The 72,089-nt window shown below is 40.6% G+C and overlaps 1 pseudogene; it reads right to left on the reverse strand.

The window, feature by feature from the left end:
* Positions 1 to 7,253: 7,253 nt before the first annotated feature.
* On the reverse strand, positions 7,254 to 33,523 carry LOC146041638 (nicotinamide N-methyltransferase-like; annotated as a pseudogene).
* Between the last annotated feature and the right edge of the window lie 38,566 nt (positions 33,524 to 72,089).

Below are 72,089 nucleotides of genomic sequence, written 5' to 3' on the forward strand. Positions count from 1 at the left end.
GCGCTCAGCCATATGAGATATTAAAGTAAATTTACATACATAATATTCCATAATATTGCTTCCATATGTAGTCACAGATATGGACGTTAATAAGATCATAAGTTAGATATCTATTATGAATGACCAGTAATAAAGATGGATTGCTAGATGACCCTGAAATGGACGTTAATATGGTCATAAGACAAAAACCTATTTGGATGGACCAATAATAAAGGTGGATTGCTCAGTACCATTTAGATAAAGTTTAAAGGGAGGAACTTTTTATTAGAAGGTAATCCCTAAATATGATATTTTAAATAATGATTTATTAATACGTAGTCCTTAAATAAGGCAATAGATACATGAAGTCAATTATGAGATGGTTTATCTTATTGGGACTCAAATCTGAACCATAGATGCAGTGTTTTTCCCGGTCTATATTAGTTACATTGTAATAAATAGTAATACATGTCAAAAAACAAAACTTGGTTTAAAAATAATGAAAGTTTAGCTTTATATAATATTCTTCGTTATTAATTAGTTAATGAATTTTCATCTTGAGAATTGTATCGGTTCTTTTATAAACATGGACTGCACAGTAGAGAAACATAAATTCTACAATCTCATTAATAGCATAGACACGGTCAATTATTTTGACCCAACATCATTCTATAACATCATTAATTGCTCAGAGGTGGTCAGTTTTTTGACACCACATAACTGTTGACCCAATATACATACAGTAGATATTCTATTACATCATTAATTGCATAGAGAGGGTCAGTTATTTGACCATACATCATTCTACAACATCATTACTTACATAGAAACGGTCATTTTTTTTTTTTTGACCAATCATCACCATTGACCCAATGTATAAACAATAGAAATGGAAGCCTTCAATAGGGCTCATAATACAAAAATAATTAGACATTTTATACATAGCTCCAATTTAAACATTCTATAGTTACAAATCAAATAATAATTGCACTAGTTAAAGAACCCGTGCAATAATAGCGTGGTTGCAGCATGTCATATCCAAAGGTATTAGAATATTCGGATACTTATAGAATTAAATGTTTTCATATATTTATACATTTTACAAAAAGGGAGTGATTTCAATGTTCTCGTTAAGGCCTTTAGGGGCCAATGAATCGAGAGAGAAAATCCAGAAAGACTCCCTCATGGTAAGCTGTTTCTCTCTGTCACCACCCCTAGGGTTCTCTTTGACGTGTTCCAATACGGAAAACTTGAATGTACCAATGTCAGAATTGTGCTTTTGTTCAAAATGCCTGGGAAGGCTATGTGTTTGAACTTTTCTTTTAATATTTCGTAATTGTTCCTGGATTCTGATCTTTAAATTTCTTTTAGTCTTTCCCACGTATGACATGCCGCAGCCACACTTTACAATGTATACCACAAAAGTTGTATTACAAGTTACTATACTATTCATTTTGTAGTCTCTTTTTAAGTGGTCTGGTATACCGGGGCCCTGTTTCTCAATGTGTTTGCAGCAAATGCACTTGTTGCAGGGATATAGACCCCTACGATCAAATACACTTGGCTGTATATTGGTATTTGGAGTTTCCACTTGTTCTAGTTGACTAGGCGCAAGAATACTTTTTAGATTTTTTGCTCTTTTGTAAATTATATCTGGTTTGGCAGGAAGGTGTGGCCCCAAAATCGGGTCCATTTGTAACAGGTGCCAATGTTTTTCAACACATCTTTTAATGTGTTTATTTTCTTGGCTGTACTGTGTGATAAATGGTCTCCTTTTTTGGGGGGGTTGTTTAATTTTTGTTTCAAGCAGATTTAGCCTATTTAGTATTGCTGCTCGTTCTTGATCTTTAAGGAGGTCTGCCTTTTTATAACCCTTTTCGACAAAGTTATGTAGTAGTGTTTCAGACTGTGCCCAATAGGTTTGTGTTGAGCTGCAGTTTTTTCTAATCCTGACGAACTGGGCGTAAGGGACATTAGTTTTCCATTTGTCCAAATGGCAGCTGTTAGCAGGTATATAGCTGTTAGCGTCAGTTTTAAAAAAAAAAGGTTTTAGTATAGATCTTATTTTCCAAATTAGCAGTTAGTACAATGTCTAAATGTTCCTTATGAGTAAACCTCAGGTTGTATTCGTTGTTTTGTAAACTCGAGATAAACGCTTCTAGGCTGATTGTATCGCCGTCCCAAATGACTATTAAATCATCAATGTATCTTTTGTACAACTTGATGTTATTGACTTTGTAACCTTCTCCATCGTACAGTGTCATTTGTTCCCAACTATCCATGAAGATGTTTGCGTAAGATGGCGCAAATTTGGTGCCCATCGCCGTTCCCTGTTTTTGGACATAGTGGACTTTATTGAATTCAAAATGGTTATGATTGAGAACAAAAGAGATTCCATCAAGTATAAATGATCTCTCGTTCGTAGTTACATCAGGGTCATTCAGTAATATATTTTCAACTGCTTCAATCCCTTTGGAATGGGGTATGCAGGTGTAAAGGGCTTAGACGTCTATAGTGGCCCATCTGAATGTGGATTCCCAACTAAAGTTTTCCAATTCACGTAATATCTGGGTAGAGTCTTTTAAATATGATTTCTGTCTTTTTACATAAGGTTGCAAACGTAAGTCTAAATAGTGTGACAGGTTGGCAGTCAGAGATTCCATACCTGCGACGATGGGGCGACCAGGGGGTTTGTTTTATCTTTGTGGATCTTTGGGATGTGGTACAGTATGGGAATTCTTGGATTTTTTACATATAAGAAGTCGAACTCCTTTTTGCAAATAATGCCATCTTTATGGGCCTTATATAATAGAACATAAAGTTTATCTTTGTATATGTCTATAGGATTAGAATCCAATTTTTCATAAGTGTTGGGGTCATTGATTAGGTTTTGGGCCTCTGAAAGATAGTTAGTCCTGTCCTGTATCACCACAGCTCACCCCTTGTGAGCAATTTTAATTACTATCTCCTCATCGTTTTTTAGCTCTTTTATTGCTTTTTGTTCTTGGGGTGTAAGGTTACTGTACTTATGGTCTTTGATTTTTAGTTTTTTTAAATCATCTTTGACTAGTTCATAAAACATTTCAATGTGGGGTCCCTTGGATTCAACAGGGTAAAACTTTGAAGGGAGAGCTACCAAAGGTTTGGATTCATTAGAGTCATTAACTGGATTTTTCAAAAAGTGTCTCTCATTTGCGGTACGTGATCCAGTCCTCACATATCTGCTGGACTCAGTTCTTTTACTATTTGTCTGAAATAAATGTTATAAGCACTATGGGAGTGCTCCTCTCTTTTCTTTTAGAATATATATATATATATATATATATATATATCAACATACATACATACAGGAACTGTATGGCCAAGCAAAAAGGCGAAGCAGGCCAGAAAGGAGGCCGCAGGTAAAATATCTTGTCTTCAACTTATCAAGGACGCCACTGAATGGGCATGAGACAGCGGTTCTTTCAAAAGGACTGTCTTTTATTCCAAGCCATGCATCAGATGATTTCAAGTGGAAGGTGGATTGGTATAAATTTGGATGATCCCTACGCTTGAAAGAGTATTATTATGACAAACCTAATAACCAGCAACAAATGAATGACATTCCAGCATAAGTAATGAAACTTTAGCCAAGGTCCAAGTTTGACCCACCAACCTCCATTTTCCAGAATGGTGGAGTTTGTAGGGAACAACAATGGTGGAGACACTAAGAAAATTTCAAATTTATCAGGCAATGAAAGGAAAGCCTTGCAAGATCTTCAAAAAAGAACTGATATAATAATCAGCAAAGCGGATAAAGGTGGCTCATTGGTCTTGCAAGATCTTACAGACTACTTGGACGAATGCCACAGACAACTTGGTGATACTGAGGTTTATGAATTACTGCAAAATGACCCCACTGCTTGTTTTAAAATGGAATTGGGCATTGTTGAGGACAGCTGTCAATGACATTATCTTTGAGGAACTTGGTAGGGCTGTCAGTATGGATTTCCCCATAATTCCAATACACGTTGCCCAAGGTGCACAAGAAAATGGAGAGGCCACCAAATTATACTTAAAAGATACCAACATGTTATTAGAACGGCTAAAAGATCTGGGGATCCTCCGAGATGATGTAGTTATCTGTAGTGCAGACGTAGTAGGGTTGTACACCTGCATTCCCCATGAGGGGGGTATTCAGGCAGGGGAAGCACTCATACGGGATTGCCCTAGGTACACAGGCCCAGTACACTCTTTTTTCCTTGATCTTCTATCACTGGTATTGAATAGGAATTATTTTTACTCAATGGGAAAATGTACCGCCAGCGCCTGGGCGTGGCTATGGGGTCCAATGTCGCCCCATCATATGCAAACGTGTATATGAATGACATCGACCAGAAATTAATTTATCAAACAACATATTTAGGGAAGGTATTATTATACCTCTGCTACATAGACGATTTGCTTATATTTTGGCAGGGCAGTGAGGAGGAGTTGAAAGGCATATTGGAGATCCATAATGCCAGTGATTGTCCAACTAAATTGATGTTTACTATGAGCAAAAAAGAAGCAAATTTTCTTGATGTAAAGATTTGCATTGATTATAACAAAATTAGTACATCAATTTATGTAAAGGAGACTGACCGTAACACCCTTCTCCATTATGAAAGCTGTCACCCCAGGGCTTTATGACATGGTCTTCCATTTTCCCAAATGTTACGTGTAAAGAGAATAACTAGTGAGGAAGAACAAGTCAAAAGAGATCTAGATAGACTTTATTTAATAAAATAATTATTAATTTACCCCAGGATACATATTCAATGGAACCGGCTAACAGTTCATAAATGCTAGAATCTAATGTTTATATGCTATGCATATGTTTATTATTTGTACTGATATTATGGATATATGATATAGAAGCATTATGAACTAGCCCTGTGTAAACCAGCGTATTTTAACTTTATTATTTTTTATATTGCACTGATTTTTGTATTCACTATATAATGGCAAATAGATGCCTCCGAAATGGCTTATATTAAGCCTCTTAAAGTATGCACGTTTTTTTGAATGTTTTTTTATATTTTCAGTGTACATTGGTTTCCATGGATACCAGAAGCTGCGGCACCCAGAACAAGGCCTGGCTCCAGGAAGTCTCCCACGGCGCAGAGCGACGGCTGGTGAGGTCACAGGATTGAGCCAGCTTGTTGAGTGGGCTCTCCAGATGGCGTCATCAGCAGAGTGACGCGGTGATGGACAGCTGAGAAGGATGCGTGCAGGGATTGCAACAGGTGAGGGGAATTCATGCAATGTTTGTGTTGGGGGCAGGTTCTTTGGAGTGGTTATATTGGTTGCACTGTGTGTATGTTATTGATCCCTGAGGATGGGCGCAGCCCAAAACATGTCGAAATTATGAAGTTTTTTTCACAAGCATCACTTGTTTGGAAATCAGTGAGTGCCACCCACACCCTCACTCTGTATTATTGAGGCTGAAAAGCTTTTTGGGAAGGCACCGGGTGGTTACCAGTGTCATTCAGCCGCGAGTGCTGGACATACCAAGTACTATATATATATATCGGCCACGGCGAATCGCCAAGCATTTAAAATGTATTGCGATGGCGGGCGCCGTGGCCAGCCATGGCCAGCTGGCAGAACTCTTGCTATAGGTAGCAAGGATGAGACCTGCCCCATCTGTATATATAATATATATATATATATTTATATATATTTATATATATATATATATTAAAAAATATGTAGATATATATCAACATACATACATACAGGAACTAGCACTCCATAAACAAATGGTCCTTCGTCTGGTGCCTGTAACCCCTGAATTTACTGGCAATAGCCCAGCACCCCCCACACACTCTCTCCCACCAAGCAGCATCATCCATACACCCACCAGGCGGCATTGTCTCTCACTCCACTCCAATGCTCTCCCACCACATGGCAAATATCTCTCCCCAACCCCAGTGACTGTTGCTGCTCTTTACCCCCCCCCCCCCCCCATGCCACTTGAAAAGCAAAAAACTGTCAGTATCTGTCAGCATCAGTGCATGTCTATTTGTCAGTGTCTGTCAGTGTGTCTCTGTCCATGTGTTAGCATCTGTGTGTCTGTGCATAATCATCTGTGTCAGCGTCCAAGTGTCAGCATCAGCCTGTGTGACAGCATCTGTCGGTCAGCTTCTGTGTGTGTTTCTGCATGTTAGCATCCATGTGTCAGCACCTGTACGTGTGTTGGAGAATATCCATGTGTCAATTTCTGTCTGTGTGCCAGCATGTGTGTATCCGTGTATCAGCATCAGTCTGTTAGTGGTCCAGTCTGTCTGTATGTTAGAGTTAGTCAGTTTATCAGCATTCGTCTGTCAGTGTCTCAGTCTGTCCATTGGTCATAGTCTGTCTGAGTGTCAGCATCTGTCTGTGTATCCATGTGCAGTCTGTCTTTGTGTTCGTATATCAGTGTCTGTGTGTCAGTCTGTCAACATGTCAGAGTCTGTCTGTGTGTCAGCATCTGTGTATCTGTATGTCTGTCAGTGTGTCAGCATCTGTCTGCATGCCTGTGTGGCCAGGAGCAGATAAGACATATTTTTATATTCTAAAATTCATTAATGAGAAGCCAAAAAATACATATTTGGGGAGGAGAGGTTGGTAGGCTAAATGTTTGCCTAGGATGCATGGAAGCCTAACACCGGCCCTGTTATAATGCCGGTGTCTTTACTTGATAGTAACAGAAACAACTACAGAGAAAAGCAGCCATGGCCCTATTATATGACCCAAAGTACTTATTATCATTTTTTATTAGATTAAAATGAATAATTTAAATATACTGACATTGTCACAAAACATCTGTACAGTTTGTAAGATTTAGTACATGGCTGGTGGCTATCAAAGCTAAGAATAACCATGAATCAACACTATCTAGAGTAGATCAGTTGTTATTAGGGGATGCAGTTACAATCCCGGCGGTCGGGATCCCGGCATTCAGAATCCCGACGCCGGAATCCCGACCGCCGAAATGCCGACACATTCTCCCTCCGTGGGTGTCCACGACACCTCTGGAGGGAGAATAAATTAGTGTGCCGAGCGTAGCGAGGCACAGGGCCCGCTGCGTGGCGAGCGCAGCGAGTCCGCAAGGGGGGGCGATCCACGTCCCCACCTTGTCGGCATTTCGGCTGTCGGGATTCCGGCGTCGGGATTCTGAACGCCGGGATCCCGACCGCTGGGATTCAATACTGAATCCGTTATTAGGAAGCTTCTGAAGGAATCATCCAGACAATGCCCACAATCACATCCTATATATTCCCCTTGACAGCTGTAAGAACCATCATTTGTTTATAATCTGTGAGATCACTCTCTACCTTTCTATCAAGTAACTCACAGGAGACAATTACAAATCCTTCATCGGTGAGGGCCTTTCTTACAAAACTATCATCGTAATTAAATACATGCAGCCTATGGTCACCAGCAGTGTAATATGTGGCATTTAAGGTACCAATAACAATAAAGTATCCCCCAGGTTTAAGCAGCTTTGACATCTTCCTCAGGTTTCTGATGTAATCTTGTTGGTTCTGACTAACCCCTTCCAGCAGCCCTGCAGTCACTAGACAGTCGGCTTGTGGTAACACCACAGGGTCCGTGAGATTCTCTTTGCTGATGTCACATTTCATAATGCGCGTAATTGTCTCCTTTAACTTTTCTTCCTTTACTTGTTCGTCGACACTAGAAAAGAAACCATTATATTTACAGTGTCATTGCGGAATTGTATGTTTCAGTTTAGTTTTATTGTAGGCACAAAACAAATCACCACAATGAGAAAAACCACTTTACTAGTAAAACCAATGACTTTTGAAGCAGTTGAGTGTTCTCTGTTGCCTTATGTGTTCTGTTATGTGGGAAGTATTATTAATATAATTTTATTCCTGGATAGCTATTTCTTATTCATGTAATGTTCATACGGGTATCCGGACTGGTCATAGACTAGCTCATGATAGACAGTCATATGGTCGACCACTAATGGTCGACGGTCACAAGGTTGACAGGTCAAAAGGTGGACAGGGTTTAAAGGTCAACACACAATAGGCCGACGGGGCCTAAATGTCGACATGAAAAAGGTGGACAGGGTCAAAAGGTCTACATCGTCAAAAGGTCGACATGGCTAAAAGGTTTGCAGGCTTTTTTTGGTACTTGTTTCCTAGCACGGCGCCCGTCGGATCCCATCGCATACCTTTAACCTAAGTTATGCGATGGGACCCGACCAACCCGATTTTTGGGCTTTAAAGACGTTTTTAATGCACTTTGAAAATCGATCGCATCACATGCCATTATAATGGCATGCGATGCGACGCGACCGACCCAATTTTACATTGGACCCAATGTTAAATGCCCCCCAGACCCGATTTTTAATTGTAAACCCACCCTGATGGTTAATTATGTGAAATGGCCCCCCATTGTAAATGTCACACCACGATCAATGTCAACCCGAAGCGTGGCGAGCGCAGAGAGCCCGCGAGGGGCGGCGGCAGAACGCGTCCTCCGACCTTTTCATACCCCCACTATCCACGTCGGCTTGGAGTTGACTTTACATAGTGTGGCGAGCGCAGCGAGCCACCGAGCCCACAGCGTGGTGAGCGGACGCGTAATATGTCTGATGTAATGCGTGTCCCCTCGCGGGGAATGCTATGCTCGCCTCGCTACGCTCGCCACACTATATGAAATCAACTCCACGCCGATGTGGATAGTGGGGGTATGAAAAGGTTCAAGGATGCGTACCGCCGCCCCACGCGGGCTCGCTGCACTCGCCACGCTTCGGGTTGACGTTGATCGCGGCGTGGCGATAACAATGGGGGGGCCATTTCACATAGTAATTAACCATCAGGGTGGGTATACAATGAAAAATGGGGTCTAGGGAGCATTTAACATTGGGGCCAATGTAAAATCGGGTCTCAGGGGCCATTTAACATTGGTTCCAATGTAAAAATCGGGTCGGTCGCATCGCATGCGACGATGCGATCAACCTGATTTTTACGACCCAATTTCATACAATTAAAATCGGTGGCGCCCTGCTAGGAAACAAGTACCCTTTTTTTTTTTACTACATTTTCAGCCGACATGTGCCGACAGGTGGTATCTCATGCCCTACCATCCACTAGGGTGTGGAGAGAGAATATAATAGTGTGCCGAGCGCAGCCATGCGAGGGGACGCAGTGCACTTAGACGGAGTCCATGTTGACTAATGTCGACATAGACACCACAAAAACATTAAAAACTCATGTCAACCATTTTCCATGTCAACCTTTTGGATGTCGACATTTTGATCACGTCCACATTTTACATGTTGACCTTTTAACCATGTCGACCTTTTACCTGTCAACCTTTTGACCACATCGACCATATAACCATGTTGACCTTTGACCTGTTGACCTTTAGACCATGTTGACCGTTTGACGCTGTTGACCTTGTGACTGTCGACCATTAGTGGTTGATTATATGACTGTCTATCATGAGACAGTCTATGATGCATACCATAACCGGTCATACGTCATATAGCATGTATAGCTAGTTGTGTCTTATACACACATGATATCATGTTATTTTCATTTGCATTGTGGAATAATCCGTTACAGCATAATGCACTGAGAAGCTGTTTAGTGTAATACTATGATCTGTCCACAAGATGTCGCTTTTCCTTTACATGTTTCAAATAGCCAATGTAGTGAAACTACTGTGTGTTATATAAACACTGCATTCTTTCTTCCTAGTAAAGGTGGACATTGTGCAACAATCTCTTTTATGCCAAGGTCAGCAATTATATGCTTTTAGCCAGTCAGCAGATGCTGGAAAATAAATCATCCGTTGTTTGACTGAGAGCAATCTCATAAAGCCAATCAGCACTATATGTCACTAGCCCACATGAGAACTGTGATTTCGAGTAACATCTGTGGAGTGGGACATTGCATTCATTGTACACTGGATTGGGACAATTGATGACTCATACCACTGACCATTCAATATAGACAGTGGACTGAGAACAGCCAAGGACTAAATTAGTATTCATTGTGAGTGTGCTTTTTTAAACCAGAAATATGGGGGAATGTTTTTGGGGTACCCTGTATTTCATAGAGTCAGCACAGGGTTCTTGAGGCAGCCCTGTTTGTGGATATACAAGGTGAAAAATGCCCAGGTATCACCCACATTTCCAAAAACCAGCACTTGGCTCTTACTAAAGGCAGCATGATAATTCCACACCCAGGCAACATGCTTGTTGAGTTCACCATGGCCAAAGCATTAACCCAAAACTAGTCACTACGACCTTGGAATTCCTCACAAAATGGGATCCCTCCTTCCGATGATCCCTCATGGCTAGGGTGAAGTCTGGGGCTTTTCCAAGCACTCATGGGTGTTGAGTGACAAGTTTATAGCATCTCAAGTTAAATGTAGAATAATGTTAGTACTTGGAGAACCATAAGCAACAGAATGTGGTTCATAATGTACCTGCTGTTACCTACAGTATAGTTCAAGTGTAAAATTATTATTGGAAAAAAGACAGTTTACACAGATCATTGACAAATTCTCACATAGTTACCTTGTCCTTGGTGCCACGTGGTCCACTTCTCCAGTAAGGATCCTCTACATGTGGGGAGGGGAGAAGTCCTGCTCACCTAGTTTTGCAACAATCGCTACAATGGCTACGACTTTGCTGTAAACTGTATTAATGGCTTCCCAGACACCTTAATTTACCCAATTAGTATCTAGGGTTTTGCATGTACAGTACAGTAGATAACTCTCTGATCTCCATCATATCTGTAACAATGACCTGTTATATTATGTGATTGTTAGAATAATTTTTTTCATGTGACTTTATTATTTTATATGTTCAGATTCACAATTTACCTGATTCCTGCCAGTTCCGTAGCAATCTTAGATGCATGAGTCCAATCAAACGCTCCAGTGCGGGTGTCCACCCATTTGTTGAGTTCCATAATACAGGAGTCTGTTAGTTTTAGTATTATGATCTCTTTAAAATATTCACAGAAACCAAAAAGATGATGAACGAAGGATCCCTTACTCATGTCAATCAAAGTTTCTCCTTTAATGTGGCCTGTGGGGAAAGACTCAGATAAGGAGGAGTGTAACAGTCTATATAGTTATAGTGAGTCAACGGCAAAGAAGATAATGTGTGTCCCAGCATTGGCCACATACTGAATACAGGGATTTCATGATGTATGTTTCATATAATACTATGGGGCAGATTTAATAAACATATCAAATTGATAAAGTGTCCGTTGATAACATAGCAGCCAATCAGCTCCAAACTGCCATTTTTATCACTTCACCAGGCTTCATACAGATGGAGCACCTCTCAGCCAGCACCGGGGCTTGCCAGAATGCCCCTGCTGGCGATCACTGGCAGAGAGGCGCTCCATCTGATTGGGATCTCACACGCAAGCGCATCCCAGTTTGCGGGCGGCGGGGTACGGGAACCCTGCCTGTCTCTGCTTCAGGGAGATGGGCAGGGTTAGGGAGGGGTGCGGGGAAGTGGTGGGGACTGGGGAACAGTGATGGGGACTGACGGTGAGATCCATCGGAAGGGAACATGCAAGTGTCTTGGTGGGGGCTTGCGGTTGGCAATCTGACCACCAGACCCCTCTCTGAATGAGGCCGGCTCCATCTTTACTGTTACTGAGCTTTACCTACCTCCATGCAGTAATAAAATGCATGCTATCTGAGAGTTAATGCAATGCTATAAAGTAATGGGCACGTGGTGTAAATGAGATCTTTTGATAGCAAATATTCCGGTATATAACAGGGCATCTTATACCTGTGGGAAAGGGAATTGATCCCAAACATTATATATTCTATTATTCAATAATAGGAATCCATCTAATGTGTTGTGGACATAAAGTTTGGGGGATAGCAATCTATTACCACATAGGTAAATAAAATTGGAACAGATGCGTCCTTATACACTGGGCCGGTGATACATAAACAGACTCAGTTGCCCACAGATATCCAAGTGTCACTTATCAAATTAATCACCACAGTCCCCTGTTGTGTCCTAGGTGATTGTGTTGTGATGAAGATGTGTTTTGGGCCTGGCATACTGTATCTGTATTTAAGCTGGAAAAGACAAAAGGGTAAGTAAATTGCGGGCACTGCACCAACAGACTGTTGGAAACTAGAACGCTCTTCACTTTATCTCCTGTGTCCACTAGACAGCACCGAGCAAGCTCTAGTGAGTCCCCTAGTGGATTGGAAATAAAGTCCTTTCTGCTTCACAAGTTGGGATCATCACAGTGTGTCTGAAAATGAAAGGTGAAACGATCATCATGAATATCCAAGATGTCTTGTTTGTTCCAGACTTGGGAAGTAATCTTATTGCTATCAGCATTCTAGAAAAGAAAGGTAAAGGGCATGTGTATGGTGCAAAATGAGAAGGGGACTGTAATTGCTTCAGCAACCAGGTGCAACCAACTGTACTGTCCTGGACACAGAGGAGTGTTCTGCAACGATGGCTTCAAACAAGTCAATGGAGATATGGCAACAGAAATCACCATGAGTAACAATGAGCGACCTGTGTGTGAGAGTTGCATAAAAGGAAAGCAGATTCGCAATCCATTTCCAAAGTTAGTTAGTAGAGAAGAGACACCTCTAGCTTTAGTGCACACTGATGTATGTGGTCCAATGGCAGCTGAATATTTCATAGAGATAAATAGTTACAGCGCTTGGGTTTCACCGAATAAAGTTGCTCAGACAACTTATATGAAAATTATATAAACATTTATTCAATACACATATATAAAAAAAAAAATATACAGAGAATTCTCTAAATAGTAAAATTAAAAAGTATGGAAAAAATAGGGATAATAAAAATCAATAAAATTGTTCCAGCTCATTCAATAAGTTCCATTAGGAAGATGTAAGATATTTCCGTGGTACCAATAAAGATGTTACATTGAATTAAACATGTGTGTAAGTCCATTTGCTAATGAACTAGTATTAATACCAGTATACACATACACTGGGTAGGTAGGGGGCAGGGACAACACACAAGGGGTATGTCCTTATGGGTATTCCCACGGTCTTCAGACTGCATGTTAATAGGTGTCTGCCGGCAGACTCCCGTCGATAGGTCCTCTTTACACAGAGGGGTGATCGGTGGTTCCAGATAGCTGCGAATAATCGACTAGTTTCGCCAGATGACTGGCTTGGTTGAACTCCCCGCTTCTCCTTTATTGGTAGGCGTGTGGGTGCGGTTAGTGTGGGTGGGTTTTGCCTTCTCGTCCCCTTCACCAATTAGCGGTGCCATTCCGGGTGGGCTCGTCTTGAGTGGGCGTTCCCTGTGTTCCTTCTCCTATTAGCAGTGTCGTCTTGAATAGGCAGGCGCCATCACTCCTGCCCGTTTCTCTTCATACCTTCCACCCTGATCAGGCACTTGATCCCAAAGTTAAAGTCATTTTCAAGAAGAATGGAAATCTAAAATCTTATTTAGCACCCAGCATGCTTAAGACCACAGAAAATAACTTGGTTATCTTCTTCTTTACCTAAGGGATGTTATAGATGTAGTAAAAGTAGTTGCTTAACCTGTATCTTCATTGACAGGAAGAGTACATTAACATCTTTTAGAACAAAAGAAACCTTCCCAATACAGGAATTAATCAACTATGATATCCCGTGCTGCATATATGCCCTCAGCTGTCGGTGTGGTCTGCAGTACATAGGCAGGGCCACAAGAACTTTAAAAAGCAGATTTAGTGAACATTGTTTCAAAATAATTAAAAAATACGGTACTTGTTTCCTAGCACGGCCACCCTGATTTACATCGGGGTGGTCGTGTCGGAAAAATCGCGTCGATCGCATCGCATGCGATTTGGTCACATGCGATGCGATCGACGCGACCGACCAGATTTTTTGATTGAATCAAATGTGAATCGGGTCCCTGGGACCTGATTTTACATTGTATTCAATGTAAAATATTCCCTAGACCCCCAAATTTTACAACGTAAACCCCACCCCACGATAGACGCCAACCCGAAGCGTGGCGAGCGCAGCGAGCCCGCGAGGGGCGGCGGTGCACGTCCTCCAACCTTTTCATTCCCCTACTATCCACGGTGGCGTGGAATTGAGAATATATAGTGTGGCGAGCGCAGCGAGCCACCGAGCCCGAAGCGTGGCGAGCGCAGCGAGCCCCGCGAGGTATACAGGTACAGGTACAGGTATAGGTACAGGTATACGCGTCCCCTCGCGGGGATCGCTGCGCTCGCCACGCTTCGGGTTTGGTGGCTCGCTGCGCTCGCCACACTATTCTATTCTCAACTCCACGCCGACGTGGATAGTAGGGGAATGAAAAGGTCGGAGGACGCGCACCGCCGCCCCTCGCGGGCTCGCTGCGCTCACCCCGCTTCGGGTTGGCGTCTATCGTGGGGTGACGACGGGGCCATATATAATGTGAAATGGGTCATATTGGCCCATTTCACATTTTTCACATTTTTTTCAATGTGAGATGGACTTAATCAAGTCCATCTCATCTTGTGCCATTATAATGGCACAAGACCGACGCGATGCTCACGATTTCAATGTTAAAAAATATTTTAACATTGAAGCCTATGGCAAAATCGGAGGCATAGCGTCGGTCGCGTCGGGACCAATGTTAATGGTCCCGACCGATGCGATGCCCCCGATTTTTTACCTTTGCCGGCAAAATGGACCTGATTTCAAAGGACATCGGGTCCATCGTTGGGATCGTGTACCTTAACTTAAAGGTACACGATCCCAACGATTGTGGCCGTGCTAGGAAACAAGTACCAAAAATACCGTTTCCATAGTGTGTCACTTCATTTCTCTGAGGCACACAATGGGAGCATTCATAGTCTAAAAGTAATGGGAATTTTGACATATTAAATACACCAAACGAGGGGGGATCAGTACATGGATTTATGTACTATGGATTTTTAAGATGAAGACACTGTCCCTGAGTGGATTAAACAAAAACATTGATTTAAAATCCTTTGCTCAAATATAGACTGCGTCCCTTTTTTCAATTTCTAAATGAACAGTCTCATCCCCTCCCATCCTTCCCCCTCCCCACATCACCCTTCTTATCTCTTCCCCCCAGGCTCATCATCTGCTCCATCTTTGGAGATCCCCTTTTTTAGGAGATAACTGTTTTTGGGTCTGAAAATATGCTAAGTATATATGTGATATGTGCTAATTTTGGAAAACATTGTTTGATAAAACATATGTAATATCCATGTTATCCTTCATGCAAAAGTGCATATGACCGTCCCGACGTATCTCACATGCATAGCACTGTAATTGCCACATGAGCTGTGGTCTAGAGCGAGACTGCCATTCCAAATAGGACTGTCACTATAAGGGCGCTTCCAACATGCTCTAGCGGATAGCCATCATTGACAGATGCATTGTTTGGGGTTTATCTATATAGTACTTTTATGTACAGTATTTTGCATAAATAAATATATCAGTAGATGTATGAAAGGATAAAATGATAATGTACGAGCTATATAATATGAATGTATCCACAAAGAATGAAACTTCTGATTAAAATTCACTAGGGAATATCGGGGGAGATTTACTAAAGGAAATTTGTAAAAAATAGGTGTATTTGTATCCAGAAATACACTTATTTTTGACGTTTACTATCCCGAAAATACGGCAATTCGTAGTCGTATTGATGTGCTATCAATACGAATACGAATTGCCGTATTTTCGAGATAGTAAATGTCAAAAATAAGTGTATTTCTAAATACAAATACACCTATTTTTTACACATTTCCTTTAGTAAATTTCCCCCATCATGTGAGCCTCTTATACCCCTTTCAGACAGAAAACGAAATTACCGGGTGAAGCAGTTCTACCCGGTATTTTCGTGAATAACACGGGTCCTGTGTGTGTGTGTGTGAAAGGGCACAACTGGGTCGCATTGCTCTCTGCAAAATGACACGGCATTTGAAATGCCGCGTATGTGCCAGGATTTTCACTTTTCTGTCTGAGACGGCTCGGGTTCGAATACAGCTCAGACTAAAGAAAAAGACATTATATATATATATATATATATATATATATATATATATATATATATATAAAATCTTTTTCTTGATTTAGTGTTTTTCTCTTTTTTTCTTACAACTTTCCTCTACTTCTGATATAGAATTTATAAGATAAGATAATCAGTTATTCTTAGATAACACCATATTGCCTCCTAAATCCTTTTCGGAGACTTTTGGTTGTTTGGCTATATATATATATATATATATATATATATATATATATATATATATATATATATATATATATATATATATATATATATATATATATATATATATATATATATATAGGATAAAGATTCTCCTAACACTTGAACCCAAACAGGCTTGTGTGGTGGGAAAAAAAGAGGCAGCACTCTGCGGACTTTGTCAAACACGTTAGAAGGTGTATTAAAGCATGAAAACGGACAACGTTTCAAAACCCGAAGGTTTTTTCCTCAGGTCCACGAAAAGCAATAACAGGTTGACAAAAACGTTTTTGTCAACCTGTTATTGCTTTTCGTGGACCTGAGGAAAAAACCTTCGGGTTTTGAAACGTTGTCCGTTTTCATGCTTTAATACACCTTCTAACGTGTTTGACAAAGTCCGCAGAGTGCTGCCTCTTTTTTTCCCACCACACAAGCCTGTTTGGGTTCAAGTGTTAGGAGAATCTTTATCCTATATTATCCCTGTGGAAGGCACCGCGGCATTTGACCCTGTGTTCATCATCCAGAGTGCCAATCCCTCGCTACTGTATATATATATATATATTTAAATACAAAAACAAGAACAGAGTGCGCTGAAAGGTGAAAGTACACAACTTTTTACACAATAAAAAATTTAATAAAAGCCCATAACACGGCTCATAGAAAATTCAGTGATGATATAATCATATATAGAAATCAATATGACAAAATCTGTGACAATTCAGTATAACAGCAGGCCCAACGCGTTTCGTCAACCACGTGACTTCATCAGGGGCATTAGACGACTTGATTATCACAGCTGCAATTGCTCTAAAAATAACAATAAAGTATATCAGAAATACACAGGAGGAGACATGTGTAGCTCACTTTAGTTGAAAAAGAGATTCGGAAGGAAGAAGAGGACAATGAAGATGGAGAAAAGAAAGAAAACCAATATGGAATACCTTTTACCAAACATCTATTATCATTTGCCATATCGATTTTACACCACTTAATATATTTCCCTATTTAAAAGCATTTAGTTACTTCAATACAATACAATTGCTTAATCAATTAATAATAAAGCTATATAAAAAAGCATCGGGTCATACCCAAAAATATACACGGTAAATACATACAATATACATTATAAAAAAAATACATACATACAGAGAGAATACATAAAAAACAATACCTTCTCGCAGTATCTCAAATTGACTGAACACAAACAATTTAAGTGGATATGATCTAGATGGAAAAATATATATAATTGGAAAATTAGATCTAATTTCTTTTCTCAATTACTATAACCACCACCAGCACCCAATATAAGTGGGTTATGTGTAAGGTGGGCACAAAACAGAACTTACATTACACCTACTGACAGAGCTCTTGTCAGTTCTCTGTGGTGCACTTTTCAAAAATCCCACTCCTATTATAGGTGTCAGCAATATAGTTCAGAAATCCACTTAAAAGAGCAAGATATAAGTATCCAGTCAAAAATACATACATAAAAAAAACCTATATAGGATCATTTTAAAAGTATGTAGGTAGTTGAGTAAGATCTAGATCAATTAATTATTTTGACTAAATGGACACCTAGAGTTCTCTTTGTGAGTCCTATATTATATTACACACTTATGGAAAACACTGTAGTTGTTATTATAAATTCATTTACTAATTTTATAGTATCCTCCTTATTAGGTTATATAGTGCCATTATCATTCGGTGGTTAGTGATTCTAAATTGATATATACTAGGATTTAGCATCCCCATACCCACTAGATGTGGGTTAGTGACGTTTATTAAGACGTTTTGTTATGTTTGTTTTTTATATAGCCAATAAAGATACCGTTGGTATTTGTATAGTGGGAGCTTCCGGGTTTCTAAGATGGCGGCGGTTTGAACCGCAAGCTTAATATAGTTAAGCACGCAAGGGACGCATATGCGCTCCACCTGCAGTGATCTGTACGGCGTTCACGCCGTCGGTCACAACCCACAGATGGGTACTATGACGGCGTCATTCAGCGACGGGGCGACGCGGCTGCGTTCCACCCCTTCCAGTATGGCGCTGATTTGGAACGCACGGCTATAGCGCCGTTCGTTCCTGTTTGTGGAATGTATACATCATGTAGGTCAAATAAGCGGGGCTTGGGGTATATGATAATTATGGGGACCAGAGATCTGTCCCTTTTTTCAGTAGACTTTAAAACCCGTTTTTTCTAATATCAATGAAAGGAAGTGACGTCACAGGCCTAGGCCTATATATAGCTTCCTGTGAATACAGGCAGTCACTCGGCTGCTTTGATACAGTGTAGCAAGTTTCCTGTCATCCAGGTCTATGTGAGTATGGGCTCTATTTTTTTAAACTCCTGCTAGTTGTCATGATCCTATATAGGTTTTTTTTATGTATGTATTTTTGACTGGATACTTATATCTTGCTCTTTTAAGTGGATTTCTGAACTATATTGCTGACACCTATAATAGGAGTGGGATTTTTGAAAAGTGCACCACAGAGAACTGACAAGAGCTCTGTCAGTAGGTGTAATGTAAGTTCTGTTTTGTGCCCACCTTACACATAACCCACTTATATTGGGTGCTGGTGGTGGTTATAGTAATTGAGAAAAGAAATTAGATCTAATTTTCCAATTATATATATTTTTCCATCTAGATCATGTCCACTTAAATTGTTTGTGTTCAGTCAATTTGAGATACTGCGAGAAGGTATTGTTTTTTATGTATTCTCTCTGTATGTATGTATTTTTTTTATAATGTATATTGTATGTATTTACCGTGTATATTTTTGGGTATGACCCGATGCTTTTTTATATAGCTTTATTATTAATTGATTAAGCAATTGTATTGTATTGAAGTAACTAAATGCTTTTAAATAGGGAAATATATTAAGTGGTGTAAAATCGATATGGCAAATGATAATAGATGTTTGGTAAAAGGTATTCCATATTGGTTTTCTTTCTTTTCTCCATCTTCATTGTCCTCTTCTTCCTTCCGAATCTCTTTTTCAACTAAAGTGAGCTACACATGTCTCCTCCTGTGTATTTCTGATATACTTTATTGTTATTTTTAGAGCAATTGCAGCTGTGATAATCAAGTCGTCTAATGCCCCTGATGAAGTCACGTGGTTGACGAAACGCGTTGGGCCTGCTGTTATACTGAATTGTCACAGATTTTGTCATATTGATTTCTATATATGATTATATCATCACTGAATTTTCTATGAGCCGTGTTATGGGCTTTTATTAAATTTTTTATTGTGTAAAAAGTTGTGTACTTTCACCTTTCAGCGCACTCTGTTCTTGTTTCTGTATTTCTATCTGTTTTGGGTCTCAGCTAACGGGGGACTCTCAGAGCTGCTGCTATTCTATATTAGGGCGCGGACCTTTGGGTATCTTTGTTTTTTATATTTATATATATATATATATATATATAATATTATTTTAAGAACAGAAATGTAAATTATATGTATATTAGATATAAACTTATTGTTTAAAATAGATGCTTAAAATTGTGCTTGTTCATATAGAAGGAAGCTCTCTCCTTGCTAGATACCTTCTGTTAGCTGATGTGTAATTGACAATTAATGACAGCCAATCCAAATTGTTTTTTTTTAAAAGCTATAGATCTAAGGATACCAATTCACTAAGCAAAATACTTTTTGAGAGAGAGTGGAGCAAAACGCGTCAGTGTCTTCTCACTGATCCAGCCGCTATGGAGATTTATTTGTCTTTTGTGCCGAGACATGGAGGGAGAAACTGCTAAAGCGGTGAGAACTTCAACTTCAGACAGATGTGAGCCATCTACCTGCCATCAGACACAGCCCCAGCCTGTTGCCGCAATGTGGTGGCTGCCCTGCCTCAAATGCTCCCTGCCTGTCTCTCTGAAGTGGAGATGGGCAGGGAAGCACCCAGCCCCGGCTTCCCACTGCCTTGCAGAATGGGACAGGCAAGCGAGTGAGCCGCTTGAACATCTCCGTCCAACGGCCACCCCCGCCAGCCTCCGCCAGCACCCATCAGTGCTATGGTTATGTTGCGCTGGTGGGCTTACAGAGACTGGCTCTATCTAAATCATGTTTCAAACAGTGATAAAGTGGTGAGTGATAAACGTCCAGCCAACCAGCTCCTAACTGCCATGTTACAGGCTGAGTTTGAAAAATTTCAAAATAATTGGCTGTTTTTTTTTCACTCTCCAGTTTATGCTTTATACACTTTGGGGGTTGTTCTGGTTCACTCACAAAGACAAATTCACGCTCAGATGGACAAAACCATGTGCACTGCAGGTGGGGCTGATGTGCAGAGAGAGTTAGATTTGGGTGGGGTTTGTACTTCAAACTCATACCAATATTGCAGTGTAACAATAAAGCAGCCAGTATTTCCCTTGCACTAAACAAAATAACACCCAAATCTAACTCTCTCTGCACATGTTACATCTGCCCCACCTGCAGTGCACATGGCTTTGTCCATATGAGAGTGAATTTGCCTGTGTGAGTGAACCAGAATAACGCCCTTTATCTCCAACTGGCACTAAGAAGAGAGGGATAGGGTTAGGTGCTGTGCTGTAGTTAGGTTTAGGCTGGAGGGGACATTTAGGGTTAGGCACTAAGGGGTATATTTAGTAAGATGGGAGTTCTATTGAAAATGGGATGTTGCCCAAAGCAACCAATCAGATTCTTTCTCGTATCTTCTAGGTAAAGTGCTAAGTAAATAAAAAGTAGAATCTGATTGGTTGCTATGGGAAACATCCCATCTTCAATAGTACGCCCATCTTAGTAAATGGAACTCTATGAGGGGAGGGTTATGGTCAGGCATTATGGGAGGGTTAGAGATAGGCTTGGTTGTGAAGGGTTAGGCTATAGGAAGGGAGGGTTAGGGGGTAGCAGATGATATAATTCTTATCACCCGGGTGTCAGGATCTGTGCATCGGGATTCCGCTGTCAGTCTTCTTATCATTGGCATCTCAGATGCCACGATGCCGATACCATCCCATACGTGCATACTAAAAATTGTAGAGTAATATTTTAACATTTATTGATATATTTAAAAACCGGTATTGGGGTCAAAAAAATAATATACACATATTACGAATTTGATCATATTTATAAAAATGGAACCATAGGTTTCGGTCTTGTGTATTATCACTGCGCCCCAGTTTCCAACGTATGGCACCGTAGGAAAATGGCATCACATTTTAAGGGCCGTGCGATGCGATGCGATTTTACTATGTAATTTACTCACTGCTCTCTTAGCCCAGGGGCATCGCATCCCACCTCCCGCAAAATTGCATGCGATCGCATGTGATTTTATAGGGTGTACGATGCCATTACATGAGCTATACAATAATATCATTGTATGACATACAATGAGGTTTTAGCCACCCCCACTATCCACGCCACCCCGAAGCGTGGATCTACTATCCATGTCGTCGTGGAATTGATTTTATATAGTGTGGCGCTTTGGGGTAGCGTGGATAGTGGGGGTTGCCTAAAACCTCATTGTATGTCATACAATGTCATACAATGATATTATTGTATAGCTCATATAATGGCATCATACACCCTATAAAATCACATGCGATCGCATGCAATTTTGCGGAAGGTGCGATGCGATGTGATGTGATGCCCCTGGGCTAAGAGAGCAGTGAATAAATTACATAAGAAAATCACATTGCATCGCACGGCCCTTAAAATGGCCCATGCCATGCGAAGCAATGCGATTTTCCTACGCAGAATAGCCCACTATGCAAATTGCTTAGTGGGGGCCATGATAATACACAAGTACCAAAGTTTCTTGATAAATGGCACACCGGCCTACATTGTTCTGCTCCTCTCCAGGAGAAATGCTCAGGGGAGATACGTCAGTGAGTAGTTGGCTCCTCACCGATCTGTCTGGGACTAGGAGCTAGAATACGTAGTTACCAGAGTGTTGCCGATGGTGAGTGCCAAACACATGGAGGAGGATTCATTACCACATTCGTTACCACAGGTAATAATGGCCTGCAGGAAATACAGGTGCAACCAAAGCACTTGCTGAGGGAATATCCTGTGTGGCGTTTCCCTGATAAATCCGCTTCTCCAGAGGAATGTTTCTCCTGTTACCATTACGCAGAGCTGAGAAACAATGTATTCACCCTGTACCCTGTACACTGCCAAATACAATAACCATGCTACTGTATATATCTGAGAAAACAATGTAAACTGAATACTCACCTGTTGCTAATGCGCTGTGCAGCTTCTCCATAACAAACACTACAGAATGATCTCTGAACACACTGTCTGCTTCATAATAAGACTTCAGGTAGTCCCTGGAATCCATCCCATGCACATGGTAAAGCTTCAGGTCAGGTCTGGCTTCCATCCTCTTGTCTTCTGTCACACGTTGCAGGACGGGACTCTGATCTGTAACATGTACGGCTCTTACCTTTATATGGACTATATGAGTTATTTACTCTTATCACAACTTTCTCATACACAGCTGACTATGAATGTGTCATACAGTATTGGCTGACTTGTTATTGATGATGATTAAATATTTGACCTGACCGTGTGATAATCATATGTTACAAGGTGCCATTATCCAACTGTATTTATATAGTCATCTTTTATAGACATTTTAGATATTTGTCCTTACGGTAAATGAAATAAAATCTAGTTGGTTACTGTATTGTTATGAGACAAAATGGCGTTTCAGCAATTTTATTTTACAATGCACTTAGGGCCTGATTTTAGTTCACTTGGAAAAGCAAAAGCAAATGGAAAAAACCATGCTGCACCGGAGGAGGGGCAGATGTCACATGTGCAGAGAGAGTTAGATTTGGGTGTTACTTGTTTCTATGTAAAGAAAATACTGGCTGCTTTATTTTTACACTTTAAGATAGAGATCAGTTTGAAGTACACCCCCCAACTAAATATAACACTCTCTACACATGTTACATCTGCCCCGCTGCAGTGTTCATGGTTTTGTCCATTAGAGAGAGAATTTTCTTTTGCAAGTGAACCAGAATCAGTTCCTTAATGTGTTGTCTGTCTGAGTATACCTCCAGTACTCACAGAGCACTGGCCATTCCCACATCATGAGGAAAAAGGAGGCGTGGCTTATTGCACAGCTTCTGGTGAGGCCACACACACTTTTGTCGATGCCACTCCACCATACCTGGACCACATGGCTTTACTGAGTACAGGAGACCGGCTTCCCTTATTTAGAAAGTTGGGAGGTGTGAGAAAGTTCTGTGACATTAATGCCTGTGGTTAAATTGAGTTTTTTGATGTTGTTCCGCTGACATATTGCACCTGCTTTGAAATTGTCTTAGTAAGTGCTAAAAGATGCATAAGTCAAAACAATATTTAGATCATGTGTATGCCCTTTGTAACATGCTTTGGCCATCCCTGCCCCACTTGTGGGCTGGACACCAAGGAGAGAACACACTCGCTGGAGAATATAGATGAATTGGAAACAAAACCCATTCCACGAATAAGTGAATACGTTTTGGCGGAACGATTCTCTTTTCTTCTTCTCATCAAATTATCGACTTGTCATTGTGAGGCCTTAAAAATCCTCTCTCTCATTATATATGGAGGCTTGCCAAACCAGGAGAACAATAAATAAATAAATTGTTGTAAAAATAAGTTATTAACACTCCACCACTGAAAAATCAGAACAAGTAGTTTTTATCTGTGTTCCCACTGGGAGGAGCGAGCCAACTTTAAGTCTGACTAGAAAACAAGGAGGATTATAATTGTCATCCTGTGCATATATATATACATATATATATATATATATACACCAACACTAGTGTCTTCAGCGCCCTAAACCACGTGATGTCTTCAATATTACTTCAGTAAGAATAAATAAAACATGAATTAATAAAATCAATACACTTGTAGCTTCTTGCTTGTTTGAAGAATAATTTTATTTTATTTCAAAGAGCTTAAAATCAGAACCCAACGCGTTTCGTCTCTCTTGGAGACTTCATCAGGTTTTTTTTTCTTTAATAAACTATGCGCCTATCTAGGCTCTGAATATTTGTCCAACTGGACGGAGAAATGGACTCAGACCTTTACAATGATAAATACCTTTTTATGATTAAAAGACGAAAAGACGTCTGAGTGCTACTGCACCAAGATTTATGGAGGACCAATATGGTGTGATGCCGCGCCAATACATACAAATATTCACAATCCCAATAGGCCTTCAATCCAAACAACTTTTTTCAACAAACACAATCTTGGTTGTACATCAATTGGATCAAGCGAACTTTGGAAAATATTTCCTGTTTCTCTCCTGGATGTGTGTGCTCTCTGGAGTCCAACCAGCAATATATATATATATATATATATATATATATATATATATATATATATATATATATATATATATATATATATATATATATTTATTTATTTATTTATTTATTTAACAACAGCGTATAACTATATTCCCAAATTGTCTTTCTCCTTAATCAAAAGTGCTTGCCCACAATACCTATCAGCCCATACCCATATGATGGCAGCTGGCAGTGGATGGCTTAGGTCAGTAAATAAAAATGAGACTTTTTTATGACCACCTAAATCCTACACTGCTTTATCCAGGTATATATAGTGGAGCTAAAGTAATCTGGGTGGAGTGACACACCCGGGAGACTTTAATTCTATACTTTGAAACCGTATCTTTGGGGAGATGGTTGCCTGATACTTTGACGCATAAAAGCCGTTTTTTTCTAATTATATCTTTCATTGATAAATTGACTTATCCATTGATTTTTGAATACTGTGGAAAAGTTTGTATCCAAATAGCTTGATAAAGCTACCTGGAGTAGCGAAACCAGTTAGGAAAACTCACCTCTCCTTACAGCTAAAAGGCTTTGGATTGCAGACCTGACTACTTACAACCAGATCCCCCTTCCACTCTCCATTTGGATACAAACTTTTCTCCATCTTCCATCTGGACACAAAACAGAAACATCTTTTGTGGAACCAAGAGGTTGAGGAGACCACCCCGCTTCACCACTCAGCGGTAGGAGTTGGTAATTTGTGCCATTCTGGGCTACTCCTGGTTGTTCCATCTGGTCCTCCCTCTGGACTGTACAATTGGGGACTGCTGTTGCTCCATTCTGGACATAAACAGTCGGGACTCTCCTGGCCACACTTTAACACATTGCCTGGTTTAGTGAGACCTTTTTATCCAGTTTTTAAATCTATACCAATTATATATGGACATCGATGTGTATACGGATACATCACTGGCTTAGTCTATCATTTTATCTTATACAATAAATTCTTGTACTAGATTCACCAATCTGGTTTTTATTTTTCAATTTACTTGCAGCGCTGCTCACCTTTTTTGCATATTGTGTTTTGTGTACAGGACTAACTATCCTGTTTTTAGAGTAGCAGCTGGTAAACACAGCTCCGGTAAGGCGCCCTTGGTCCACTATCACCTGGTGTGACTTGGACCCTACCCTGTTTTTCTGTTCATCAATATTGCATGTCTACAAGAAACTCAAGTAGATACTGAGGGAAGATACTTGATAAGGTCTTTTTAGGTATTCAATAATCCATACATTTTATGCTCGATTTATGCTCCAAATGCTTACGCCAGAGTTTTCTTTAAAAAATAATCAGGTTGTTACTGCCGCACACAGGCAGGGACCCCCATGATTCTCTGCGATGACTTTAACCTAACCTATCACCTCATTCTAAATAGATCAGCAATCCCTAAACAACCCAGACATAACCCCAAAATCGGTATCCCCTTCTTACTGAAATCCCCCCAGATGATTGATGCTTGGAGAGCCTTGCACCCCATTAACAGTGAATATACCTTCCTTTCCGCAGCTCACCACACATTATCTAGAATAGACTTTATATGTGTCACAGCAGATATTTTCCCCAATACCATAGAGGCAGAGATACATTTCATAGTCTTATCAGATCATGCCCTGATTCATATTACGATACAAACTTCTAAAGAGATATTTAATTACAAAGTATGTCGTTTCCCCGCACATCTAGCACACTCACCCCCATTTCGGCAATGTCTTGAGTCCGACTGGTCTTCATTCCATACAAATCATGCAGAGACATTGGCAACCAATCCCCCCATCTACTGGATGGCAGCTAAATCAGTTCTCAGAGGTGTCATAATTACTTATGAGTCGAAGCAAAGGAAAAAAAAAATCCAAGACACATCATACTCCAAGAATCCCTGACAAATGAGTATTCAGCCTATATAACTAACCCCACTCTCACAAGCCGATCCTCATATCTTCAGGCTAAAGTCGTATTTGAGGAAGCCCTACAGACCATGACTAACAAATTACATTTTATCTCTGATTATAGATACCATCAACTTGGTAACAAAACCAGTAAGCTGCTCTCCACCATATTAAACTCCACTAGATCCCCAATGATGGTACACCCCTTATGCAAACCAGATAATACACTTACCTCCTCCAATGCCCAGATATCGGATATAATGTCAGAATTCTATGAATCAATTTACTCTGATTCTCACACCCCCACTGAACACCCAGATCCCCCTGCACACTCTCCTACACTGTCCCCTACCCAGGATCTATGGTCTACATTAACATTTCCCCAAGTCCCCACAGAACTCTCACTGTATCTCTCATAGCCCCCATTTCTACCGATGAGGTCCTAAACGCTATAAATACCCTGACACCAGCTTATGCCCAAGGCCCGGATGGATTTTCAGGATATTTTTTTAGAATGCTTCCAAATATACTCGCCCCAATATTAGTATCCGTTTTTAACTCTATTATCATAAATAACTCTCTCTTCCCACTTTAACTATATTAAAAGTACTTCCCAAGGCAGGCAGAGATTTATCTTAACCAGGTTCATATAGACCCATCTCACTCCTTAACTCCGATTACAAAATACTCACCAAAATTTTGGCCAAAAGACTCAAACCAGTTCTACCCCACATCATACACCCTGACCAAACAGGCTTCATTACTGGAAGACACTCTGTCAGGAATGTGTGGAAAATTTTAGCGGCTACCCAATCTATTTATGCTAACAATCCCACTGACTCCCCCGATCTTCTCTTAGCTATTGATGCCGAGAAGGCCTTCGATCTAGTGCTATGGTCCCACCTCATTGATACCATGAGTCAATTTGGCTTCCCACCACTATTCATTTCCTTTATTAAAACATTATATACATCCCCCACTTTTCAATGGTTCCACTCACCCCCTTTCCCGATACAAAGAGGGACAAGGCAAGGATGTCCCCTGTATCCCCTTTTTTTTGCATTTGCCATAGAGCCTTTGACCATAGCCCTCCAAACATCCCCGATTTTTACTGGCATATCGGTAGGAAACACAGAATTGAAGCTGGCATTATTTGCCGATGATATGATACTTTTTATCTCTAACCCACTCACGTCAATACCTGCCATTATGACAAGAATTAAATCTTTTGGGCCCAAATCAGGATATCGAATTAATGTTGACAAATCCAAAACTCTCCCAATCACTCCCTACAAGATACGCTTCCACTCACCTAACTATCACTCATTTCCGTATACAGACATCACAGAATAAATACGTAGGAGTAAATATACCTAGAGATCCACATAAAATATACAAATCTAACTTTACACTGTTATTCAATCAAATTTATTCCGAACTAGTTGCATGGTCAAAACTCCCTTTGTCTCTCTTGGGTAGAGCGGCTGTTTTGAAAAGTGTAATTTTCCCTAAAATCTTTTACTATCTACAATTGATACCTTGCATAGTACCTGATACTATTGAATAGAATTCAGTCTAAATTTCTGTAGAACGGGAAAAAACCCAGAATGAATATTCTCGGACTAATGAGATCACAATCGGATGAAGGGTTATGTATCCCCAACTTCCAATTTTATGCCTGGTCTTTCCATATGCGATATATCATGGATTGGTTTCATGATAAATCAACTTTTACAGACAATACCATGGATAAAGGGATCTTCTTCCCTTTCTCACCAAGCGCACTGCTACACTCACCCTTTTGCTCAATCCCCCCGCAAATTTTACACCATATTTTGTTCTAAAGCACTTATGACGCATGGATACGAATTAATAAGAAAATATCCCGAAACCCCAACATCACACCGTTCATTGCCCTTTGGGGCAACCCATCTTTTCTACCTTCACTGTCTAACCATAATTACCTGGGATGGAGGGACAAGGGCCTAGACTTAGCCACCAAAATATTAGATCCTGGGGAAATCTAACTTTCTCACAATTATAGACCACGTATACCCTTCCCAACTCCCAATTTGGTACTTGTGTACTTTTACGGTGCCAGCATGGCGCAGTGCATCTGTGTCCCCTTTTGGGGCTCGCTATGCTCGCCCAAGCTACGCTCGCCACGCTACTGTATCTACGATCAACTCCATGCCAATGTGGATAGTGGGGGTACGAACTATCCACGTTGGCATGGAGATTACAGCCCCACAGCTGGACACAGACGCACGGTGCCATGCTGGCGCCTTGAAACTACAGAGGTACCCCCAATTTTATATGTATTTACAGGCCAGACACTCTGTATTCCCATTAATACAATCCATTACCTCACTGACTGCCCCTGATCCTTGAATATCCCTTTTTCTTTTACTGCACACACAAAAGTTCAGGACAAGCTATGTTTATGACGTACTGCTTACCACAATACCCTCCCCATCCACCTCCCCCCTGATACAGGCTTGGGCTCAAGACATTCCAAAGATTAAACATCCTGATGACCTATTTAAAAATTTTAACCGTGCAATGAAATCCCTTCAATAAGCATACCTACAAGAAGTTCACTTTAAAGCCACCCATAGGATATACATTGCCCCAGCTCAGAGTAAACACATGTCACCAGCAGCAACTGGTGAGTGCCCTAAGTGCGGGATACCTAATGCCATGTTCTACCATTGTATGTGGACCTGTGGCATGATAAGGAAATTCTGGCATAAAATACTAGCATATCTTAACACATTACTGAACTCTTCATACCCTTTAGACCCCTTAGCATGCTTATGCCTAAACCTGAGAAACTGGATACAACCCCCGCCCCTCCTTGCTGCTATACCCCTTGTTAACATAATTGTACCTTGGCTAAAAAGCTAATACTAATTCACTGGACTACAAGATCAACACCAACATTGTGTGACCTGAAAGACCAATTATTACAACTCCTCCTATTCGATGTTCGCACAGTTTTGATCTCCTCAAATGGTTCGGCTGATGGCTTGATCCGAAAATAAAGTTGTTTTATAGACTATTTACCTCCAAATCCAAGTTCACAGATACTTAAACAATTGAGAGTCAGCTAAATGTCATATTTATAACTAGCTGACCCGCCCGGCGTTGCCCGGGAAAACCTTGGGTTTTTTTTATATCCAAAATTGCTGAAAAATGTCATCTTACAGTATGCTGTGCCAAAGACCTAAGATTGTAATTTGTTAAAGATCCCACCATAATGTTAGAATGTGTTTGCATTGATACTCAATGATGGCAATGAAATCAGATGTGGTGTTGTTGTTTGAAACACAATGCTCCTGAGTTGATAACTTGTATGTGCTGATGAATTCCACATCCACTCCTGAGCTTTAGCACCTATGACATACCCTTCAACATCTGAGGGTCAGAAATCAGTACAAAATCAGAAAGGGAAGTGGCCACACCTCCATTTTTATACTTTCAATGATACAGTTTCTAGTGTGTGTAATTAGAGGCGCTGAGTGTGTGGAGACTGGGGTTTGTGTTAATTACCATGCCATAATTAATAAAAAATTCACCACTCCCTTCCACTGCGACTCCCCTCACCGATCCTGCCTGCAGCAGTCTCTGAGGTCTGGAGATCTGTAAAGCACATGCACCGGGCATCTCTACCAAACAGTGGGACAGCCCCTAAGTGTGGGAGCAGGTCCGCGGGCCTGGCCACATGATGTAATGACGCGAAGCACGCTACCCGCACCACTGCAGTGCACCACTGGGAAAGGGTGCAATGTGCCAAATTCTTCCCTACACCCGCCGGGCCAATCCACCGATCCAGCCATCACAATCATAAATGGGTGCATTGATAAGGTTTGGAGTGTAAGAAGTTGAAGAATAAGACTGAGATAAATATTTGCCATGTTAAAGTGTACAATTTACTCAATAAATCGTGAAAAAAAATATAAGTGTACATAGAAGTACAATCAAAAAATGAAAGTAGGATTAAAAAATAAGTTCTGATTCAAACTGATAATTGTTTGGATGGGGGTGGGTTGCAAAACAAATCTATAGGTGGGGGTATGGATATTGTGGCATAATTTGTGTTTGGTACACCTACAGGGGGTCCTCAATTGATGGGATTTTCACTACAGTGTCACGGTCACAGTATCACCATAGCGGGATTCCCAACTGGGTTCCAGGTGGTCTTTTAGGGACCCTTTACAATCCCGTAGGTCTCTTCTCCTTGAGCCTACAGTCTCCCTTAATGATAGTCAATCACTGAGGGAGACGGTAGGCTCCAGGAGAAGAGACCAACGTGATTGTAAAAAAGACCACCTGAACCCCAATTGGAAATCCCCCTACGGTGACACTGTAGTGAAAATTTCTCATCAACTGGGAACCACCTGTAGGTGTACCAAACACCAATGATGCCCACAATATCCATATCCCCCTCCACCTATAGATTTGTTTCACAACCCACCCCCATCCAAACAATTATCAGTTTGAATCAGAATTTATTTTTAATCCTACTTTCATTTCTTGATTGTACTTCTATGTACACATATTTATTTCACGATTTATTGAGTAAATTATACACTATAACGTGAAAAATCTTCATCTCAGTCTTATTCTTCAACTTCTTACACTCATAACATTCAAACAAATACATGCAGCACTCATGCCCATCGATCAAACATTATCTATGAACCTTAAGAGTCTGGGAAACCCTTAAGGCAGAGCAGTGCCTAACATCCAACTGACTAACAGAGTGAGTGCAGTGTACCCACTTTGTATTGATCAATGGATGCTTTGGCTAGGACAAAGATTTCTCGGTGCAACTAGCCGGGGAGCGCAGAGACGGATATGGAAAAAAAGAAAAAACGGTACATTAGGTAGTTTTTATTTGCCGTTACAGACTGTTAAATAAATGGCAAATTCTTTTTTTTATGTGTTTGTGTGTGTTGTACTGTTTTTGTGTGTGTGTGTTGTAGTGTATGTGGTTGTGTGTTGTGTTGTATGTATCTGTTCAATGCATAAGTGTGTGAGGTGTGCTCTGTATATACAGTATGTGTATGTGTTTGTTGTGCCTTTGTGTATCTGTGAAATTTTTAAGTGTGTGGTGAATGTGGGTGTGTGTTATGCTGTTAGAGGTATGTTATGTGTGTGTTGTGTGTATCTGTCCAATGTGTAAGTGCGTAAGGTGTGCTACTGTACGTATAAGTGTGTGTGTGTAGTGTGCTGTTTGTGTTCTGTGTATTGTACTGTTTTTGGGTGCGTGTTGTAGTGAATGTGGGTGTGTGTTGTACTGTGAGTGGTGTGTTATGTATGTGTGTTGTGTTATGTGTTTCTGCCGAATGTGAGGTGCGCTACATAGATATGTGTGTGTGTGTAGTGTGCTGTGCGTATCCTGGCAATGCTTAGGTGTGTGTGTTCTGTGTGTTTCTGTATCTGCACAATGTTTAAGTGTGTGTGTTCTGTGTGTTTGTTGTACTGTTTTTGGGTGTGTGTTGTAGTGTATATAGGTTTGTGTTGTACTGCATGTGGTGTGTTATGTGTGTGTTTTGTTGTGTATATCTGTCCAATGTGTAAGTGTGTGAGGTGTGCTACATATATATGTGTGTGTTGTGTGCTATGTGTGCATATGTGGTGTACTGTGTGTGTGTGTGTGCGTGTACAATGTGTACGTGTGTGTGTGTGATGTGTGGTCTATGTATATCCTCAATTATTCCTAATTGTTTAAAGCCTTCACCATAATGTTAGAATGTGTCATTCATACTAATGACAGCAATTAAATCAGGCATGGAGTTGTTCCTTCGACAACGGTTTCCCAGATCGTCAATCTTTCCCCAGATCATCAATGAAGGCAAATTAAAACTTGGTGTTTTTTAAATTTCGAAGTGAAATTTCCAAAAAACGACTTTAAGGTGCACACCACTGCGTCCAGAGGTATCTTGATACTGAATTTGGTGGCTCTGAGTGCCACAGTGTGTCTGCAATGCGACAGACACCCACACACGCATGCATGCACACACGCACACACACTCTACAACTTATTATATAGACAATCTCTGAAGTATGAATACTACACCGCTGTCAATTTAGACACTAGATTTCTGATGTCTGAACATATATACGTCGTTGTTCCACAGGCTTCCAAAATAGATCTTGTCTGTCTTCCATATTCTTGTTACTAGGCCTCTCAACCCAAGCAATAGGACCATATCGGTCATTAGACATACATCAAACTGCTATTCCACTAGGGGTATAGGCATAGGAGATTATACCCAATTTGATTCCCAACATAGTTAACATTACCTCCCTTCCCTCTACTCTTCCCTCCCCCCACCCCCTTCGTCTTGTCTTGTGTATCTTAAGTATTTGCAATATGGTTTAAATGTTTTTAAAGACTATTATGTTTAAGACTAGTTTCTCAAACTTGTGTACAAATAGTAGGTATCTTAGACTGTGACACTTCTATAAGTCATTGTTTTAGTTATACTAGATAGTTGGATATATATAGGTATTTACTTAAAATGAATGGTGGTAACTATTGTACCTTGAACGTATTCAATTATGAAACTATGTAAACACCTCATTTTGAACCATTAATTTCGAATCAAAATTTTTGAAATAAAAAAGGGAATGTCAATGGATAGCACGATTAAATACGGAAATGCTGCAAGCACAGTGTGTGTGATGTCTTATAAAGGAATGTGTTTTTTTGTATTTCTTGTTAATCCTAAAGACAATGAAGTAAAGTCATTGAAATGTTGCTGTTACCTGAGCATTTCAAATGGGATACAATAAAGTATAATTTGCTCTCAAAGGAAGCTGCTTTTGTTGAATTGATGCAATTTTAAGGATAAATTAAAGCGCTTGAATAATGAGCATGTTATGTTTAGTATGTGAATAAAATATGTGCTTAGCCACTCAAAAATGAAGGTAAAATAAAACAATGTTTACAGCCCTTTTCTAGTGGGTGGGGTTCCGGGTCCGTACTGTGGCGGAGACCTGGTAGCCCTGTCTGTCCCTAAGCTTACCTAGGTCTTCTGGCCTTCTATCTTCATCTACGCCGTGTTCCGGACCTCTGCGAGTGTAGCAAGGCATCAGGTCCACATTCTGTAGACCTAATGCTAATCATGGGCCACAATTTCTTGGACATAGTATTAACTCTAGGGGATGCAGTATTAAATTGGGTAACCCAAGGAAATGTATTGGTTTTAGATTTCAATTTTGGCTTACTCAATAATAGGTCATTGTGATTCATGGATAAGGCTTTCTTTTTTATAGCAATAGATTATCTATAGAGTATCCTCTCTCAAGGAACCTATCAATAAGCTGGTCAATATTTAAGGAGGCTACTTCACTTTCGTTATTGATCCTGACTATTCTCAACATTTGGGAATAGGGGAGCCCAAATTTTAGGCTCCTAGGATGACAACTTTCCAATTGGCCCTCCTTGATACAAATCTTGACATCCAAAAATTCGATCTCATGTTTACTCAATTTAAATGTAAATTTTACTGGACTAGATGACCTGTTATTAATTTCAAACAGGTCAACTAATGGTTCAATGGGACCCCTCCAGATCATAAAGACATCATCTATATATCTGGAGAAGAGTTCAATCCGTGAAGAAATAACTGGATCTGAAAAAAAATGATATTTTTCCATACCAAAGAATTGATCTTCTTCCATACCAAACATTTATTTATGTATTTGCAGTTTCTTATATAGCGCAGCAGATTCCATTGCGCTTTACAATAGTAGACAGTGATAAAACAAACTGGGTAACAGACAGACTTGGAGGTTAGAGGGCCCTGCTGCAAGCTTACAATCTTTTAGGTATATAGAAGGGAAACACAAGGACAGGAACATAAAGGTATTTGCGTCTTAGAGGGCGACCGTTGAGCCCACATCATTTAACATGTGACAGCATGTATGTAATTTATCAAATGTTATGCCCATGTGGGATTTTTTTTATAGGGAAGATCCAGAGAAAATTCAAAGAAAGAATGGCAGGTCACCGGTCATCCATTAGGGTGGACCTTGTTAGTGGAGCCAGTGAGCAGCCGGTGGCCTGTCATTTTGTAGAGATGAAACATAGCTTGTCCAGTTAAAATATCCTATAATTGATTTTATTCCTCCTTTAAAGAGGGGTGGAAACAGCGATGCCATCTTATTTAGGAGAGAGGCAGAATGGATTAATCACCTGCAGACCCTACAACCGTACGGGCTTAATGAGAATTTGTCGCTTGCCTGTTTTAAATGACTTCATTATGATGGTTGCCATGATACTCTGTCTCTCTTACCTCTTTATTCATGAATATCTGTGCTAATTTTTGTATGGTTTGTTAGATGTGATGTATATATTATTTTTTGTATTATGCTGCATTTTAGAACTGCTTTCACGATATTTTGTGTACGTAATTGTTACACAAGGTGCCTTGGTGATGGTTACTATGATGCCAGGTCACGGTGTCTCTCAGATCAGCAGGGAGATGCGGTGACGTCATAGACGGGTGTGGATGTGATTGCATCACAGGCTGCGATGGGGAGATGCTGGGATGCAACATCGCTTTACCAGAAGTTCCCCAGTGCCGAGGGGCGGCCTTTATTCACAGACGATATAAGGTATACTTTGTTAATGTAATACTGTGTACTTCCTGATGACAATCTGAACCGATTGAAACATTGATATACACTATTCTGTGTGCTGTCTGATTCTGTACTCTGAGTGCTCCATTGCATGGTATATATATATATATATATATATATATATATATATATATATATATATATATATATATATATATATATATAGAGAGAGAGAGAGAGAGAGAGAGAGAGAGAGAGAGAGAGAGAGAGAGAGAGAGAAATAAATATATATGTAGATATATATCAACATACATACATACATACAGGAACAAGCACTCCATAAACAAACAGTCCTTCGCCTGGTGTCTGTAATCCCTGAATTTACTGGCAATAGCCCAGCACACCCACTCACTCTCTCCCACCCGGCAGCATCATCCATACACCCACCAGGTGGCATGGTCTCTCACTCCACTCCAATGCTATCCCTCCACATGGCAAATATCTCTCCCCCACCCCAGTGACTGTTGCTGCTCTTTACTCCCCCCCAGTGCCACTTGAAAAGCAAAACTGTTAGTATCTGTCAGCATCAGTACATGTCTATTTGTCAGTGTATGTCAGTGTGTCTCTGTCCATGTGTTAGCATCTATGTGTCTGTGCATAATTGTCTGTGTCAGCGTCCATGTTTCAGCATCAGCCTGTGTGAAAGCATCTGTCTGTCAGCTTCTGTCTGTGTTTCTGCATGTTAGCATCAGTTTGTCAGCAGCTGTACGTGTGTTGGATAATATCCATGTGTCAATTTCTGTCTGTGTGCCAGCATGTGTGTATCCGTGTATCAGCATCAGTCTGTTAGTGGTCCAGTCTGTCCGTATGTCAGAGTTTGTCAGTTTATCAGCATCCATCTGTCAGTGTCTCAGTCTGTCCATTGGTCATAGTCTGTCTGAGTGTCAACATCTGTCTGTGTATCCACGTGCAGTCTGTCTTTGTGTTCGTATATCAGTGTCTGTGTGTCTGTCAACATGTCAGAGTCTGTCTGTGTGTCATAGTCTGTGTGTCAGCATCTGTGTATCTGTATGTCTGTCAGTGTGTCAGCAGCTGTCTGCATGCTTGCATGACCAGCAGAAGATAAGACATATTTTTATATTCTAAAAGTCATTAGTGAGAAGCCAAAAAATACATATTTGGGGAGGAGAGGTTGGTAGGCTAAATGTTTGCCTAGGACGCATGGAAGCCTAGCACTGGCTAGTGCCAGTGTCTTTACTTGATAGTAACAGAAACAACTACAAAGAAAAGCAGCCATGGCCCTTTTATATGACCCAAAGTACTTATTATCATTTTTTATTAGATTAAAATGAATAATTTAAATATACTGACATTGTCACAAAACATCTGTACAGTTTGTAAGATTTAGTACATGGCTGGGGGCTATCAAAGCTAAGAATAACTATGAATCAAGACTAACTCAACACAATCTAGAGTAGATCAGTTGTTATTTGGAAGCTTCTGAAGAAATCATCCGGACAATGGTCACCAATCACATCCTAAATATTTCCCTTGACAGCTGTAAGGACCATCACTTGTTTATAATCTATGAGATCACTCTCTACCTTTCTATCAAGTAACTCACAGGAGATAATTACAAATCCTTCATCGGTGAGGGTCTTTCTTACAAAACTTTCATCGTAATTAAATACATGCAGCCTATGGTCACCAGCAGTGTAATATGTGGCATTTAAACTTCCAACAACAATAAAGTATCCTCCAGGTTTAAGCAGCTTTGACATCTTCCTCAGGTTTCTGATGTAATCTTGTTGGTTCTGACTAACCCCTTCCAGCAGCCATGCAGTCACTAGACAGTCGGCTTGTGGTAACACCACAGGATCCGTTAGATTCTCTTTTCTGATGTCACATTTCATAATGCGTGTAATTGTCTCCTTCAATTTTTCTTTCTTTACTTGTTCGTCGACACTAGAAAAGAAACCATTATATTTACAGTGTCATTGCGGAATTGTATGTTTCAGTTTAGTTTTATTGGAAATTGTTTCCTAGCACGGTGCCAGCGATAAAAATTGTATCCATCAGGACCACAAAAATCGCGTTGATCGCATCGCATGCAACCAAATCGCATGTGATGCGATCAACGTGATTTTACATTGGCCCCAATGTTAAATGCCCCCCAGACCCCAATTGTTATTGTTTCCCAACCCTGATGGGTCAAATGCCCCCCCCCCCCCATTGTTAACACCACCCCACGATGAACACCAATCCGAAGCGTGGCGAGCGTAGCGAGCCCTGTGAGGGGACGCGCATGACTTCACAGATATTACGCGTCCCCTCGCCACTCTTTGGGCTCGGTGGCTCGCTTCGCTCGCCACACTATATAAAATCAACTCCACGCCGACGTGGATAGTGGGGATATGAAAAGGTCGGAGGACGCGTACCGCCGCCCCTCGCCATGCTTCAGGTTGGCGTTCATCGTGGGGTGACGTTAACAATGGGGGGGGGGGGGGCATTTGTCATGTAAAATAGCCATAAGGGTGGGTATACAATGAAAAATCGGGTTCATTGGCCCATTTAACATTGTTCCCTATGTAAAATCGCATCCATCGCATCGGTCGCATCGCATTCCTTAACTTAAGGCATGCAATGGACGCAATGGACGCGATTTTTTAATTGTCTGGGAAAAGGCTAAAAATAGCCCTAAAATCGCGTCGGTCGCGTCCATCGCATACCTTAAATTAAGGTATGCGATCACCTACGACGGGCGCCGTGCTAGGAAACAAGTACCGTTTTATTTTAGGCACAAAACAAATCACCTCAATGAGAAAAACCACTTTACTAGTAAAAACCAATGACTTTTGAAGCATTTGAGTGTTCTCTGTTGCCTTATGTGTTCTGTTATGCTCTCCAGCTGTTGTGAAACTACAAGTTCCATCATGCCTTGCCACAGTTTTTCTATTAGGGAATGCTAAAACTATGGCGAGGCATGCTGGGATGTGTAGTTTCACAACATCTGGAGGGCCATAGTTTGGACATGCTTGCTACATGTTTCAAATAGCCAATGTAGTGAAACTACTGTGTTTTATATAAACACTGCATTCTTTCTTCCTAGTAAAGGTGGACATTGTGCAACAATCTCTTTTATGCCAAGTTCAGCAATTATATGCTTTCAGTCAGTCAGCAGATGCTGGAAAAGAAATCATCCGTTGTTTGACTGAGAGCAATCTCATATAGCCAATCAGCACTATATGTCACTAGCCCACATGAGAACTGTGATTTCGAGTAACATCTGTGGAGTGGGACATTGCATTCATTGTACACTGGATTGGGACAATTGATGACTCATACCACTGACCATTCAATATAGACAGTGGACTGAGAACAGCCAAGGACTAAATAAGTATGCATTGTGAGTGTGCTTCTTTGAGCCAGAAATATGGGGAAATGTTTTTGGGGTACCCTGTATTTCATAGAGTCAGCACAGGGTTCTTGAGCCAGCCCTGTTTGTACAAGGAAAAAATGCCTAGGTATGACCCAATTTTCCAAAAACCAGCACTTGGCTCTTACTAAAGGCAGCATGATAATTCTATACCCAGGCAACATGCTTATTGAGTTCACCATGGCCAAAGCATTAACCAAAAACTAGTCACTACGACCTTGGAATTCCTCAGATAATGGGGTCAAACACAAAAAGGGGTCCCTCTTTCTGATGATCCCTCATGGCTAGGGTGAAGTGTGGGGCTTTTCCCAGCACTCATGGGTGTTGAGTGACAAGTTTATAGCATTTCAGTTAAATGTAGAAAAATGTTGGTACTTGGAGAACCATAAGCAACAGAATGTGGTTCATAAAGTACCTGCTGTCACCTACAGTATAGTTCAAGTGTAAAAGAATTATTAGAATAAAGACAGTTTACACAGATCATTGACAAATTCTCACATATAGTTACCTTGTCCTTGGTGCCACGTGTTCCACTTCTCTAGTAAGGATCCTCTCATATGCGTGCGCAGCACATTTTATTAGGGGGTGCACCATCAAAGGGGTTTGTCTAGCACCACCTATTGAGCATGTCCAACACCGCCAATCACACATGTCTACCACCATCTATTGGCACTCACCACACCATAATCTCCTGCCTTTTTCAGTTTTACTCTTCTAATTACTCTGTGTAACACATACTTGCCTACCTGACCCTCTCCTTCAGGGAGAAAAGGCTCTGTTCCTGGACTTCCCTGGTAATGTATGATTACCATCACCTGTGGTGAAACACCTTTCTTATCAATTACCTAGCTCCCCACAGGTGAAGGTAATCATACATTACCAGGCAAGTCCAGGAAAAGAGCATTTTCTCCGTGAAGGAGAGGATCAGATAGGCAACCCTGGTGTAACAGTACATGCAAATAATGTCAAAAACATATATGGATGACTCAGGTATGTATACGACAATGGTCTAGTACAGTGGTAGCCAAGTCCATTCCTCGAGAGCTACCAACAGTTCACATTTTCTAGATCACCTAGCTGGGGCACAGGTGTATTCATTACTTACTGACACATTATAAATGATCCACAGGTGGAGCTAAATACTTCACTTGTGATTCTGTGAGGAGATCTGGAAAATGTTAACTGTTGGTAGCTCTTGAGGACTGGAGTTGGCTACCCCTGATGTAGTACAATTAACAATGCAAACACACAACGGATTATTGGACGCTTCTTTAAATGAAAAACAGTTCTAAAAAGCAAACGTCTTTGGTAAAAGGTATTGCTAGCTGCAGGGTTGTGTTCATAAGGGTGGGCACAGCACATCATCAGGGGGTGCCTGTGCACCCCTAACACTCAATGTGTACACACCTATGGATCCTCTACATGTGGAGAGGGGAGAATTCATGCTCACCTAGCTTTGCAACAATCGGAGAAGGGCTGCATGTGTATACATTTATATATATATCAATAACATAAGACTGCACTCCATCCAGCATATACATCTTCTAGGGTGACATCCAGAACACATAGGAGTCCATTTATATAGAAAAAAAGGACGCACTCTCCAGTATATAAATGCAAGTAAAAAAGCTGTGTATTTTGGCAATTTCAAAAAGATAGCAAAAAATGTACTCAACGTTTCTGTCCCATAAGGACCTTCATCAGGAGTTCTGCAACAATTCAATTAAAGCACAGCCTGGGCCAAGCAGCAGTAGGATCCTGCTGCTTGGCCCAGGCTGTGCTTTAATTGAATTATTACATTTATATAAATATTTATATATATATATATATACAGTGGCGTAACTAGATACATGTAGGCCCCATAGCAAATGTTTGTAAGGGCCCCTATTCATCACCTAATTTTGAAAAAATGTATATAGCACATGATACTTTGACATGCAAAGTGGGCCCCTCTCAGCTGTGGGCCCCATAGCAGCTGCACCCCCTGCACCTATGGTAGTTACGCCCTTGTATATATATATATATATATATATATATATATATATATATATCTGCTAGGTCCAGCCTGGATTTTTTCAATCACCTGGACGCTACTGTAGTATCATCGCAATAATAGGTGAGTATTGATTCCCCCCTCCAATATAGTTGATTCTACTTGAATAAGTAGACCTTGGTGCACCAGGAACAAGGTTAGTATATGTGAGTGTAAGTGTTGGTATTAAAGTTATACCATATTTACTAGCAATTAAAGTTGTTCTGTCAAAGGATTATGTAACTATATGCAGTGGTGTAGCTAAGTTTTGGGCGCCCCCCGCCATTAGGGGGGGCGCCCCCCGCCCTGCCAAGCACCCCCGCCGCACCACCGCCCATGCAAACCCCCCCCCCCCAATTCCCCGCAGCCTTACCTATCGCGCTGGTCCCGGCGGCTCCGTTCTTCTGCTGAGGACCACCACAAAATGGACGCCCCCATACAGCAGACAGTTTCAGAGAACTGTGTGCTATATGGGGGCGGCCATTTTGTGGTGGTCCTCAGCAGAAGAACGGAGCCGCCGGCACCAGCGAGATAGGTAAGTCTGCGGGGGTGTTACTATAGAACCGCAGCCCCCGGCGCCCCCACATGCACACCCCCCCCCCAGCGGTGGCGGGGACTGCGGTGATATAGTTAGGCCGCTGACTATATGACACATCCATTGCACTAAAAAGTCCTTTTGGCTCTGGCTACGACTTTGCTGTAAACTGTATTAATGGCTTCCCATACACCTTCATTTATAGTAGTATCTAGGGTCTTGCACGTACAGTACACTAGATAACTCTCTGATCTCCATCAATTCTGTAACAATGACCTGTTTTATTATGTGGGGTGCACTCTAGATCCCCTAACGAAAGTTGGTTCTGTTAGTTTAAATTATGATTTTTTTATATACATTTTTTCTGCTGTGCATATTTTTATTAATTTATTTTATTTATTTATTTTTTTGTTATAACTTTTTATTTATTTATTATTTATAATAAATATTAGTGATTATTTATTGTTAGTATTGCTGTGTAAAGAGTTAATTATTCAAATCCCAGCGATTTTTATAGGAGTAGTTAGATCAGACGCCGGTATCTCAAACAGTGTGTGTCCACTATCAAAATTTTTGTGTTTAAATGACTTGGCCTAACTCGGGGGTGCACCACTGAACACCACCATTACAGCCTAGGACCTTGTGGTCAAAGTTGGTATGTGGTGTATAACACAAGTAATAAGTCTTGCAATTAAAATCAGTTATATCCCCTACCACAATTAATTATTCAATTAATTATTTATCCCCAATATATAGTGCAGCCCCCCCCCCCCCCCAAAAAAAAACCCTTGACCAATACTGTTTTATTATGTGATTGTTAGAATGATTTTTTTCATGTGACTTTATTATTTTATATGTTCAGAATCAAATTTTACCTGATTCCTGCCAGTTCCGTAGCAATCGTAGATGCATGAGTCCAATCAAACGCCCCAGTGCGGGTGTCCACCCATTTCTTGAGTTCCATTATACAGGGGTCTGTTAGTTTTAGTATTATGATCTCTTTAAAATATTCACAGAAAGCAAAAAGATGATGAACGAAGGATCCCTTACTGATGTCAATCAAAGTTTCTCCTTTAATACGGCCTGCGGGGAAAGACTCAGATAAGTAGGATTGTAACAATCTATATACTGTAGTTATAGTGAGTCAATGACAAAGAAAGATAATGGGTGTCCCAGCATTGGATACATACTAAAAACATAGATTTTATGACGTATGTTTCATATAATACTGTGGGGCAGATTTATGAAACATAGCAAATTGATAAAGTGTTTGTTGATTACACAGCAGTCATCACGAGCATCTCACACGCAAGTGCATCCCAGTTTGCGGGCAGCGGGGGACGGGAACAGTGCCCGTCTCTGCTTCAGGGAGATGGGTAGGGTTAGGGAAGTGTGCGGGCTAGGTGGTGGGGACCGGCAAACAGTGACGGGGACCAATGGTGAGCTCCATCGGAAGGGAACATGCAAGTGTCTTGTGTGCGTGAGTCCCTTTTTGGCAGCTGGTGGGGGTTTGCGGTTGGCAATCTGACCACCAGACCCCCTCTGAATGAGGCCGTCTCCATCTTTATACGGTTACTGAGAGCATTTACCTACCTACATGCAGTAATAAAATACATGCTATCTGAGAGTTAATACAGTGCTATAAAGTAATGGGCACGTGGTGTAAATGAGATCTTGTGATAGCAAATATTCCAGTGTATAACAGGGCATCTTATATCTCTGAGAACTGGAATTGATCCCAAACATTATATATTCTATTATTCAATAATAGGAATCCATCTAATGTTTTGTGGTCATAAAGTTTGGGGGATAGCAATCTTTTACCACATAGGTACTGTAAATAAAATTGGAACAGATGCGTCCTTATACACTGGGCCGGTGATTCATAAACAGACTCAGTTGCCCTTAGATATCCACGTGTCACTTTTCAAATTAATCACCACAGTCTTCTCTTGTGTCCTAGGTGATTGTGTTGTGATGAAGATGTGTTTTGGGCCTGGCATACTGTTTATGTATTTAAGCTGGAAAAGACAAAAGAGGAAGTAAATCTCAGGCTCTGCACCAACAGACTGTTGGAGACTAGAAAGCTCCTCACTTTATCTCCTGTGTCCACTAGACAGCACTGAGCAAGCTCTAGTGCTGGGGTAGCCAACTCCAGTCCTTGAGAGGTACCAACAGTTAAGCCCCGTACACACGGGGGAGATATATTGCTCAGCAATATATTGCTAGCAATACATTGCTGAGCAATATATTGCACAGTGTCTCCTTTTCATCAGTAACCAGAGATGGTCGCTGATGAAAAGGAACCTCTGCAGGGGGAGCCGCAGAGGTAATCAGCTGGTAATCAGCTTTTCGCAGGAGAAAGCTCCTGCAACCAGCGGTTAGAATGGGGCTGAAAACGGGAGCGCGCACCCGGCTCCACTTACCTACAGTCATCCCCGGGTTTAGTAATTCCTATAAGGCCTTATTGTCTACTTTTATTGCTATTTTATATGGTTGTTGTTGCTTTTATGTTTATATCTTGTATTGAGAATTTATCTTGTTGTTAGACAACTAAAAAACTGGTTTAATAAAGTACTATTTTAAGTAATTGCCTCCTTGTATACGATTAAGCGCCCAACAGTACTACTCTATTTCCTTTTATCCATTGGAGGGCGGTATCCCCCACCATATTGGCTGCTGATGTATACTGCACATACTGTAACAAACTATCCCTAGTGCTCTGGACCTATTTATTTGTTTCTTGTGGTATATGAATACCTGGCTGGGAGATGCAGATATGCTGAGTTTATGGGATCCAAGATGGAGAATGAAGTATTGGTTCAGATGGGTTTGGTTAGGTGTAGCAGTGGTAAACTGGAACAACAAGGCTCAATGCATTTCAACGTGTTCACGTGGTCTACATCAGGAGCTGGAGAGCTTCTCAATACATCTTCTTAGTCAATCCAGGATCCACACTACACCAACCTACGGGTACCAGTGACTAATCCCACCTCCCACCCATTTATCCTCATTTGAGACACTCTCAAATCTTACTTAATAAAAGCTATTTTATCAGAACATAGATCTACATCTCTGACTGCATTTGTTGCACCCCACCCACAACGCATGTCTCACCCCCCCAACCCCTCCTGAGTGCGGAATCCTACCACCGCAAAACCAGGATCCACACTGGGCAATTTTCCGGATTTCACTTACCTTAGCTAAGGGAGACCCATTTATTTCAAAATTATAAGTCTGGTAACTGTCAGGGCCCGTAGGAGCGGAACCGGACCTGCCCTCTACCCCTGTTGCCCCGGACTGGTGTCAGTGAACACGTGCAGTGCTAGGCTTCACCTTTAACCGCCCCGGCTCTAAGGGCGAATTAGGTCTGCCCAGACTCCGTTGCAGTCAGGTCTTAAGGTGGGACAACGTGTTCGCTGAGGCAGACGGGCACAAAAGGAAAACTAACTAAACCTGAAAGGGACAAGCCGGAACCCTCCTGGGGTGGCCCAGATGGGAGGTTATCCACCAGATGTAGCTGCGTATACTGGTGGAAACCACTAAACAGATGTAACACACAGTGGATGTACTGTATGAACACAATATAAAAGCAACAATGCACAGAGATGATATGTAACACAATATAAATGCAACAATGCACAGAGGTGGTATATACAGATGCACCGATGGACAAAGGCGGTAAGGTACACGGTGCAGGTGCAACAATGCACAGGGATGGTATAAATAATAATAAACCCCAGAACACTGCACTAAGGTGGAACAACCTAAAGAGGTTGAATCAACCTCACAGTGCTGAAATACACAAAGATGCGGGACTAACAAGGTCAGAATTGTGCAACATTAATACACAGGAGATTAGACTGTAATGGCACAGACTCACCACTGGAAACCACCAGAGAGTCGATTGCCAACACAGACTGAAAAAAACCCATGACAGACAAGACAGATATGAGTCATAAATGATGACTCCTAACAGCAACTGTACACTTTATTGGTATCACGGAAATATCTTTCTAATGGAACTTATTGATTGTGCTGGAACAATTTTATTGATTTTTATTATACTTATTTTTTTCCATACATTTTAGTTTTACTATTTAGAGAATTCTCTATATAGTTTTTAGTTTTATATGTGTGTATTGAATAAATATTTATATAATTTTTATATACTGTAAGTTGTCTGAGCCACTTTTTTCAGTCAAACCGAAGCGCTGTAGCTATTTATCTCTATATATCTATATTCATAGGGGGATTTACACCCTCCCTTTACAGCAGCTATAGTTGCATTCGTGGTTCATCCCTCTTCCTTTCTACAGATATTTCATGACTCTTATTGATGATGGCACAAGAATGACACATGTATACTTTCTAAAAACTAATAGTGAAGTTGTCAACAAAATTGCGGAGTACAACAGCTTAGTAGAGACTCAGATAGGTCTGAAGCTGAAAGTCTTGAGATCCGACAATAGCGGTGAATATGAAAATAAAGATTTAGCCGCATTCCTGAAAAAATATGGAATAAAGCATCAGTTAACAATTACCTACACACCAGAGCAGTCCCACAGTGGGTACAAGTTTATGGTTTGGGCACACAGGGTAATACAATATTTAAAGACATTTTTTAATAAAAAGATCAAAGTTTTTCCCTGTAAATATTTTTATAAGAAAACCATGGATAATATTTATAAAATCTGTTCCAAAAAATTAAGATGGTCCAACTTAACGAAGCAGGAACATGTGGCACTTAAGCAGCTTGAAAAATATAATTATATCATTATAAAAAGTGCAGACAAAGGAGGGGGGATAATTCATTTTAGAAAGAACATGCAAGAAGCCTGGAATAAATTAAACAATTTAACTTTCAACCTTAAATAAAAAAATGATCCAACTGAGAAATATCTTAATGAATACAAATACCTGTTGGAATTTGCAAAAAATGAGATGGTCATTACCAAAGATGAATTTATGTTTTAGTTTATTGAGTACCCTATCACCCCGGTCTTTAACCCCTTCCCGACATTTGACGTACATGTACGTCATGGTCGGGAAGTACTTCCCGACATTTGACGTACATGTACGTCATGACTTCTAACTGTCACTGCGTCTAGAGACGCAGTGACAGTTAGGTGATGTCTGCTGTCCCTGACAGCAGACATCCCCCCTCGCCGCCCAGGGGGGGCAGGGGTGCCCCCCCCGGTCGGCGATCGCTGTGATTGGCTGTTCAAATCTGAACAGCCATTCACAGCGTTTCCTGTGTTACCGGCGGCTAAGCCGCTCGGTAACACAGGGATCGGTGGTGATCGGTGCTGTCAAGTACAGCACCGATCACCTCCGATGTGCAGCCCCCCCTCCAACCTGCCGGGCACTCACCCGGCAGCAGCAGCAGCTCCCCCGGCTCCCCCGGAGCGTCTGAAGCGCACGCAGCGCTGACCTCCTCCCCCCTCCTCCCCCCCGCAGCAGCAGCAGCAGCATCAAGCTGCAGGAAAAGTAAAAAATATATGCACTGAAAAAATATATTTATATATATTATATATATATATATATATATACACACACATATATATATATATATATATATATATATGTGTGTGTGTATATATATGTATATATATATATATATATATATATATATATATATACACATATATATATATATATGTGTGTGTGTGTACAGATGGGTCTTTTCCCATCTTGGCAGGGGATGGCGCTGGCGTCGCCAGCCGCCATCCCCCGCCAGCGCCATGGTGATCGTGAGAAGGGGACGCGCGCGCACGAGAGGCGCGCGCGTCCCCTTCCGACGGCGCTTCCATAAGTTTCCCCGGGTCCCCGCCGGCTTGCCGGCGGTAACCCGGGGTCCCCGCCGCCTGCCTGCACCCCCCCTAACCCCCCCCTAACCCTGTCCGTTTCCCTGAGGCGGAGACGGACAGGGTTTCCGTCGCGCTAGCGACGGAGACTGAGACGCGCATGCGCGTGAGACGCACGCGCGTCTCAGTTTTCTCGCTGGCGAGGCTGCTGGCGGGTCGCCAGCGCGTACGTTCTGGTGACCCGCCAGCAAGGATGGGACCTGCCCCATCTGTATATACCGCACCGATTACCACCGATCGCCAGCCCCCCCCCCTCCCACCCGGCAGCCCCCCTCCCTCCCACCCACCCGGCTGCCGCAGCGCCAGCACCCCTTCCACCCCCCTGCCAGCCGCAGCGCCAGCCCCCCTCCCAAAGCTGGTGACAAAAATAGGGTCACTTGTGGGGGGGTTCCACTGTATTGGTGCTTCGGGGGTCTTGCTAATGCGACATAGCACCCACCATTCATTCCACCACCAAAAATCACTCCTTCCCTTCTGAGTCCTGCCATGCACCCAACTGGTATTTTTTGGTCACACGTGAGGCATTGCCGTACTCGGGAGAAATTGGGGCACAGATTTTTGGGTGCTTTGTCTCCTTCATTCCTTGTGAAAATAAAAAATTTTGAGCCAGAACAGCATTTTTCTGTAAAAAATTACATTTTTTTACACAAAAATGCAGATCTGGCTCAAAATTTTTCATTTTCACAAGGAATGAAGGAGACAAAGCACCCCAAAATCTGTGCCCCAATTTCTCCCGAGTACGGCAATGCCTCATGTGTGACCAAAAAATACCAGTTGGGTGCATGGCAGGACTCAGAAGGGAAGGAGTGATTTTTGGATTTTGCAGCACAGATTCTGGTTGAATGACCCCCGAAACACCCATACAGTGGAACCCCCCCACAAGTGACCCCATTTTGCAAACTACACCCTTCAGGGAATTCATCAAGGGGTATAGTGTACATTTCAAACCCCCCGGGGTTTCACCAATTTTGATACAACTGAGCTGTGAAAATGAAAAATTATTTTTTTTCATTTTCACTGCCCAGTTGTACCACAATTGGTGAAACCCCTGGGGGTTTGAAATGTACACTATACCCCTAGATGAAATTCCTGAAGGGTGTAGTTTGCAAAATGGGGTCACTTGTGGGGGGGTACCTAACTTTTAGCATCTTATGGTGCCTAGAAACCTACATTGTGCCTAAAAAATAATCTCATAAAAAGGAGGCTCCAAAATCAAGTAGGTGCTCCTTCTATTATGAAGCCTGTGGTTTGGTCACCGTGCACACTAGGGCCACATATAGGATATTTATGAAAACCAAAGAATTGGGGGAATCAATTTTTAGTCACATTTCTCTAGTAAAATGTACTGTGTTCCTTAGAAAAATGTATTAAAATTGCAAATCTGCAAAAAAAATGAAATTTTGAAATTTCACCTACACTTTGTTTTAATTCCTGTGAAACACCTAAAGGGTTAACAAACTTCCAAAATGCTGTTTTGAATACTGTGAGGGGTGCAGTTTTTGAAATGGCATCATTTATGGGGGTGTCTCACATACAAGTCACTCAAAGTCACATCATAACTGACCTGGTCCCTAAAAAAATCAGAGTTTGAAATTTTCTTGAAAATTTGAGAATTTGCTATTCATATTTGAAGCCTCCTAGTGTCCAAAAAAATGAAAAGGAGGTTGAAATAATGATTGCAACATAAAGTAGACATATGGTCTTTGTTAGTTATTAACTATTTTGAGTGGTATGTTTATTTGTCTCACAAGCAGAAAATTTGACATTTTGCAAATTGCTAAATTTTCCATTTTTTCACGACATTTTGGTATTTTTCACAAATAAACACAGACTGTATCGACCCAAATTTACCACTAATTTGAAGTACAATGTGTCACGAAAAAACAATCTCAAAATCACTGGGATAAGTAAAAGCAAAAAAAGTTATCCCCACTTAAGTGATACATGTCAGATTTGAAAAAAAGGGCTCTGTCAGGAACGCAAAAACTGGCTCTGTCAGGAAGGGGTTAATCACATCCCCAAATTACACAAGTTCCTCACAGCACCTCCCGGGAGACCAATAATTTCAGGCATATATGGGTTATTATTTACAAAAACACGTTGTTAATTTAAAATCATACATCAGATATACAATAGATCTGATAAATAGTATTAAAGATATTCAATGGACTACTAGTTATAGTTTCCTTTCAATAGATGTTAAAACACTATACTCATATACCACATAATCTGGGTGTTGCAGCAGTATTTAGAACATTAAATGAAGACACCGATATATCACCTCAATTACTTAAGCTTATTTTAGATCCCATTAATTTTATACTATCACACAATTATTTTTTATTTGATGAGCACTTTTTACTCCAGGTGGTGGGCACGGCCTTCGGAAGCAGATTTGCGCAAAGCTTTGCTAACATCTGTATGGGCCATTTAAAAAATGAGTATATCTAGAACAGCCCATTTGGTGCAAATCTGGTATACTATAGCCATTATATTGATCACCTATTTATAATTTAGGATGGGGATTAAAATGTGGAACTCAATTTAGTTACTCACCTTAACCTAAATCACTTTAATCTTTCTTTTTTCACACTGCATTGATAAAAATAGTGTTCATTTTTTGGATTTGACCATCTCTAAAGATAATTTACAGATTTCAATGGTTAATTATAAAAAAGACGTTGACACAAACAACTTCCTGCATTTCTCAAGTGGACATTACAGGCCACGGCTCAAAACTGTGCCCCAGAGCCCGTTCAATAGGATTCGGAGGAATAGATACATTTTTAATACCGGCTGAAAAAATGTATAGGGATTTTGAGGCCAGAGGCTACCCCCTCAATATACTTGATGTAGCTTATTCCAAGAGACTCAGTTGTGATTTAAATAGTCTTTTAATTCCCAAAGAAAAGAAGAAAAATAAAAATATGAATAAAAAAGATTGGAATCAAGATAAATTGGATGCAATCAAGTTTATCTCCAAATTCGATAATAAATTGTGGGATATTAAGAATATTGTCAGATAAAACTTTGGAATTTTAAAGTAAAAGTCATTTTTAGGAAGAATGGATATATAAAATCTTATTTAGAACCCAGCATGCTTAAGACCACAGAAAACCGAATAAATTGGGAACAAGGGGAAGTATCTCAAAATGGTATAGGCTCCTGATCGAAGCATCCCAAATCTCTAGAACGACAGCCCAACAAAAATGGGAAAGATATATGAATATCCACCTATCTGGTAACCAATGGGAAATAATATATACTACAGCCTTAAACATGTCTAAATGCATGAACCATACAGAAATGCAGGTCAAACTACTAAATAGATTATATTTAACCCCAGACAAATTGCACCTATTCTGTCCCACAACCTCACAATTCTGTTGGAGGGAGTGTGGGGAAGTTGGAAACATCTATCATGTGTTTTGGCTCTGTCCAAAGATACAGCAATACTGGAGAGAGGCGTTTGAGCTAATAAATAGAGTATTGGGTCAGGCAGTAGCCCCCTCCCCCCAAATGGCCCTGATGCACATGTACCCAAAAGAAGTAGGCCAGATATTTATAGCAGCACAAGCAGCCCTCGCACAATGTTGGACACAAACCACCCCTCCGCATATCCAAAAAGTGATCTCGAGGGTCCAGTCCCAATATATAATGGAAACAGAAAACACACTGGGGATCGTACCCTCTAGATCACTACAGAGGAAATGGAGTGTGTGGCACAACTATATCATAGAATATGAAGGTGGAACTTAGATTAGACAGGCCAGAAGTAAGGGGAATCACCTTATAACATAAGATGGAATAAAGAAATGAAAATTAGTATTAAAAGTTAAAGGATGTGTAACCAATATTGTAATACCCCTGGAAGGTACCCCTCCTTTTTTTTTCTGTATCCCTTAAAAAATTGTCTTGTTTTATTTTTGTTATGTTTTTTGTCTCCCCCTGTACTGTAATGATTTATATATATTTGAAAAAACGCAATAAAGAAATTAAAGTGAAAAAAAAAAGAAGACCACAGAAAACCCATTAATAGATAAATCTTGGTTATCTTCATCTTTACCTAAGGGATGTTATAGATGTAGTAAACTGAGTTGCTTAACCTGTATCTTCATTGACAGGAAGAGTACATTAATCTTTTAGAACAAAAGAAACCTTCTCAATACATGAATTCATCAACTATGATACCCCATACTGCATATATGCCCTCAGCTGTCAGTGTGGTCTGCAGTACATAGGTAGGACCACAAGAACTTTTAAAAGCAGATTTAGTGAACATTGTTTAAAAATAATTTAAAAAATACCGTTTCCATAGTGTGCTACTTCATTTCTCTGAGGCACACAATGGGAGCATTCATAGTCTAAAAGTAGTGTGAATTCAACATATTAAATACACCAAATGAGGGGGGATCAGTACATGGATTTATGTACCAAAGAGGCATTATGGATTTTTAAGATGAAGACACTGTCCCTGAGTGGATTAAACAAAAACATTAATTTCAAATCCTTTGCTCAAAGATAGAACTGCGTCCCTTTTTTTAAATGTCTACATGAACATTCTCATCCTTTCCCATCCTCCCCCCCCCCCTTTATCTCTTCCCCCCAGGCTCATCATCTGCTCCATCATTGGAGATCCCATTTTTGGGTCTGAAAATATGCTAAGTATATATGTGATATGTGCTCATTTTGGAAAACATTGTTTGATAAAAAATGTCTAATATCCGTGTTATCCTTCATGTAAAAGTGCATATGACCGTCCCGACGTATCTCACATGCATAGCACTGTAATTGCCACATGAGCTGTGGTCTAGAGCGAGATGCCATTCCAAATAGGACTGTCACTATAAGGGCGCTTCCAATATGCTCTAGCGGATAGCCATCATTGACAGATGCATTGTTTGGGGTTTATCTACAGTATATAGTACTTTTATGTACAGTATTTTGCATAAACACATATATCATATCAGTAGATGTATGGAAGGATAAAATGATAATATACGAGCTATATAATAGGAATGTATCCACAAAGAATGAAACTTCTGATTAAAATTCACTAGGGAATATCATGAGAGCCTCTTATACCCCTTTCAGACAGAAAACAAAATTACCGGGAGAAGCAGTTATACCCAGTGTTTTCGTGAATAACACGGGTCCTTTTTCTGTGTTAAAGGGCACACCCGGGTCGCAAATCCCATGTCTCCGAACCTGGAATTGACCAGGGTCGAGGACAAAGGATTTATGACCCGGTTTGACCCTTTCACACAGAAGATATACCCGTATTATTCAGCAAATTACCGGGTAGAAATTTTTAACACGGTCATTTGTTCTTCTGTGTGAAGGGTGGTCAGGCTGCTCCCGGCAAAATGATACGGCATATGAAATGCCGTGTATGTGCCAGGATTTTCAGACATTTCTATCTGAAAGTGGTATTAGTGTCGAGGTAGGGTATTCACCTAGAAATGGCTCGGGATCGAATACAGCTCAGACCGGGTGTAAAGAAAATGACAGTACATATATATATTATATATATATATATATATATATATATATAGTCCTCGAGGCGGCACTAACAAAGCTGCGCTGTAGCAACAGGTGCATAAACAATGGGTGAGAGGACCGGGGTGCCTTCCGTGAGCAGTCAAATGAGCTGCTCCTACATACAATCACCGGCAGCGGCACTCCAACAAGAAATAAACACACCAGAGGATGTGCAATTAGGCTCTAATTGCACAGCCTCTGGTGTGTTTATTTCTTGTTGGAGTGCCGCTGCCGGTGATTGTATCTATATATATATATATATATCCTGGAGAGACTGAAGAATCTGTGCTGTGATCTGCAGACAAACAACACTGACGATATCCAGACTTGGAGCACAGTGACAGTCTGGAGAGACACTTTAAAGGGTTGATGAGGAAAATTTGGAGAGGAATCTGAGGAGGAGCATTTCCACCTGGGAGGACTATTAAATATATTAAGCTCAAGTAACAGTGGTGGGATACCACTGGAAATGGTACTAATATAAGTGTGGGGTGGCGTTGTGTCCATTTGTGGTGGAGGGAGAACCAATACACTTGGAATAATGCACTAGGAGGCGCTCTTCTCACCCTTTATATTTCTAGATCGTTAATAAAGGTTTCCAAGAACAGAAACCAACAGGAGAGGAGCTGCCGCCCGAGAAGCAAGGTATTGTTGTCCAACTTAGAGTGAACACGGGACTGTGTTTTAGAACTGTTAGAGACTGTCATTGGGATAAGTTAGCGCTAGTACCACCGAATATATATATTTATATATATATATATATATATATATTAGATATAAACTTATTGCTTAAAATAGATGCTTTAAATTGTGCTTGTTCATATAGAAGGAAGCTCTCTCCTTGCTAGACACCTTCTGTTAGCTGATGTGTAATTGACAACACTGTTGTTAATTAATAACAGCCAATTTATTTATTTATTTATTTATTTATTTATTTATTTATTAACAGTTTCTTTTATAGCGCATACATATTCCGCAGAGAATATTTGAACATTCACATCAGTCCCTTCCCCAGTGGATATTACAGTCTATATTCCCTACCACATGTACACGCACACACAGACAATCTAGGGATAATTTTTGTTGGAAGCCAATTAGCCTACCAGTATATTTTTGGATTGTGGGAGGAAACCGAAGTACCCGGAGGAAACCTTCGCAAGTACTGGGAGAATATACAAACTCTCCACCGGCCACCCCCCGCCAGCCTCCGCCAGCACCCGTCAGTGCTATGAATATGTCACGTTGGTGGGCTGGCTGAGGCTGGCCCTATCTATATCAAGTTTCAAACAGTGATAAAGTGGTGAGTGATAAACGTCCAGCCAACCAGCTCCTAACTGCCATGTTACAGGCTGGGTTTGAAAAATGACAAAATAATTGGCTGTTTTTTTCTCACTCTCCAGTTTATACTTTATGAACTTTGGAGGTTACTCTGGTTCACTCACAAAGACAAATTCACGCTCAGATGGACAAAACCATATGCACTGCAGGTGGGGCTGATGTGCAGAGAGAGTTAGATTTGGGTGGGGTTTGTACTTTAAACTCCTACCAATATTGCAGTGTAACAATAAAGCAGTCAGTATTTCCCCTGCACGAAACAAAATAACACCCAATCTAACTCTCTCTGCACATGTTACATCTGCCCCACCTGCAGTGCATATGGCTTTGTCCATATGAGAGTGAATTTGCCTGTGTGAGTGAACCAGAATAACCCCCTTTATCTCCAACTGTCACTAAGAAGAGAGGGATAGGGTTAGGTGCTGTGCTGGAGGTTTTGTTTAAGCTGGAGGGGACATTTAGGGTTAGGCTCTAAGGGGTATATTTAGTAAGATGGGAGTTCTATTGAAAATGGGATGTTGCCCAAAGCAACCAATCAGATTCTTTCACTTATCTTCTAGGTAAAGTGCTAAGTAAATAAAAAGTAGAATCTGATTGGTTGCTATGGGAAACATCCCATCTTCAATAATACGCCCATCTTAGTAAATGTAACTCTAAGAGGGGAGGGTTATGGTCAGGCATTATGGGAGGGTTAGAGATAGGCTTGGTTGTGAAGGGTTAGGCTATAGGAAGGGAGGGTTAGAGGGTAGCAGATGATAGAGTTCTTATCACCAGGGTGTCAGGATCTGTGCATCGGGATTCCGCTGTCAGTCTTCTTATCATTGGCATCTCAGATGCCACGATGCCGCCGATACCATCCCATATGTGTATACTAAAAATTGTAGAGTAATATTTTAACATTTATTGATATATTTAAAAACCGGTATTGGGGTCACAAAAATAATATACACATATTATGAATATGATCATGTTTATAAAAATGGAACCATAGGTGTAAAATAGTGTGAAAGGTTTCTTGATAAATGGCACACCGGCCTACATTGTTCTGCTCCTCTCCGGGAGAAATGGCTCAGGGGAGATACCTCGGCGATACCTCAGGGAGTAGTTGGCTCCTCACCTGTCCAGATCTGTCTGGGAGTAGGAGCTAGAATGTAGTTAGCAGAGAGTTGCCGATGGTGAGTGCCAAACACATGGAGGATGATTCATTACCACATGTAATAATGGTCTGCAGGAAATACTGGTGCAACCAGAATATCCTGTGTGGCGTTTCCCTGGTAAATCAGCTTGTCCAGAGGAATGTTTCTCCTGTTACCATTACGCAGAGCTGAGAAACAATGTATTCACCCTGTACACTGTACACTGCCATATACAATAACCATGCTACTGTATATATCTGAGGAAACAATGTAAGCTGAATACTCACCTGTTGCTAATGCGCTGTGCAGCTTCCCCATAACAAACACCATGGCCTCATCTCGGAACACACTGTCTGCTTCAAAATAAGACTTCAGGTGTTCCCTGGAATCCATCCCATGCACATGGTAAAGCTTCAGGTCAGGTTTGGCTTCCATCCTCTTGTCTTCTGTCACACGTTGCAGGACGGGACTCTGATCTGTAACATGTACGGATCTTACCTTTATACGGACTATATGAGTTATTTACTCTTATCACAACTTTCTCATACACAGCTGACTATGAATGTGTCATACAGTATTGGCTGACTTGTTATTGATGATGATTAAATATTTGACCTGACCGTGTGATAATCATATGTTACAAGGTGCCATTATCCAACTGTATTTATATAGTAATCTGTTATAGACATTTTAGATATTTGTCCTTACGGTAAATGAAATAAAATCTAGTTGGTTACTGTATTGTTATGAGACAAAATGGCGTTTCAGCAATTTTATTTTACAATGCACTAAGGGCCTGATTTTAGTTCACTTGGAAAAGCAAAAGCAAATGGAAAAATCCATGCTGCACCGGAGGAGGGGCATATGTCACATGTGCAGAGAGAGTTAGATTTGGGTGTTACTTGTTTCTATGTAAAGAAAATACTGCCTGCTTTATTTTTACACTTTAATATAGAGATTAGTTTGACGTACACCCCCCAACCAAATATAACACTCTCTACACATGTTACATCTGCCCCGCTGCAGTGTTCATGGTTTTTCTTTTGCAAGTGAACCAGAATCAGTTGCTTAATGTGTTGTTTGTCTAAGTATACCTCCAGTCCTCACAGAGCACTGGCCATGCCCACATCATGAGGAAAAAGGAGGCATGGCTTATTGTGCAGCTTCTGGTGAGGCCACACACTCTTTTGTCAATGCCACTTCCCCATACCTGGACCACATGGCTTTATTGAGTACAGGAGACCGGCTTCCCTTATTTAGAAAGTTGGGAGGTATGAGAAAGTTCTGTGACATTAATGCCTGTGGTTAAATTGAATTTTTTGATGTTGTTCCGCTGACATATTGCACCTGCTTTGAAATTGTCTTAGTAAGTGCTAAAAGATGCATTTGTCAAAACAATATTTAGATCATTTTTATGCCCTTTGTAACATGCTTCGGCCATCCCTGCCCCACTTGTGGGCTGGACACCAAGGAGAGACCAATATATATATATAAGACTGGTCCTTCTATTGACCACCAGAAGTGTATCACCGGGTGTGGCGTGATATATTTAGACACACGGCAACCGGGTCCACACAGACCGGGGTCACAAAAGAAGCACCAGCCAATCGGGCGCACAAATAAGATATTAGTTGTAATTATTATTTCTAATTTTTTAGAACAAGTGACACCTGCTGCTCTCAATTGGGGGGCTCTGTACTCCCCACTAAAACTAAAATTGCAACAAAGAAATTACTTCTAGAGAGCATACATGTGACACTAATACTTTCCAAAATTGAAAAATGTAGTACAATATTTTAAACACATAAAAACAGTCAAATTTAAATATATGCATATACATCAAAAGATGTTAATAAAAGGCATAAAAAACCTGTGGACAATTGTCAATCTCTCTTTGAGTTGGTATGCTGGCAAGTCCCATAGGCTTAGTCCACTGTGTGGGGCCACAGATTACGGACTGATGGATTTTTATATATATTTCCAATTTAGCCACAACTGCAGTTGTATTTAACTTTGGGAGTTTCTGAATCTGTTCCCCAGAAGATGCTTGGTGGTAATATTATAAGGCCAATATACAGTCCCTGAGCCAAAGAGATGTCAAATTGTACTTTGGGGTCTTTTACTTTTTAGTTACTCGGTCCAGTCTGAATAACTGGCATGGATAATAAAGCCGGCATAGAGGGTCAGATGCGGCTGCTGCTCGCATAAGCTGACAGTAGCTAGTATTCAATTACTTGTTTGAGGAGCAGTACATATGGGGAGGCCCATTCGGCGCGAACTTGGTGTTCTATTTCAGATATATTGATGACATGTTTTTTGTTTGGCGAGGGCAGCAATCAGAAGCACTTAAATTTGTTAATTTTCTCAATAATAACACTTTTGGTTTAAAATTCACCCACACTATTAGTCACGAACACATTACTTTTCTTGATATTGCTCTATGCATTGAGAATAATAAAATTGTTACCTCTACCTTTGTCAAGGAAGTATACTGTAGTCGGTATTTGAACTATGAGAGTTGCCACTACCGCCCCTGGATAAATAACATACCTAAGAGTCAACTGCTAAGAATTAAAAGAAATGGTTCCAGTCCATTTACTTTTGAACAACAAGCCAACAGTTTAATTCTGTCTTTTTTTGATCAGGGCTACCCTTTGGAGATACTTATGTCTGTACTTGAGGAAGTAAAAGAAATTGATAGAAACTCCCTCTTCACTAAGCTTTCTCCTAGAAAAAAAAACAAAAAAGTACAATGAATGAAAACGATGACTTTAGTTTCAAACCTTTATTTATTTCCAAATATAATTCCCACTCGAAGGAAAAATTATAAATAAAAATGATAAGATCCTATTAACAGAAAACAGTTAGCCTCAGTGTTGGAGGAAAAACCTAAAATTGTATTTAAGAAAAATTAGAATTTAAAAAATGCACGAGCCCCCAGCCATTTAAAACTAATATTGGATGTTCCCAGCAATGCCTCTCAAATTATTGGTTGTCACAAGTGTGGCAGGAATAAATGTATAACTTGTAGATTTTTGCAAGATAGAAGTATGTGTTTTACATCCTCTTCTAACCATTCTACACATAAGATAAAAAGTTTTTTGAATTGTGCCTCAACCTATGTGATATACTTAATCACCTATGAGTGTGGGGCACAATATGTTGGTCGTACTACTTATTAATTTTTTCGTTTGGGAATCGCGTATATCTGGTTTACGTCCCTGGAATTGTTTCTCCAGGCCATGTCGCAATTGAATATATCGGAACAGGTGGGTATTAGGAAGTGAGAAGTCTAATTTTAATGAATGAAATGATCGCAGCTCATCTTTATTATAAAGCTGTCCAATCTCCTTTATACCTTTTTGCCCCCAAGTTCTCTCCATTTGTAGTTCTTTTAGCTCCCTCAGGAGGTAGGCATTATGCAAAGGTGTTTCTGGATCTAACCCCTGGTTCTCAAGTAACGTTTCCACATGTTTCCATATCCTGATTCCCTGTCTAATCATTGGGGGCCATTTACAGCCACGTAACAGCAATTGTAAAGGGGTATAGCCTGGAGAGACTAAACCCACTAATTCATATATCAGCTCATACTCGCCCTCTTTCTGGACCCATTTCTTAAGATAAGTTAAATGAGTTGAAAGGTAACACAACCAAAAATCTGGGAGAGCCAACCCTCCTTCTCCCTTTCGCTTCGCGAGAATATCTTTCCTGAGTCAGGCTTTCTTGCCCCCCCCCAAACTAAAGAGGATATTAAACCCTCCAACAGTTGGAATGTGCTTCGAGGAAGATATTGTGGTGAGTGTCCAAGGATATACGATATTTTTGGTTGAGTAATCATCTTAACTAAGTTAACCCGTTCTGTCATTGTCAAGGGCAACTTACTCCACGACTTAACCATAGATTTTACATATTCAATTTGCGGTGTGAAATTTAGTGGTTCAAATCTTTCTATCTTCCTCGAAACCCATATCCCCAAGTATTGGAATTCATCAACCCATTTCAAAGGGAGATGTGCTATCTGACCAGGGGGGGAATTATCCCTTAGGGGAAGGACACATGATTTAGCCCAATTGATCTTAAGAAAATTGAGAACATTTGTTAATTTTCTCAATAATAACACTTTTGGTTTAAAATTCACCCACACTATTAGTCACAAACACATTACTTTTCTTGATATTGCTCTATGCATTGAGAATAATAAAATCGTTACCTCTACTTTTGTCAAGGAAGTAGACTGTAGTCGGTATTTGAACTATGAGAGTTGCCACTACCGCCCCTGGATAAATAACATACCTAAGAGTCAACTGCTAAGAATTAAAAGAAATTGTTCCAGTCCATCTACTTTTGAACAACAAGCCAACAGTTTAATTCTGTCTTTTTTTGATCAGGGCTACCCTTTGGAGATACTTATGTCTGCACTTGAGGAAGTAAAAGAAATTGATAGAAACCCCCTCTTCACTAAGCTTTCTCCTAGAAAAAAACAAAAAGAGTACAATGAATGAAAACGACGACTTTAGTTTTAAACCTTTATTTATTTCCAAATATAATTCCCACTCGAAGGAAATTAAGAAAATTATAAATAAAAATTATAAAATCCTATTAACAGACAAACAATTAGCCTCAGTGTTGGAGGAAAAACCTAAAATAGTATTTAAGAAAAATTATAATTTAAAAAAATGCACGAGCCCCCAGCCATTTTAAACAAATATTGGATGTTCCCAGCAATGCCTCTCAAATTATTGGTTGTCACAAGTGTGGAAGGAATAAATGTATTACTTGTAGATTTTTGCAAGACAACAGTATGTTTTACGTCCTCTTCTAACCATTCTACACATAAGATAGAAAGTTTTTTGAATTGTGCCTCAACCTATGTGATATACTTAATCACCTGTGAGTGTGGGGCACAATATGTTGGTCGTACCACTCGTTCCTTAAATATTCGGTTCTTAGAACACAGAAGAAACATACTAAATGAAGTCAGAACACATAGTGGGGGAAATTTACTAAAGGAAATTTGTAAAAAATAGGTGTATTGTATCCAGAAATACACTTATTTTTGACATTTACTATTCCAAAAATACGGCAATTCGTATTCGTATTGATAGCACATCAATACGAATATGAATTGCCGTATTTTCAGGATAGTAAATGTAAAAAATAAGTGTATTTCTGGATACAAATACACCTATTTTATTTACAAATTTCCTTTAGTAAATTTCCCCCAGTATCTCAAGACATGTCAAAGAGAAACATCGAGGAAATGTCGAGGTCCTGAAATTGCAAGCCATCGAAGGTATACCTTCCTCCAAGAGAGGTGGTGACCGCTTTTCTAACCTTTGCAAAAGAGAAGCATACTGGATTTTTGCCCTAGGCTCTTTGACTCCCCTAGGACTAAACGAGTCAATTGAACTGAATAATTTTGGGAACTGATCTGCAGGTTGATACACAAATATATCATTTCAGGTTCCAGCTACTTACCTCTTACCAACCCCAACCCTATGCCTCATAGACAAGTTTAACATAATATGCCTAATCAAGGACTAGGCTCTCCCATTTTTTTCCATTCTGTTCCTACTATGCATAAGTATTTGTGGAGATATATATGGGTATACACCCATATATATAAGAAAACAAGAAGATGTCTTTTTAAGCAATGAGTAATATTGACATGGTCCCTAATAGTTCAATCAAAGTTTATAGCTGAGGTTCATTATCTTTCGGTGGTACGGCTTAAAATGTTGGTAGCTGAGTTATTTTCTAATGAGTGTTAATTTTCTGATTCTATATTACTGCCACATTATGGGAAATATGGCAATTCTTCTTTATATAGTGTTTTTTGGTTATATGCGATGTACGTTATAACATCACATATATATATATATATATATATATATATATACATATATATATATATATATATATATATATATACACTTTTTATTAGTATATATTTACCCCCTCCTTCTTTTTATATATAGATAATAATTCTGATGGTTCAGCTGAGTAGAATATATAATTCCAGTGTGTATTTACATTTATATTAATTATTATTATTATTACTACTTCTCTCTATGATGGTTTCCTTCATAAATCTATTATAGATTAAAATACTGGTCTCTTTTGGTTTAATCAAGCATAATAGGGTTCGTATTAGAATATAATTATAGTTTTTCTATGTATACATGAGTATAACCATCACATTAGAACATATTTATTACATGTATATTGAGCATAACCATCTTTGTGATGTTCGGATTGATTTATCACCTTTTTAAATAGAATATTGGGTATAGTTGGGAAGATGAGTGCGGATGGTAAGAAATATTCTAAAAAATGAATAGCACAAAATTGATAAATTAGAAATATAAATAATAATAATAATAAAAGTAAAAGTGAGGGGAATCGATCCTGGTCCTCCGGTGCTATGTGGCGGCTGCTCTGTGAGCTGCACCACACAGATAACTGGGATTTACGCAACAGTTATTGATATCGTTGAAGTACTGTATAGACTACTTTGTAGTATTTGTGCACAAAGTGACTGCCCGCATTTCATCTGTTTACTTACTCATTTATTCTTCTATTATTATCCTTTACTGTCCTTTATAAACTGTTTTGTTAAGGATATACTTGTTTTTATATATATATATATATATATATATATATATATATATATATATATATATATATATGTATAGACAAAAAAGTTTCTTGCCATTGCAAACATATTTACTTGTGAACAAACGCTGTTTTTCTTTTTATATGAGCTATCTGATACACCTGTAGTACACAGGTGTTTGTATTGATTGAACACACCGGATTGGTCACCACTCCCTTAAATAGTGACCATGGAACACTGGGATGGTATCTTCTGAGGAAACCAACACACTTTAACGTTGGAGAAATGCGTAAAGGATTATTCCCAGTGACCTGTGTAAACCGTGGACATTGTCACCTTGCTATACCTGCATGTACAGGACTGTCATTGCTGGCTTCTGAACTACTGCAACCTGAGATGCGAGGTTCCCACTGGTGATCGTCCGGCTCTAGTCGTACCTGGAAACAAGCCAAGGACTGCACGTGGCCGTAAGTCTGCTCCCTTACGAGTGTCAGCCCCCAGCCGAGTGAGCGCTGATGGCTCGCTGAGGTAGTAATTGAATACTAGCTACTGTCAGCTTATGTGAGCAGCAGCCGCATCTGACCCTCTATGCCGGCTTTATTATCCATGCCGGTTATTCAGACTGGACCGAGTAACTAAAAAGTAAAAGACCCCAAAGTACAATTTGACATCACTTTGGCTCAGGGACTGGATATTGGCCTTATAATATTATCACCAATCATCTTCTGGGGAACAGATTCAGAAATTCCCAAAGTTAAATACAACTTCAGTTGTGGCTATATTGGAAATATATATAAAAATCCATCAGTCCGTAATCTGTGGCCCCACACAATGGACTAAGCCTATGGGATTTGCCAGCATACCAACTCAAAGAGAGATTGACAATTGTCCACAGGTTTTTATGCCTTTTATTAGCATATTTTGATGTATATGCATATATTTAAATTTTATTGTTTTTATGTGTGTAAAATATTGTAATACATTTTTCAATTTTGGAAAGTATTAGTGTCACATGTGCACTCTCTAGAAGTAATTTCTTTGTTGCAAACCAAGGAGAGAACGCACTCTCTGGAGAATATAGATGAATTGGAAACAAAACCCATTCCACGAATAAGTGAATAAGTTTTGACTGAACAATTCTCTTTTTTTCTGCTCATCAAATTATCTACTTGTCATTGTGAGGCCTTAAAAATCCTATATCTCCTTATATATAGAGGCTTGCCAAACCAGGAGAACAATAAATAAATAAATTGTCGTAAAAATAAGTTATTAACACTCCACCACTGAAAAATCAGAACAAGCCGTTTTTATCTGTGTTCCCACTGGGAGGAGCGAGCCAACACGGATGGTGTAATGGTTAGCATTACTGCCTCACAGCGCTGAGGTCATGGGTTCGATCCCCACCATGGCCCTAACTGTGCAGAGTTTGTATATTCTCCCCGTGCCTGCGTGGGTTTCCTCCGGGTACTCCGGTTTCCTCCCACATTCCAAAAATATACAGCTAGGTTAGTTGGCTCCCAACAAAATTAACCCTAGAATGTCTGTGTGTGCGTGTACATGTGGTAGGGAACATAGATTGTAAACTCCACTGGGGCAGGGACTGATGTGAATGTTCTAAATTGATCTCTGTACAGCGCTGCGTAATCTGTGTGCGCTATATAAATAACTGTTAATAAATAAATAATAAATAAATAAACTTTAAGTCCGACTAGAAAACAAGGAGGATTATAATTGTTGTACATGACCGCTGACACGCTCAGGTAACAGCAACTTTCAATTACTTTACTTCATTGTCTTCAGGCTTAACAAGACATACAAAAAACACATACCATTTTAAGACATCACACCCACTGTGCTTGAAGTGTAGTAGTAGTAGTAGTAGTACGTTTATTTATAAGGCGCCACAAAGTGTCCGCAGCGCCGTACATAGCAAACAAGTGTTTCTGGATGCGGTACCACGTACCCGGCCGGGACGCAATCATCTGACGTCATCACTGTTCTCTTGTAGTCAAGGAGACAGAGATGCCACTACTATGGTGTCAATAAAACATATACAAAATCACATCAGCGTGCCAGTACGGGAACTACATAGACCTACAATAATAAAGTGCATAATTTAATATCAGCATGAACAAATATTATTTATGGAAGCATTCAGAAACATCCCAAACCTAACTGGTCATTTAATCCATATGGAATAATAGTATTTAATTGTGCTATTCATTGACATTCCCTTTTTAACAGTAAATTACCATGATCCCCACCTCTTTTAGGCGGAGGGATGTAGTCAATCATGCGGTAGAGTATTGATCTTAAACCGGTCGCTCAAACCTTCTTGTAAGGCCAATTTGATAGCAGGTCTGTGGGCTGCCATACGTTCACGGAAAGTCCGGTCCGTTTTTCTCACGTATGACAGCCCACAGGGACAAACAATCTGATAGACAAGAAATCGCATCTTACAGGTTAGAAGATATCTAGTCTCATATTCCCTGCCTGAATGAGGATGAGGAAAAGTCTTCCCCTTCAATAAAAACCCACAGGTGGTACAGCCACAGCCATGGTTACTGGTAATAGTTATAAAAAAAAACCTTTAGAGTAGGTAGCCCACCGGATATTGAGGTAGCAGGTAGACTTCGCTCCACCAAGTTTCCTGACACCAGGTATGTTATACTTTCGGTCTCCGCTCGTGATTTCCAGTCTGTCAGTCAAAGTGCCGGCCGGCGCTTCGCTGTGGCCACAGTTAGTGAACTGACGCGTTTCCCCTCCTTAGTGCATCAGAGGCTTTCTCAAAGATCCTATCACTGACCTCATGTGTCCGTCTCCCTTATAACGCCCTACCTGGTGTCAGTAAAATTGGTGGAGCGAAGTCTACCTGCTGCCTCAATATCTGGTGGGCTACCTACTCTAAAGGTTTTTTTATAACTATTACCAGTAACCATTGAGACTAAAATGGGAATACAGTACTAATTTTTGACAAAATAATTGACTGTACTAACCCACTTGGATTTTTTTCTTTTCCTTTCTTTTTACTAACCACCGGCCGGTGTATATACTCTGTGTATTTTATTTTATTTATTCATTCATTCATTCATTGAATTAAAATGTGTATATTATTTTCAAAATTGATACTGGTATTTGGTCGCTTTTTTTGAAGTGTTTGATTATTAAAGAGAACACCCAGTTCCAAGCGCTGTCCTAACCCCCTGGTTTCCATTTTTGTTCAATAAAAAAACTAAAAATGTTGGCATACAATGGGGCCACAGGGGCACAGCTGCTCGTTTGTAAGAAACTCAATAACATCTCTAATAATTCCAATACTAAAGATATCTTCGAACCTGTAAATAAAGGATTATTGTTAAAAAAAAACTTTTACCAACCTGTACCCCCTTAGTAGATACAAGGACCCCCTGGCGGCTATAATGGGGCGACCAGGGGGGATTTATTGGGTCCTTGTGTATTTTAGGGATTAAAAAAATTAACAGTGTTTTGGGATGGTCCGGTATTAGCGCATATTTCAGTTTTTTTGAGATGCTAGTATCATTTACCGCTGCATCCAAGCACAATTGTAGATCTCTCTTAAACACGCTAGTAGGATCACCAGTTAATTTACAAAAAGCCTTTTCATCACCAAGTTGTTTGGTCATTTCCTTTAGGTAATCCTGAGTGTTGAGGATGACAAGAGCTCCCCCTTGTCCGCTGACCTGAAAATAAGTTTTTTTTTATTTTCAAGCCGATGTAATGCAATTCACTCATCCTTGGTCAAATTACTTCTATTATAACCCTCTTTCTGTGACTTTAACAGGACAGATTCCTGCTCTAAGCGATGCAGGAAAGTCTTGATAGAGGGATTAGACGATGAAGGATCAAACTTAGATCTAGGTAGCAATTTCCGCACTCAGTACTAACAGATGGATTACGCTCAAAAAATTATTTTAATCGCAATTTACGTTGAAGTTCATAAATCTCTATCTGCCACTGTAACGGTTCAAACCCGTTGGTAGGTGCAAATGAAAGTCCCTTTGATAAGACACTTATTTCACTTGATGACAGAGAGTATCTTGACAAATTGTAAATTACGGTTTGTTTTTTGTTGGCGGTCTCCCTCTTCTGGAGCCTCTTCCCCTGGCCACCGCGGTGACTTTTTTTTAACACGATAGCAATGGCTCAACGAAACATGCTGTGGCACTTGAAATTAATCTGGCTCTGATTCAATCTCCACGGGTCTTTGTAAATTATATCCAACAATTGCAAATCACCAGTTCTCCGGGGGATCTACCGCGTTTCAACCCGCTATGGGGTCTTCTTCAAGGCTCCTGGTTAGCCAGGAGCCTTGAAAAAGACCCCATAGCGGGTGAACTGCCTTGTGGAACGTATTTGCTGGACTGACATCTTGCTGCAGGTTGCCTGGGCTAATTAACATACCTGCATGAACTGTTCAGTTGAATAGTTCCTGAAAATCCGGTACTTGCCCTGTCTCATTGTCTTGTACACCGAACACCTAGGACCACTGTGTTTTAGTGCATGCTGTTGATTGTATTTTATATTGGATTTGTTAGTGAAAATATTGTATTTTTATGTCTATATGCTTGTATTAAACTATATTACGCTATGAAATATTCCCTTCTATTTTTTAATGGACCCATATGAGGAAAATTGTTTAATGGAGATCTGATTCACGGAAAAGCCATCAGCTAACATTCAATGTTCAGAGACAAGCCTGCATATAAGGGAAGTGTGTTTTATTGTATCTGGTGCACTGGTGAAGGGTACTCATTATATTATTTTATCTGAACTAATTTTGGGGTGCCGAGAAACACCCCAGAGAACCTATCCTAGCTGCACCAGTGCACTGTGAAAATACCCACATCTAAACTTTGAATTAAGTCACAAGGGCATATCATTTGGTATCTCACATTGATCATATTACAATCCACGAGGTAACAGATAGAATTTTTTTCCCCAGTATGGGGGGTGATATAAACAATCTCCTGGCAATAAATATTGGCAGGTGACACAACCACAACCTTTACATCCCAATTTACTGTTTGTAAGAAAAGAAGAGCCCTTCTTAGTGGCCACTGTTGATTTTTTAAGTTTGGCCATATCAGTCTTGACCAACCAGTCTCTTAGGGCCTTATTCTGGTTGGTGCATATATTTCCGAATACTTTCGGATGGTGTTTTTTAGCCGTCTGCGCATGCGTGGGAAACGCTATGCGCTTGTGCCACGCATGGTCTACGTACTTGTTCTCAATAATCCCGTACAGAAATGTGCACCGCAATCACTCGGAAAATATGGGCGTATTATGGGCGTCATTCGGAACTACACAGGGGCGTACTTTCAAAGTGGGCTAAACTGGGCGTAAACATGGGCGGACACGGGGGAGTGCACTCATTCTGGTAGGCGTGCATTCGGACAGCACACCGAATGCACGCGAACAAAAAGGCTAGAAATATGCGGTGTTCATAAGCAAGTATTGCTTTGCGGACACCACTCGTTCATGCGCTAGGCAATCAGAACGCCCAATCAGTACAACCAATGTCAGCTGAACACAATACAATCCACTCCTTTACTCATTACTCATTAATTACACGCTTGTCAGTGCTTCAATTGGAACCATTGCAGCTTAAATGGACCATTACTAAACACACACATATATGCTGCAGTTTCCACACACTTTTACACTGCAACCAATGGACAGAACTTACTATCAATAATAGAAATAGACATGTCACTTCTACATGTAACAATTAAACCACACACATTTGGGGATAAAAATATACATTTATTACAATAAATTCAAAAATAAAATGGAAACCGTAACAAAATAAAAGGTACCATGCAAGGAATGTACAAAAATAATATATAATAAATAAATGAATTTGTGACATACGGAACCACAGCAGAATCATTAGGAAAACATCAGGTGGCTTCACAACAAAAGTATAGCACCAACACTTCAAGTACAGCAGACAGTAATGGTAGCCGAAAGAGGCCAACAGGGGAACCAAACAACACATTCGAAACGAGGGCAAATGTGGGTACCCTCTGCACGGGATTGGACACAGGAAGCTGACACACACAGCTCAATGAAAGATTTGGGAAGACATAAGGGTGGAGATTAATGCGGACACAAGTTCATTTGCGGGCACGTTTGGCCCTGGTAGGCTCCTTGACACGTGCAACAGCTCTTCGGCCACGGCCACGTTTGGATGGTGGCCCAGGTGGAGCAGATGCTGGTGAGGGGGGGGAATGGTGTTCCCCCTCTGCCAGCAGGGAGTGCTGCTGGTGGGAATGCACCAGAAACGGATGACATTAGGACCCTATTGCTGGAAACTAGCTCCACCATAAGCTTATTATGGTGGAGGAGGAGGTCATTTTGGCGCAGGGCTTGATCTGCCAGCACCTGCAGGCTTGCAGCCATGGCCTGCTGGGCCTCAGCCATAGCCTGCAGGCTCCCAGCTATTGTCTGCTGGGTGCTGACCAAACCCTGCATGACCTCCTCGGTCCTACGCATCCGCTCTGATGCCAAGTCTCCCTGCTGGTGAATGTGGCCAAGCACCTGCACCCACCTGTCGTATTCGGGGTTGGCCGGTGGCTGCTGCTGCTGCACGTGCCTGGCACTGGTGGCAGGTGGCACAGGCTCCGCCACCTCCTCAAGAGATTCTTCACCAATCGGTGGGGATGCTGGTGAAAGAGAAAATTACAATTACAACACATTCCAAGCAAATTAGTACCAACTACTTATGCCATGGCAAATAATTACCTTCAACAAAAGCAGCAAAGACTTCCGCTGGGGACTCGCTATCCATGGTGCTAACCCCCCGGACCTCCTCTACTGCAATGCAGCACTCTGCCATCTCCTCCAGGGGGGTGAGCTTCAGCCGGCCTGGCATGGGGCCAGCCCCTGAGGTGTGGCTGTGTTCCCACCGCTTGGTCAATTTCTTCTTGAGGTTGGTTTTGAAGTCGTGCCACCTGCAATCAAAGTTTACATATTACTACATGTCACTCCTCATGTTTGCTGTAGCAAACATTGCAACATGTGCTTCATTACACACAACTTACAATCATTGAATCTGTGCGTGTCCACCGCACACGCAAGGTTTGTATGACGTCCGTACACACGCCCTCTTCTTAAAGAGTGAGTCCGTCCGAATGCAGAGGCTCGGGGGGCGTTTCTACGGACGATGTCCGCACAGCGTGGCGTGCGGACCGCTACGTACGAATTCGGGAAAGTACGCACCGATCAGAATAAGGCCCTTAGTTTTTTGCCCCAGGAATAACAAGGCATAAGCATGGAATTTTCTAAGCCCAATTGGCTATCTGTTGAAATTATAGAACAATGGCTTTTTGCCATAGTATTAAGTGCTGGTGATTTATTGTTGTAGCAATTTACTCATGGGAATTTGTGTTCCTGGTTTTTATTTTTAACGCCTTTAGGTAGTAATAATGTTTTTCAATAAAGTTTTAAGGCTCGCTGTTTGTCTGCCAACAGAAAAGTGGGTGAATAACCTCTTTCAAGGAATTTTGCTATTAAGACATCCAGCTGTTCATTTGCTACCTTTACTGTATATCACTATTAATGCGCATCACGCGTAACATCTGAGAATATGGTAGTCCGTGTATAGATGCTTTCAGGTGACAGCTGGATGCTTGCAGCAAAAGATTCCTGCCTGTGGGTTTAACATACATAGTAGTAGAGATCATACCTTCAGACATAGTTACTTTAAAGTCTAAAAAGTTGATGGAGGTTTTACTCATGACATATGTGAACTTGATATGATGTTCACTATCATTATGATTTGCAATTGAACTTTCAAACATAGTTTGTAGGCCGTCCCATAAAATGAAAAGGTCATCTATATATCTATATAGTGCCACAAGATGTTCTTTTACCAGAGGAATATTGTAAAATAGCTGTTCCTCAACCATATACATTGCAATATTTGCAAAACTTGGGGCTGAGTTCGAACCCATGGCACACAAACTGTCTGTCATAGATAAAGAAATTGTTCGTAAGTATAAGTTCTAATAGGCTGAGAAACAACTCTATATGTTGCAAAGTGAGACTGCTCTTTTTAATAAAGAAACTATGCATAGCCTGCATCCCAATTGAATGGGAATAGAGGTGTAAAGACTGATAACTTCAATACCAATCAACCAGCAGGATTCTGATAAACTATCAAAGCTCATTAGTTTAGAGAGAAAACTCCCAGTATCCCATAGGTGCTGATTCTGTGGGTGCTCAAGGGCCCGAGCACCCACAGGAATTAATGAGCAACCACGTGCCCGTAACTCCAGAGTCCCAATGTCGGGCCACTGTGTTTGCTTGTTGAGCCTTTCAACAGGCTTGAGCACTCGCTAGCAAAAACATAAATCCTCTGCAGTATCCAATAAGAAACTTGGTTATTTTTCTATCAAAGGTTGAACAATTGAGACCAGGAAAATGGATATTGGCTGTAGTAAGGAACCTCGGTACGGAACCTCGGTACGGTGTATTATCACGGCTCCCACGATTTCCATCGCAGGGCATTGTACGATGAAAAATCGCGTTGCATCGCATGCGATATGATCGCATGTGATGCGATTTCACCCGATTTCTAATTGTACAGGCACCCAGATGCCTTATTACCATGGTACATGCCCCCCCAGACCCGATTTTAAATTGTATACCCACCCTCATGGGTCATGAGTATGTGAAATGCCCCCCATTGTTAACGCCACCCCACTATGAACGCCAACCCAAAGCGTGGCGAGCGGATCGAGCCCGCGAGGGGCGGCGGTACGCGTCCTCTGACCTCTTCATACCCCCACTATCCACGTCGACACGGAGTTGATCTTATAAGCCCGAAGCGTGGCGAGCGCAGCGAAATCGCGTCGCATCGCATGCCATTGTAATGGCATGCGATGTGACGCAATTTTAAAGTTATATACTCAACCCAGAAAAAGGCTGAAATCGGGTCCATCGCATACCTTAATTAGTGGTATGCGATGCGATGCAATAGGCGCCGTGATAATACACAAGTACCCTCTGTACTTGTTTAGTTTCAGGGCTGCAGTTACGTAGTTAACTTAGTGCTGTTTTGAGAATACCAATACAGCACTATGCTGCCTATGTAAACTTCGTAACTGCTTCTGGAGCCCTGAAACTACACAATGGTTAATATCCCCACTATCCACTTCATACCCCCAGTGTCCACATGGGCGCGGAGTTGATTTTATAGAGTGTGGCGAGCCACTGAGCCCGAAGCGCATCGAGCCCCACTCGCCACACTTCGGGCACGGTGGCTCGCTGCACTTGCCACACTTTACAAAATCAACTCCACACCCACGTGGACACTGGGGGTATGAGGTGTATAGTGGGTATATGATTGTGTTAGTGTGTGAAATGTGTGTTGATAGTGTGTTTGTGTTCTGCAGTGCGTGATACTTACCTGCATGACGCTGACATCACCGCTGCTCTTTCAGAGGGTCCTAGGAAATAAATAAAATCCGCCTGATATGCAGTGCCATGAGGTGAGGGAAAGTCCCAGGCAGACCGGAGATGCAAGCAGCTGCACAGATTGCGGAGCGCGGACCTGGATAAGCTGACGGTGGTGGGGAGAGCTGATCACACGGAGTCCCAGCACGGCGGGCATCAGCGGGGAGCCAGAGCCTGGGGCGGTGGGGAGAGCCGATCACCTGGAGACCCAGCACAGCATGGCGGGCATCAGCAGGGAGCCGGAGCATGGAGCAGCAGCCTGACTGCAGCCGTGACAGGTGACAACTCTCAGTGCTCCCCCCATGTCACCGCACATTGTTTAGTTTCACGGCGCCGGCTACACTGACAACGTAGCTTAGGCTACATTGTCAACGTAGCATAGAGCTGCCGCTGTGAAACTAAACAAATACCGGAACCTCTTGCTGCTACAATACGGCGGCCTGGTGGTTTATGAATGTCCTTATGAATTAACTTGAAAACAGTTTGTAATTAAACTGAAACATCGTGAGACATCTGCCCCTTTCTGTGAATCATTATCCGAGTGCCGCACCTCCGTTATTTGTATATATATTTATTAAAAACAATAATAACAATAATAAAAATAGGGGTAAAAATAAATAAAAATAAAAATAATAATAAAAATAAATAAAAATAAAAACTAAAAATAAAAATTAAAATAATAATAATAATAACAAAAATAATAACATTAAAATATAATTAAAATATAATTAAATTAAAATAAAATATTATAATAAACATTTAAAATTTTATATAAAATTTAATATAATATGATTGAAGGTAGAATCGATGTAACCACCATAATCAAATGTAAATAACACGCAGCAGTAACATGATATCCACATGATTCTTCATAAATGAGATCCACCAGGACACTGGATATACTGCAGCAATCTATCATTTATCTCTTTTGACAGTGCCCCACACCCTGAGGTCATTGCTGGGAGGTTGCTGTCTCTCTTGTGTGAGGGGAGCAGCGACAGCTGTTCTGGTTATTGCTTTGGTTATGGCTTTGATTTTCAGTTTCATTTGTGTTCATATTTGTTTTTGTATTTGTTTATTCCATTATTCACTAGATG

The sequence above is a fragment of the Crinia signifera genome, chromosome 19 (assembly GCF_055691185.1).
Source record: "Crinia signifera chromosome 19, ASM5569118v1, whole genome shotgun sequence".
NCBI classification, from domain to species: Eukaryota; Metazoa; Chordata; class Amphibia; order Anura; family Myobatrachidae; genus Crinia; species Crinia signifera.